The sequence below is a fragment of the Mytilus californianus genome, unplaced genomic scaffold (assembly GCF_021869535.1).
Source record: "Mytilus californianus isolate M0D057914Y unplaced genomic scaffold, xbMytCali1.0.p SCAF_8, whole genome shotgun sequence".
Lineage (NCBI taxonomy): Eukaryota > Metazoa > Mollusca > Bivalvia > Mytilida > Mytilidae > Mytilus > Mytilus californianus.
In genome coordinates, this window is record NW_026262734.1 from 106,846,148 (window position 1) to 106,918,236 (window position 72,089).

General features: G+C 32.3%; 3 protein-coding genes and 1 long non-coding RNA gene across 6 annotated transcripts in view; 2 read left to right on the plus strand and 2 right to left on the minus strand.

Annotated features, from left to right (window-relative positions):
* Positions 1–15,309: 15,309 nt before the first annotated feature.
* On the minus strand, positions 15,310–25,695 carry LOC127711521 (uncharacterized). Its single transcript, XR_007986776.1, has 3 exons — positions 25,145–25,695; positions 18,031–18,159; positions 15,310–17,431 (listed from the first exon to the last, which is right to left on the minus strand). It is a non-coding gene; the product is annotated as an uncharacterized LOC127711521 (long non-coding RNA).
* On the plus strand, positions 24,014–25,145 carry LOC127711520 (uncharacterized). The gene is made up of 2 exons (XM_052217602.1): positions 24,014–24,097; positions 24,462–25,145. Exons 1-2 carry the CDS (start codon positions 24,083–24,085, stop codon positions 25,029–25,031), a joined length of 585 nt encoding a protein of 194 aa, XP_052073562.1. The 5' UTR covers positions 24,014–24,082; the 3' UTR covers positions 25,032–25,145.
* Positions 25,696–45,411: 19,716 nt separating the features above from the next.
* LOC127710738 (interleukin 17-like protein) lies at positions 45,412–61,451 on the minus strand. The gene is made up of 2 exons (XM_052216691.1): positions 61,364–61,451; positions 45,412–46,197 (listed from the first exon to the last, which is right to left on the minus strand). The coding sequence occupies exons 1-2, from the start codon at positions 61,364–61,366 to the stop codon at positions 45,631–45,633; spliced, it is 570 nt and encodes a 189-aa protein (XP_052072651.1). The 5' UTR covers positions 61,367–61,451; the 3' UTR covers positions 45,412–45,630.
* A 3,986-nt stretch (positions 61,452–65,437) lies between these two features.
* Positions 65,438–72,089, plus strand: part of LOC127710458 (uncharacterized) — a 14,054-nt gene continuing 7,402 nt past the window's right edge. The window contains exon 1 of one of the 3 annotated variants that reach the window (XM_052216314.1): positions 65,438–65,502. Coding sequence is in view for 1 of the 3 variants with exons in the window: in XM_052216313.1 (XP_052072273.1) it covers positions 70,766–70,815 (50 nt within the window). In the remaining 2 variants the exon portion in view is untranslated. Of the gene's footprint in view, positions 65,503–67,192; positions 68,889–70,702; positions 70,816–72,089 lie in introns of those variants that run through there. The other 2 variants (XM_052216315.1, XM_052216313.1) reach the window with 2 other exon arrangements.

A 72,089-nucleotide genomic window follows, 5' to 3' on the forward strand; every position in this document is an offset into this window, starting at 1 on the left:
TTGTATATATATACATATACAGCTAAAAAAACACGCAATTATGGCTAAACATAAAAGGAGAAGGAGGTTATATGTAAAATCTAATGAAACCAAACGATATAAAACAAAGGACCTGTCGGCTTAATTGTGTCTTTTCGTTATTTTTATGTGCATGTTTTTTATCGGGAATTCCTATGTATTACTTATTTAACTGATAAGATGAAACTTCTACTTGATTATCATAATTCAATATTGGTTAAGACAACCACCAGATATTACAAGAACTAATATCATTATTTAATTAAGATTTATACTTCTAATCCTATCAAACCAGACACCCGGTTGTATGAATATTTTTAATGATCGATTTATGTACGTTGCTCTCTATATAGTGCAAACCGAAATCACCAACATTACGTCAATACAAAACTATCTATACCCCATACCTTTAAAATAAGTAAAATATAACACATCTTGAGATCAAAATAATAAGTTAAGATCCATTATCATAGATTTTTTTTAAAAACAATTTAGTTTCATTTCCGTGATGAACTATAATGGCTGCATTGATGTTGCACTTATACCCTCTACCTTGTCCAAAATTTATTTTTGAGTTAATGTTTCAGATCTAGTTTTCATCCAAAACAACTCCCATTCAAAAACTGGGGCAATAAATACGGAAGTACTGTATTTCACTCTAGAAGGCCGTTAACTCATGATTAACTTTAAATGAAAAGGAAATTGTATACCAATTGAAAATATTTCAGTATCATTGAAGGAAAGCGTATCATTTAATTAAAGCGTGATATTTGAGATACCCAAAAAGTTTGCTCCATTGTGATGGTAAGTCTTTTGTTAAAGAGACACGTGTCGTTGATATTTACTGATATTCAAGGTATCTTTGATGACTGTGCATTCATAGTTAAATAAATGAGGGTTAAATAAGAGACATCATTAGTTAAACCGATTTTCAAACCTCGACCATCCATTTTTGATATGCAACATTTTTAATTTAAATTAAGGAGTCACATGAACTCCTATCGGAATAAGGATGAGTCTGTCGATAGGATATACATCTTCTGTTACGCATGTATTAAATGAATATATTCGTTTTGCGGGGGGGGAGGGGGGTTAAAAAAAAAACAGTTCAGACATTCACTTAGTCTATTATAACACAAATGCATCAATTTGGGATAGATTTTATACATAATTGCCTAGAGCTTTGCTGAGGACACAATATATCATTAATCTATTCATTGCACTTCAACATATACTGCTCTCTGAAAAACTCTCCATTTGTTATACAAAATTTTATAATAGATCATGTTTGTCAATTCTAGAAAAATTTAATAAGTCATATTATTTATTTGGTTTTAAAATGAAAAACATCTGAAAAATAAAATTCATTTCTTGGGGAAAAAGTAGCACATAATGTGAAAAATATGATTCCTATTTTAAACATATTGAAATGTTTATATTTTTTGAATTTTGACTTAATGAAAATTCATCTTTTGATGAGCAAACAGTGTGTTTATTTTGTGTTTGATCACATCATTTTCGATCGCAAATATATTTCGTAATTTAATGAAATGTATTTGTGTTTGTCAATGTAACACGCCAATCACAGATGAAGGCTGTATTTATTGTTTTTGTTGTTACTCCAAACTTTGATAATACAGGGCATAGTAACATATTTATTCCCACATTTATTCATCATTAGTTACATTTTATAATACATGTAATATAGATTTTCCCTAGTTAATTCCTTGTTTTAAAGGAAAAGGTCGTCAGATAAACTTATGTTACCATATGTATCGCTGTATTTACTAAGGTATGATATTTTCATAAGGTCGTAAGTCATCCCTTACTCAAATCGTGTTACCTTGATCTCTTATTAGCCATCCGCAATCTTCAAGATAATATACTCATAAGATAAAAGATCCTTTCCATTTACATGTTTTGTAAAAGTTTCGATCTTTTCACAGGTAAAAAGATCTGTTGTATATACATACAGTTTAATTACTTCATGAAATATAACAATTTCCTTATGTTTTTGTAAATCGGAAGTTTTCTTATTTCCGGAATCTTGCAAAAATATTTTGGCGCTTAAAACGACAGAAAAAAAACTTCCAAAACGCATCCTTGCAACTTGTTTGAATATGTTTTGAGACCTTTACACAATATTAAGTGTACTTTGTTAGATTCTTTTTTTCCATATTTTTTTCTTTCTGTCATCGGCTTTTGTGTTAAGCATCACCATACATACTGCCATTCTTTTGTTGAGAATTTAATTTAATTTTTTTCGTGTTTCTGTTTGCAACATGTGTCATATGATATTGTTGCTGGTTGACTATCAGTCTCCGAGTATATCATCAGTTCAGTAGTCAGTACTTCGGGTAACTGACATGATTTGTAACAAACCTTTCCTAAATTGTCCGTTTATCAATTGAGTTTGATGGCTTTGATCTAGAACAACTGAAAACACAAACTGTTTTAATACTGCAATTATGAAATATATGACGGCTACAGCCGAATATGAGGAAGCTAAATCACATGTTAGGAAATAACAAAAACAGAATGTTAGGAGCTATATGACTAAGAGGAACCTTAAAAGTCAACTTTGCCTGTTGGCGTTGGAACCGTAGTTTCTTAATAATTTCTTAATTCATCAAAGGTGATTTTTATTAAATTGTGCTTTAAATCCTATCAGTACCGAAGGAGTGTGGAACCACGAGAATTCCGTTTGGTATTCCGACTGTAAAATAAAGATATTAACACTTTCAAATTTACTTCTTTGATGTGTATAACATAACTGTCCCCTGATGCTTCACTTATGAATCATTCAAGGTATCTATTCCGTATAAATAAGGAATATGATGCTAATCAATGGTTTTATTAAACAAAGTTTAAAGTATACTGTAAAAGTAAAAAAACAACTATAAATAGGTTAAAAACTTTATTTTATGTATGTCCGTAAGTTAAAAATTAATAATAAGTAATTGAAAATTTTCCCAAATTAGTTATTTTAATCAAAATTATATTCAATATTTAAATTAGAGAGCATTTTTTTTTTGTAGAATTATTATGTTAATTCCGTCCTTAAGTGATTGAAAATAAACAAATAAGAATTAACGAAAGAGTTCAGTAATTTTCTGTTTAATGAAATAAATATTTCCAATTAACTGTTTTGTACAGATTTGTTCCTTTTCCATTTCTTCCGCTTTAATTGGATATTGAAGTGTATGTTATAAATCGTAATATTTGTTAAAAGGTTTATTTATATATGTATGCAAGAAAAAACTAGGTACACATGTTAGATAGAACTATTATAGTAAAGATAGGACCTCATTACCATTTAACGACAATATTAAAGAAACATTTGCCTTCTTTATTGAATGTATTTTGTTTAAATGAGTGTGACTGAAACTATTGGGTAGATGTTGATTAAATTTGTCTCTTCTCTATTTTTCCCTATTTTGATTAGGCGAATCGGTGAAAGTGAATGGATAGAGCGTTTAATACACAAAAAAGGGGCTTGATTTCATTATTGAAAAAACAACATTTCTACAAGTGAGTGTTATCGTTTTGTAGTCGGTATAAGTAATTTGTCAATAAGATGGAAGACTGACTGTTTGTCCCCATTTTAATAATCTGCCCTGTTGTAAATTTCAGCAGTTGATAAATATCCGTATCAATTGATTGTTACCTTTTAAAGACACCAATCTCCATTCTATAGTCAGTAACCAAAGGGTCGATCTAGCTATTGTCAAATGAATAAACATACTTGAACGGATAATCTCACCTGTATCCATTCTAACGATCATTTTTTTTTTTACCATTCCCGTTTGGTACTAGTTACCAATCATACAAAATGATGATGATTTGATATTTTCGACTATCGATTGTGAGTCTACAATATTATTAGAGAACCATCTATTAACAGGGAATGTACCATAGTAGTTTATGACATTCCAATAAAATTCACAGTTTATAATTATTAAATGTCTTTTTTACAAAATGGGTTAAGTTCCCTGTCGCATTAGTGATATTATAAGGGTTTGACAGTTGTTCTTTCGCCCTTGTTAGTGCTTCTCAAAATGCGATTGCATAATTCTGTTCAATCATAGGGTAATTGACTAATATTATGGATTTTTCTAAAGAACATTTTTGTGAAATATTAAAAAAAACACTCTAACATTAAACAGTTTACAGGATTTACAGCTGAATAGCATGTTTGTTGATAAAGGTTAAATTGATGTATATTATTCAAATAAAGTGTGTAACCTGAAACTCATTGCTACGTCAGAGGTTTTAAACAGGGAATCTTAAGGACGAACAGATTTCAAAATACAGAGACGCTATAAAAATAGAAATTTCCATGTTTAGCTGTACGTGTCGTCATTTCAGCTAATTTACTGTATTATGCTTCATCATTTTATTGCTTTATTTAAGTTTATTATTAATTATTCACTAGCGCGAATACACTGTATACTTAGGATTATTTGTTACCTCCACGATTTCCATGTCTTAAGATATATTGAAAGTTTAAAAATCATTTCATTAACTTTTATTTGTAATCCATTTATAGGTAACGTATACTTTTAAACACATAATATATGTTCACCCGGAAATGAACAATGCATTCATGGTGATATGATGAAGCGGATATTTGAAACGACTCTTTTTCAAGGGGTTGAATTCAGTCAAATTCAGACGTTTAAGTTTTACGATGTTTAAATCAATTTAATAATAATAGGTATAATAATACATTATTTGTGTCTAACATTTAATTGTAAGAAGTGATTATAAGAACTAGATAATATGCTAATATAATTTGTGTGCAAACAACATATGTTTAAAATTAACTTTCCTCACATACCCTCGTGACCAAGTCATCATAATGATAAATAAACCTTACATAAAGGTTTGATGCCAATCTTAGTCCTGAACTCGCGTTTTGTGGGATTGAATTCAGTAAACATGCCACTACACTTTGGGATTGGGAAACAAAATACAAATTTATTTTGCAAGTATTAACACCACAAAAGAAATGTAAATAGGCTGATGTGCTTATTGCCATACTTAGCTCAATCCAACTTTGATCACATAACAGGAAAAAGCGTACCATGTTCAATGGATCCGACAAATATTTCAGATTTAAAACTTCTCGATATGGTAGAATAGCATTTAGTAGTTTATAACACTGGATTTACTATAGAAAATACGCAGAAGATACCAAGAAGTCGATATAAACTGACAATGCCCTGGCATAAAAAAGAAAGACAAACAAGTCCACAAAACCCTCGATGAAAACTAAAAATTGAGCAACCATAATCTATGGAAACATTAGTCAAATTATCAAATATAATTGTTTTGAATTTGCAAGTCAGTTGTGATTTATGTGTACACAGTTTTAGCTGTTATCTGTGTCGGTTGCTCTTAAAGTGTTGTCAATAAAACGGAATAATAAACAGCTGATATACAAGCGGGAGGTTTAGATTGCAATAAAATCAGGTTTAAACCATCATTTTCTTCCAAAATGCTTGTACCAAGTCGTTTTATATCGTAGTTTTATTCTATTCTATAGATGAGCGTTTGATTTAGTCAGGTTTTCTGGATTTCCCCTTTTTAAATTTATCTTGAAGTTCTGTTTGTGTGTTTGTACTTTCTTTCGTACAATAATTTAAGTAGCATTAATTACAAAGTCCTTAGAAAAAGGTGACCACAAAAGCTGTTCTTATATGACCCTTAAGGGTTTAATGTTAATAAACGCGTAATATTTTATACCTTTTCAAACTTTTGCTGACGAGCATACCTGACGTAGGTTTTCTAGTAACACGTCTTATGCGAATTGAAATAATATTTATTTAAAATGGTGTTACTTCCGTACTTTGTAAGTTAAAATAGACAATAAAATACTATTCTTATACAGCTGACAGCTGGACAGGCATAATTTATAAACTTCCCTTGTGTAATTACCATACTGAAACTTGATTTTATCATTTAGATATTTGTAAAGAGTCTGATACAATCAATTGTGTTTCTACATCCTATTATTATGTTAAAATTACTCGGATTCAAACTTGACATGATGTCAATAATGCGTTTTGTTCTCTACATTCTATGTTCATGAAATAATGAAATTGATATACAACAAACGCGAACCTGCATCAGACACTTTCGATTGCTAATAGATTTCGTCATTAAATGAAATGTGTTTTTGTTTGTACATGTAACACTCATATTGCAGATGATGGTTGCATTTTTTTCTGTAACTTAAAACTTTGATTATATAGTGTGGGGTAAGAGTTATTTTGTTCCGTATTGGAAGCCTAACTGTGACTTCGAGATTAAGAACAGCAATAAAAACGTTGTTTCTTTGCTTTTTGTGTGTCTGTTTTTTTTGTTTTTTTTTTTTTTTTGCTGTGCATGTACTGATTGTGTCATGGATGGATACCCCATATCCTTTGTTTTTCTAGCATAGTGACATATTACCACGTCCCCAATTTATTCATCATTTTTTTACAATATATGTAATATAGATTTTCCTATGATTAAACCTTGCTTTTAATTACAATGTCATCAGATAGACTAATGTTATCATATGTACCGCTGTATTGTCAAAGGTATTACACTTTCAAAAAGTCGTCAATCATCCCCAACATAAATCGTGTTACCTTGAACTCTTATTTGGCCTTCCGCATTCCTTTAATTTCTTTAACTGATAATGCTCTTAAGATTAAATATCCGTTCCATTCAAAGGATTTGTAAATATTTCGATCATTTCACAGATAAGAAAATTTTGTTCAAATTCTACATAAAAGATAGCCATAATAACATTACGGTACTAATTTAACTGGAACAGATGCACATTTCGACAAATAATATCTCTTCAGTAATGTTCGATGCCGAAATATTTGAAAATTTAAAAGTCAATCAAAAATTGAAGCGCTGATAAAATTAAAATGACAAAAAGTATAGCAAAAGACGGGCATGGAATTAAAGCTTTGACGATATAAAAATTTCATTATATTTTTTTTTTTTAAGTATTCCAATTCCCGAAATATTTCAAATTTGTATGATTTGTGCAGATTTGTTCCTTTTTTTTTTGTCACTTTATCGGATTGAAGTGTATGTCATAAAACTTAATATTTGTTAAAAGGTTTATTTTTGTAGGCGAGAATAAACTAGGTAAACATATTAAATAAAATTATAGTAAATATAATACCTCATTATCATTTAATGACAATATTTAGAACATCGTATGCCTTCTTTATTGAATGTAATAAGTGTGAGTTACCAAAGCGATTTTATAGATATTGACAATGTCTTTCTCAATATCAAATTAGTATCCTCTCTTGGTTTTATTTCCTTTAATTAAAAGAATCGAAAAAAAAAATGAATGGATAGAGCGTATACTATACAATAAAGTGGATTGATTTCATTATTGAAAAAAAAACCAACAATTCTGCTAATGAGTGCCATCGCTCATGTAATCAATACAAGTAATGTGTCAGTATTAATAAGGTTGATTTTTGATTTTTGGTTTTTTAACGCCACTTTTAAGCACCGCTTTTGGGCTATATCGTGGCGGCCAGTTTTTATTGGTGAAGGAAGCCGGAGTGCCCGGAGAAAACCACCGACCTTCGATAGGAAAACTGACAATCCTAGTCAATTAAGATTGGAGTCGAGTGCACCCGCACGAGCGGGGTTTGAACTCACAACCTCAGTGTTGACTGGCTAGTGATTACAGTAGTAACTACTTAGACCACTCGGCCACCGAGGCCCCAGTATTAATAAGGGCTGCCTGTTTGTATTCATTGTAATAATGTACACTGTAGTCAATTGTAGTCAATAAGAGCAGCCGATACATACCCGTATCAATTGTAGTCAATAAGAGCAGCCGATACATACCCGTATCAATTGTAGTCAATAAGAGCAGCCGATACATACCCGTATCAATTGTAGTCAATAAGAGCAGCCGATACATACCCGTATTAATTGATAGTTTTAATGACATAATTCTTCATTATGTAGTCAGTAACCAAGGGGTCGATGCAGCTATTGTCAAATAAATAAACATATTCGAAGGAATCATCTCACCTCTGTCAATTCTAAAAATCAAAGTTCAACCGATAGTACTATTATTCTGTCCCAGCCGGTTTATTCCCGCAAATGGTAGATAACATGGATCAAGGAGAATATTTCTTTTCAGCATAGGGCGAAAATTATGATTTTTATCTGAAGAAAATACATAAAATATTTAAATAACACACTAACATAAAACAAATAACAGGATTTCAATCTTGATAGAATGTTAGTTGATAAAGGTAAAATTGGTGTATATTATCATTATAAAGGGTGTAACCTTAAAGTTACTGCTACGTCAGAGGTTTTAAACAGGGAATCTTAAAGACGATACCGGACAGATATCAAACACGGAGATGCCAAAAAACTAAAGTTTCCACGTTTAGCTGTACGTGTCATCATTTCAGCTACTTTGCTGTAATATGCTTTATCATTTTATTGCTTAGATTTAGTTTATGAATAAGTGTTATTCACTAGCACGTATATACTGTATACTTATTATAATTATTTGTTACTTCCTCAATGTCTTTAGCTATATTCATTTGATATTCAAATTTAACAATTTATTATATAATTTATTATAATTATATCCATTCACTCGGAAAATGAACAATGCATTCATGCTGATATGATTATGCACATTGTGAAACTGATAGTTAAGATGACTGTTTTCCAAGATTAAATCAATCAAATTCAGTCATTCAAGTTTTACGATGACCTCCATATAATAATGGTTATTATAATGCATTATTTGTGTCACTCTATTGTTAAATTGTACGAAGTGATTATAAGAACAAGATTATATGCTGATATAATTTCATTACTTACCCTCGTGAATAAGTCATCATAACAAGGAATAAACTTTACATAAAAATTTGATCCCAATCTTAGTCATGAATTAATGTCTTGCGGAACTGGCTATAGTCAGATTTCCACTACAAATTAGGTTTGAGGAAACCAACTCCAAAACAATTTTGAAAGAATTACCACCCAACAGAAATGCAGCAAGGCCGATCTCTTCATTGCCGTACTTAGCTAAATTCAACGTCAATCACAATACAGGTAAAAGCGTTTTTTAATGGACACAACAGCTATTTATGAATTAAAATTTATCAATATGATTAATACCGAATAATGACGTTAAGGAGGTTATAACACTGGACTTACTATAAGAAATAGGCGGAAGATACCAAGAAGACATTCTAAACTCGCACATCGAGATAAAGTGACAACGCCATGGCAAAAAAAACCGAAGGACAACGAATAGAAAAACAATTCCACAAAACACTCGAAGAAAACTTACGACTGAGCAACAATTATCAAATCTTTAAAGCAAAATTAGTCCAATTTTACAATTTGAATAATGCTTATACCGAAGCATTGCCTACCTAGCGAAAAATATTTTAACAAAAATACCGAACTCCAAGGAAAATTCAAAACGTGACATGAAACCTGGCAAAATCAATCGTTAGACTATCAACCAACGGAACGAATGCAAAACAACTGTCATATTATTGAATTGGTACAGGCATTTTCCGAAGACAATGGTTAGTTAAACCTAGTTTTATAGCAGGCGTGATCTGCTAGTTTCAAATAGAAAAATGAAAATTGAAATAAAGGACCGGGATTATATTCCTTTATACACATCCTTACTAAATTTTGTACAGCAATGTAATATTTCATCAATATATGTCAATCTGAGAGGAGTGGCGCTTAAAAGGTACAGTGATTAACGGACAGACAGACAGACATGATGCTTCCAAAATACCCCAAATTTATTTTGTTTGTGAATATAATAGAAATTGCATTTGTTTTTCATTTTTCTGTTCATATTCCTTTTAAAATGAGTCACGTACAGATTGGAAAATTATTAATTCCTTAACTGCCTAAACTGTTATACATCATAAACTAAATTATTATAACTAGTATCTTTATGACAACTCTTTTGATAAGTGTAGTATGAGTTTAAAGTGGATGTCATCAAAAATACTTGATTATAATCGGTCAGTTATCCTGTTGAAATATCGTTTAATGATGTACAGAACAAGGATTTATTGTATTAAGAATGTCTCATTAGTCAACTTAGGTGTGGTAAATGTGTCTTTTGTGTATACATGAACGATATTTTTTGTATGTATACACAACTCTGTAGACAAATATGTGACACTTTAATTAAATAATATTGTTTTAACAATATGAATGAATTGTATCATAACAAATCATTTTCCCTCAACCAAATAAAAAGCAATATTAGTTTACCTTTGCTCAAAGTCATCAATCCATTTTGATAAGTTCCTGTGAGTTTTTAAAGAAAACAAAACGTGCTTTAAGCATATGTTTCTGTTAAACGAACAATTGTCAAATCTGACATGTCTGAAGACAATATGTGTGATAAATACTAAAACAAATCACTGTTTAAATCACTGATCTAAAAACAGTAAAGGGATTAATATGACATTTCGTTTGCTATATTTTTAATAATATTTATATTTAATATTTTGGGTTATAGATTTAAATTGCTTCATGTACATTTATATTAATGTTAACTTGTAAAATACCGATTTCATTAGTAAAATCTTAATTCTAGGTACAACTCGACTTTTTTGTATTAGCATAGCACGGGGTTTTTTCAATACAATGTTACAATAATCAGATTTTAAAAAGAACAAATCGAACAGAATGAAAAATTTCATCTCGAAAAAGAAAGTTTGAATTTAAAAAAAAAGAGATAACTTAGCTTCCATTTTGTCGGTATCGGTATTGAACTATCACTCCCTGATGGTACAAAACGCCCGTTAGCCGGTGTTTTGGTATTTGCCCTATTGGAATGATATATTTTCCCTTTCAATGGCTAAAAAATAGAGAAATTCTGGATAAGAGAATTAGGTACTGCAATACCATACGGTTGCAATAATAACATCAAAAATGTAGAAAATATGTTAAGTCTAGCCTGCAGTTATCTATATGTAATGAGTTTATTCATCCTAGCTTAAGACTCAAGCGTAGTCATTGTCAAAAACCTAACCACTGTCCAAATGTGAAAAATTCTCCCAAATCTAGATCACTCACTGGGAGCTTTGGTAACATGCATTCACATCTCCATCATCCGTGCTTGAAAAGATTAAAATCTTGATCTGATTCCCAAGGAGCACAATCCTCCGTGGGAATCGTACCTAGATTTTACTTACCCACCGTTTTTATTTTTAGTGTAATTGCTCCTCGGGATTCGTATCCCTCCGCGCATTTCGGGTCGGAATACCCGGCATGACCTTCAATTTTGATACCTTTCACACCTCCCATACCACATGAAAAAAGAAATAATCTACAAGAATTTCCTCCATACAAAGGGAAACATACGCTACAAAGTTATTGTTTTTAGATACACTTCGGCATATTTTATTGAAAATGAAACCGAGGATAAAACATACTACACCAAAGAATAAGTGATCAGTATGCTAGAGATATCTCATTGACAACATATTTGTTGAATTTGGAGGTAGTCTAGCTTTTGGTATTTTCATATGAGTCGTAGTTCCTTGAAAAAGTTGTAAGAAATAAGATTAAAAAAGCTAGATCATTTAATTTCACACACATATATATATTGGTCAATTAACAATCCAAACTTTTCTAAACGGGTCCCATTAATTTATCCTCCTGAACTTAAGTTTAACGAAATCAAAAACACAGATTCCTCCGCCTCATTTTTCGACATATACCTCGAGATTGTCTTCAGTGGTAGAATCTATGACAAACGAGACGATTTCTATTTTCAAGTTATAAATTTTCATCACCTTAGCAGCAATATTCCAACTTCAATCGCGTATATGGAGTATATGCGATATTCAAGATCTTACAGGTGCTACTCAGATTTCGTACAACGTCTTCGATGTCTGAGCATGAAACCACATGGTGAGTTCCGGATAGATTTTGTGACACCGATACAAAATTTGAACCTGAAAGAGACATGCCTTACGGTTACAGAAGCAAATTTTGTCAAAGTTTGCCCGAAGAAAAATGATAATCAAAACGAAATACAATAGGATCTTTCCCTTTCAGAAAAGGAAAGATCTTAATTATTGAAAGTCATATAATATGTTTTATAATAAAATTACAGGCATGTCTTCTTGGGGAGAAATTGCATTATTTTAAGCATGAATATTTATGCAACGAAAGGTCTGCAGATAAAAATAGACACAAAAATACTATATAAATTAACATGCGTTTGGCTGCTGGACAGATATGAAATATATGTATATAAACTTCCTCTGAGTAATTACCATACTGAAACTTGATTTTATCATTTTAAGATGTCAAGAGTCTGATACATTCAATTGTGTTTCTAAATATTATTATTATGTGGAAAACAACAGAGTGAAAATTTCTCGAATTTGACCTTGACTTGATGTAAAGTATACCTTTGTTCTCTACATTCTATGTTCATGAAATAATGAAATTGTTCTACAACTAACGTGAACCTACATCAGGCAAAGTTGATCTTTGCAATAGTTCGCTGTCACATTTTAGCTCTTTTGAATTTTATGCTTTCAAAGGGTTTTTTGTTAGACTTTCAAATTGTTGAAAGTTATTCCAGGACAAAACACGTGTTGCACGCATGAATATCATATAATTTGGTTTTCAATCAACAGAGTTTGAATATTAAAATCTCTTTAATCGAATGGATGCATTAGAAATTATATTGATTCTAAATAAATATGTTTTGCTAAATGAGATATATTCTTAATGAATTACAAAAGAAGATATCTATTAGATTATGAAAGCTATATTTATAGACATGATGTACAAAATAGAGGGGGAAATTACCAGGGGACAATTAAAAGAGGGACATTCATACTCATATATCGAAAATAAAATGACAATGACATGACTAAAAAAGAAAAAGATGAACAGACAAAAAATAGTACACAAACACAAAATAGAAAAACTAAAGACTAAGCAACACGAAGCCCTCCAAAAACTGGGGTGATCCCAGGTGCTTCGGGGTGGGGGGTAAAAATGATATCTTTTCATCTTTTCCATAAAGGCAGACAATAATACCATTGCCAAAAAGACAAACGACGTAAAGACAAAGGTTATTTTCGACGAACAAAGTCATTAAAACTCACTGTATTCACATTAATCAAGAACACAAATCTTTGTTTTAATATCATTTTTTGTCAATTGATAGTAAATCTTTAACTTAATAAAAGAGATTTCAATGGTAACCACTCTTGCCTTCGTAATACATTGTAACCTCACGTGCCTCTCTTATATACTATTATCTTAAGTACAATCGACCACGAACGTCTGGGAAGTCAAATATATATATATAAACATTTTAAAACCTTGCAAGAGAATATAACCAATTTCTAATGTCAAGAAATGGTAAAATATCATCAGATGTTTTACGTGACAAAATATACACATGCACTCATAGATAACAAATGGAGAAAAACTGCAAAAGAGAGGCGAAAGATACCAAAGGGACATTCAAACTCATTAGTCGAAGATAAACTTACAACACCATGGCTAAGGAAGAAAGAGACCAACAGTACACAAAACAAAATATAGAAAACAAAAGACTGAGCAACACGAACCCGCCAAAATCTGGGGTGATCTCAGGTGCTCCGGGAGGGTAAGCAGTTCCTGCTCCACATGTGGCACCCATCGTGTTGCTCATGTTAGTACAAACCCATGATAAGTCTAATCCGGTAGGTCACATTCGGGGAAAAGGGGACTGGATTGTAGCTACGACAATTGGAACATATCCGTTGGCATCTGTGAGACGAATATTCTATTGCAAAATGGGTATATTAGCTGTGTATCTTCAAATTAGGAAGAGTCTTAGAAAAACTGTAGTGCTGTGCTATCGCTGGTTGACTAATTTTGCGAAATATTTTATTATTTGTCGGTGATTTGTTTGTGTATGTCTTTGACCTTTGTTTATAGCATACCTTATATAGTACACGGATACACAATTGTAAGAAAGTTATTAAAACGCTATGATACCATTGCTTGTGTATTTGATAATAATCCTTTGTTTGTCCAGTAACTATCCGGATTACAAAAATGTTATAGTATTACGTTATGTAAACAATAACAAAAGAATAAAACCACAGTACTTTTCAGTGCATTTGCATTGATATAAAATGACGAAATACCAATATTTATATTTTCTATAACGTAGTTTTAGTGTTTAATGTTATTGGTATACATGTACAAGCTATTTTGTTAAAATGAAAGATTTATAGCAGTGACTGATATGTTTTTCTGATTTTCAAAACAACACTACTTTTTGCTCACAAAATTTTATTCTGTGTAGTGTTTTGTGAACTTTTTTGTTTTGTCGTCGTCTTTCGTTTATTGTTATAGTGTTGTCAGTTTGCCTTTGACCTACAAAATGTAAAGCAGAAACCTATCAATAAAGTTAAGACTTGTAAAGTTAAATAAATAAATATTTTACTGGTCAGTTTCTGCATTATTTTGGTTATATCGGTTAAAAACTTTCTAACTTTTGTCTGATAATCCTTTTTCACCAAAACTCCAAAGCAATTACTAAATTCATATGAAATCGTTTTTAACATTTGTTTTATTCTTGGCAGTCAGCAAATGTGAATCTAAGTATTTTAATTTGTGAATCATTCTGTTCTTGTTTTTTAACGAAATTATGTTTTACGTCTATACACCCTTCAACGGAACATGAATACCATGTTTTTGTTTTCCACTGAAATTACAATTTACCTGAAATTATGAAAACTTAAACAAACGAATTGGGTGACCTTTTAATCATATGCATTTCAAATATAAAAATTGAAAGCAACATTAGTTAGCATAGTATATAAATCTCGATAAGTCAATATGAATACTTTATATGGGTTTGTACTTACATGAGCAACACGACGGCTGCCAAGTGTGGAGCAGGATCTGCGTACCATTCCAGAGCACGTAGGTGTTTGGTGGGTTTTGTGTTGGTCAGTCTTTAGTATGATCTTTTTTCGATTTCGCCATGGTTTTGTCAGTTTGTTATGACTTTAGGCTGATTATCATTTTGATATCTTTCGCCTCTCTTTTAAATTCAGAAATATTTGCGTGCATTTATCATTGCTATTGTAAAACAACAGACAAACATACGTAATTAATCATTGCGATTTCAGGAAATGCTGCATACAAATAATGTTGTTAATATCTTATATGCCATTTTGTATGATTTCGAACATATCCAGTCGTAACTGTGGTTATCCCAGATGCTTGTTAAAACCCAACAACAAATTGGCAGTATTTGGCCACAGCCTTTAATATTATTTAAATTTATACATATTGTATGTAAGTAATCTTAATATAAATGTATGTATGTGCCGCAGATCGCTGGCAATTTAACTGTCACTTGTATATCTGAAAATATGAGGTTACCGGCATATCGCTGATTATGGCAACCGTACTATCAAATATATATATATATAAATGACTACCACAGATTGTGGTAACTGAATATAAGATTCGAAAAATTTGGATCACCGTGGGAACACAGTTGAGGGATCAAAACCCTGACATTGTTCATCTGTAGTGAATGATACTATTTATAAAACGAAATGTTTTTTTGATGCAGCGAATTATGCAATCCGAGTACAATTGTAAGTCATTCTTTGACGACAATTCTTTTAACATCAAGCGGAATTCTTCATCTGTCCATTTCGCAAAATACACGTAGGCTTCCAGAAATGTCAACTCATGCATCACCTGAAAAGATAACATAAACCAAAGCAGTTTCTAATTCTAAATATATTTACAAGAATTGCATGTTCAATATCAGCAACAAATATATTTACTGAAATTCTCAAGTGTTTCTTCTGAGAGATGTCTTTCTTTGTTTTAACTTCTCCAAGTATCTGTTTCTATTTCGATGTAAAACAGTGTCCACATTTGCAAACCAAACACAACAAAACGCTTAATTTTAAATGGCATGTGCACATACGGACATTCTGCACAATTAATCCCCGCATAAATCATTACAAAAATTGGCCCATCAAATCACACAAATCTGTGTCCACACTTGTTTATATTTACAAAATAATCAATTTACTGGGAGGAATGGCGGGTTTTTGGTTTTATATTGGAGTTCAATTGTCTCCTGCCTTCCTCCTTGGATCCAAATTGAAAAAGACTCGTTACGTCAAATTTAAAGGTTCAGTAACCACCAATGAGATTATGGTATAAATGTATACGTAAACTCACTAATAACCAAACAAAACATATAGGGTACAGCGCACCGTGATAACTGAATTTAAGTACAAATATAACATAGCAAACATTTCCGAATTTACACCTTAATGGGAAAAATAAGGAAATGGGGTATCCATCAATGACACAAAATCAGTATGTGCACCGAAAAAAAAAACACAAAAAAATAATGAAACAGGGCTTTTATTGCTTTATCTCAAAGTCACAGTGCCTCAGTCCTTCAACAAGGAGCAAACAAACTCTCACTTCACTGCAAGACGTCCCATAGCCCCGGTTTGAGCAAAGTTCTTTGCAAACTGATGATCAAACCACAACTGTGAATTGAAAAACAAAGCCATAGAGTATTGTCAATAAAAGAAATCTGGCAAAAAAATCAAACATGTAATATACACACATCAAAGTAAAACAAAACGATCAAATCGCAAGAACTCAGTTCGGAGGTTCAACAGAAATGGGTACACACCTATCTATTGTTGACGAATGTATTTTGACATATTGGTTTTTGAGAAGGTGAGGGTTTGTCTTTAGATAGCTATCTCACTGACAAATACCGCAAATCTACTTTTAATCAATTATTCTGATCATTGATTGTATTGTGTTGCTAGACGGTTGTCCATTGATAGACACTATTTACAGTTTTCAAAACCACTAAAGTATAATTATTAATGATAGTATTTGTTGGCCAAAATATATAATCTGAAGGTGAAAGCATTTTTTTTTTTTATCTATTATTGCTTTTTTTTAATACATGTAAGTGCTGTAACTTTTTAATTTGTCAAAGTAACACAAGTCCAAATAATAAATTTACACTTTATAAATGTTGTGCGTCCAATACGCTTTTCTAGATTTACAAAAGTGCCTTCATCTGGAAAGCTCAAACCCAAAGGTCTAAAAGTTAGATGTATTATTTGAATACTAGATGAGCTTTATGCACCATGTAGCTTAGACAATAGCCGAGTCTAAGGTCGACTTTACCTGAGGGTAACTTTATTTCTTTTTAATTTATGTTTTCAATTAATTAATGGCGAATAAAACTCATCTATACGTAAAGTATGTTATAACTCATGTAAGTACCGAATCACTGAAAACTGAGCTGATGATACCACATCTTTGTACATTTCATCACATCCTGAAATAAGGAACAAATGCGCAGGATTAGATAAGCTATGTTACATCTCCAGTTATACTCTGCAAATTGTGTTTTCTATCTTAAAAGTTGAACATGTTGTAATTTAAAACAGAAACAGAAATTATATTACAACATTAATAAAATGTAAAACATAAGTGTTTATTATATATATCTTTTTGAGGCATCTAGTTGTTGTTTCCTATATGAAAATATAAGCTACATCTCGTGGTATGCATCATACATTTTACATATCCAGAGTCTATTTGAGGGTTTTTTGTCGTCCTCTTATAGATTGATGTTTTACTTTTACACAATTGCCTTTTGTATTATCTGAATTTGTACTGTTTTAGATTTGTTTTTTCGGGTTTTTCTTTGTTTTTTTTTTTAATTTTGCGGATGATTAAGAATTTTTAAATTCTAAGTAATTTCCCAATTTTTTGGGCGATTATTTTTCTAATGCAAATAAGAAGGGATACCTGTTTTGTGTTATTGCTGATTTGACAAATGATTATTTTTAATTATGACAGGTTATTTCTTTAACAAACCGAAGATACTTCGTCCACTACTACGTATACTTGGTAATGATAACATTAACCTACCAAGTTAAATGCCCTAGACTCGAATCTGGACAATTGATGTCTCTTCAGTGATGCTCGAGGCCAACATATATCAAAACCCTAAACCTTATGCAATGCAAACACGGAAGAGCTGGTCAAACCAAAACGGACCTATACGGAAAATAAATAGAGATTTGTATGAGAAAGAAATATTTCTTGATTTTAAAGATTTTATAACACCAAGTTTCAATTAAACAATATCCGTATTTTCATGCCAGCACCGAAGTACTTGCTACAGGGTGGTGATACCCTTGTAAGGTTCGATTTCCTGAATCATGAGTATTGTATATTAATAAATAATACAAACACGTTCCCATGTCACTACGACAAAGCCTGCTAAATAAATAAAATATATTAAAATTTACTTTTTAAACATATGTATATATACCATGTGTATGATTCGGACCTTTTTAAAAATATGTATATATACCATGTGTCTGATTCGGATCTTTTTAAACATATGTATATATACCATGTGTCTGATTCGGACCTTTTAACGTCTACGTACTAGGTAAAGAAGAAGGAAAGCACACTGATACATAAAGTCAAATCTGTTGAAATTCATTTAAATTCAGATCCCCCGGAGTGTTTTACTCTTCATTCAAACGTTGTCATACATTGTAATCTTTTTATGTTCGACAGTTAAATTAAGGAGAACATGAAACCAATGATCCATCTACATCGATAATTTCTTTCAATGATTTAAAGGGAAATTAGTTGTACAGCCATTTGTTATTAATAATAATTACACTCAATAGGGAAGTACTTCACAATAACACTCCAGGAGGTCATTAAATGTAAGGAGCTTACAATTAATTATAAACAGTTTTGCATATTTACGCACAGAAATATGCGACCACTGTGTTATAAAATTTATGTGGTAGTGTAGTTCTTCTCTTCCCATTTGTCTTAATTACAAATGTACCCGGTCTGGGCAAAACCATATATTTAGGTAATACCATTATAGACAGATTATTGTTTATCTTAACTAATAAATTATTTGAGGATAAGCCTATCCTGATTAAAAGTTATTTCTCTTCATTTTAATTCGTTTCTATTTACTTATGCCTTAAGTTTGCTACACTATGATTTTTTGGTTTGATTTTTTTGTTTTGGTTTTTTTTTTTTTTTTTTTAGTTCATCGAACATTTGTTTAACAGGAATGTCTATCTTGTTTTTACAGTCCCTTCTTCTTGCTATTGCGCTTTCTGGCCTCAGTTTCTATTAAGTGCTTTACATTTTTTTCACAAATGGATGTCAGTACGTAAACAGGCAATCGTTTATCCGTCCGTTCTTGATGAAGATAGGCTATGTAGAAGTATAATGTATTCTAAGTGTAGCGTATTGAAATTCTTCACTATCATATTATTTATAACACTAATTTACGATACATTTTGTTTTTATTTTTTAAACTGAAGATTAAGCTATTTAAGATATTTAAAGCACTGCAATGATACATAAAATTAAAAAAAAAACACTAACGTATAAAGATTTGAATTAATATGAATTGCATATCATGTGATGTCAAGAGAAAAGAAAAAGGTATGATAAGACTTCTACCAAATATCATCCCTCAAATGTTTATAAAATATTAGTCTGACAAGTATCAGTATTCATAGTTTTGAATTTTGACTTACATATTGGTATTTAGGCTTCATAGTGTCATCACAGTGACCTCTCTGTACTGCATGTGCAAATTTCATCAAGACGTTCATTTAGCATTACAATAATTTTAAAGTATTGGATGATTTTTTTTTATTTTCTTAATTTTTGGAGCCAAATAATTGCTCTTAACAAATCATTTGTTATGAAGTGAGATTCGGTTTTATAAAGTTATATCTTGATAGTCTTAGATATATCAGTTAATCTATCTTTAAACTATTATATAATTTTTTAACCTTGACCTTTAATCTACATGAAAAGTATTTTAAAACACTGGTACGGGATAAACCGGAAATGTAAAATCAGATATGAAATATTTAGAGAAGTTTACAATGTAAATGAAAATAGTTCCTACTATACAAAATCAGATCAAAACATGAAGATCACTACTGTTTTCAAGTCTAATGAATTCAGCAAATTATAAAAAAAAGAAATGATTACCCTGTATTAACCTAAATTAATGGTATATTCAATTGGTCATATAGACTAAGTCTTTTGACCTTCAAAATATTTCTCATAAATTTAATTTTGTGTAAATTTTGAGTGCCCATTTGACAATTATCATCAAAATAGAAGAAAGCATGGCCAGATTGAAGACATTAAAAATGTATCTTATAACACGGAAATAAATAAATTGTTAAAGCATGTTTTATTTTAAATTTTTAACAGCAATGCATTCCAAAAGGGGTTTATAACGACTCCCCTTCCTTGAACACATTTTGTGTATTTTTAAATGACGAAATTTAATTTCACTGTCGAATACAAGATTTTTTCAGTGAAAATTTACATTCAAATGACGGAAGAGGAACAAATAAAACATGTTGAACATAACCTTCTATTATTATGCAAGAAAACGAACTTACACATCTATTCTATGAAGTGTGTAATACGTTTATTTTCATCATGCATAAAATGTGTTACATCTATTAATTTCATGAGGAATTAGTATCAAAATTTTGTGGTAATAATTATCACTTCCATAACAAAAATGAAAAAGCTAACAATGGGTTGAACTCAAAATATAAATGTATTCAAACTAATTTACAAAATTAAGCAGAATTCGTATTATATCAACGAAAATTATAAAATATGAATTAGAGGCAACTGTAGTTTACCGATGTTCACATCTCACAAATCCCTTCAGAAAAAAACAAATCAAAGCAAACAACAAAAACTGAGGGAATTGCATTAATAAATCTACGTCATTTGATCGCTGAATATATGTTTCATTGGCAGCAACACCCTATGGCGCCGTCTTCTTATTTCTATATAAGAAAAAATATCAATAAGAATCATGCTACTTTAGACGCAACACTTTTGAATATGCCAGGCTTACAAAATAAAAAGCGTCACTGATCAGTCTTTGTAGACGAGACGCGTATCTGGCGTACAAAATTATAACTCTTAAAATTGAGAATGGAAATGGGAAATGTGTCAAAGAGACAACAACCCGACAAAAGAGCAGAAAACAGCCGAAGGCCGCCAATGGGTCTCCAACACAGCGAGAAAATCCCGCACCTGGAGGCGGGTTTCAGCTGGCCCCTACACAAAAATGTGTACTAGTTCAATGAAAATGGACGTCACACTAAACTCCGATACACAAGACTAGCAAAGGCCAGAGGCTCCTGACTTGGGACAGGCGCAAAAATGCGGCAGGGTTGAACATGTTTTGTGAGATCTCAACCATCCCCTATACCTCAAGCCAATGTAGAATAAACAAACACACAGCAATACGCACAGTAAAACTCAGTTTAAAAGAAGTCCGGTGTCAGAATATGTAACAAAAGAAACTAAGCAAAATGACAATGATATATAAATTAACACATGACTACTAGTAGTTAATGACATGCCAGCTCCAAACCTCAATTAAACTTATTGAAAGATTATGTCTTCATCATATGAAAATCAAGCACGATCCCTCCAGTTAGGGATTTAGTACCATACCATCATAAAATTTATGAGAAGAGCATAACCCGTATCATGCCAACAACTGGTAGAATAAATGTGTTAATTTTCGATGCAAAGACCCTATGAGTGAATCAATATTAATACCAAGATAACTTGTATCTTCGATGAGTTGATTTTTTTTTTTTTTTTTTTTTTTTTTTACATAAATTGCATGCTTCCGAAGCGTTTTTCTCCATTTGCCCCCATCAGCGTTGCTTGAAGCCAAATATTTAAAAGACAAGGATGTATAAAAAACGAAACTGCTGAATATCTTCATGACCAAAAAAGGACCTAAATCATAGCCAAATCAATCTTAGGTCAACTTTGCTTGACGGAATTGAAACCATGGCTTTTAATACTTTATAAATTTATAAACGGAGAGTCAATTTATTCAATTAATTCTTCAATTTTTGGAAAATTATTTTGAAAGAAGGAATTTATCTCCCTCATTTCTGATTCCTTTCCCTGCTTTGTCCTTTTTGGTTTATAAGCTCTTCATTTCTTAAAAGTTTTATATTTTCAAATATTTTGGCCTGAGCATCAATGAAGAGACATTTATTATCGAGATGTTCATCTGGTGCATCAAAGTTGGTACCGTTAATGTTATTAAGAAAGGTTTGTTATATAATAGTGGTAATATCAATTAAGAATAGGGAACATTTTTTAATCCTTCTTATGCATTTTATGCTTCATCTTCAAATTCACTCTGTGATTATCCAGTAAAAATACTCAATCATGATTATCAGATGTACTTCACACTTGCTTAAGATATTTTATCTATCATTGTTTTAATATCGATTACACAAGAAGCAATATATTGTTTTAGACAGATATAGACTGTTATGATATGTTTCAAGAAAATAAATATTTGCAAGGATCAACCAAAACATACTTTTTAAGTTCATTTGTATGTTTTGGAGTTTAGTGTGACGTTCATTTTCACTAAACTGGTACACATTTTGTTTAGGGGCCAGCTGAAGCCCGCCTCCGGGTGCGGGATTTTCTCGCTGTGTTGAAGACCTATTGGCGGCCTTCGGTTGTTTTCTGCCCATTGGTCGGGTTGTTGCCTCTTTGACACATTTCCTATTTCCATTCTCAATTTTATTTGCAAGCCGATCCATATCTCTGTCTTTTTACCAAGTTTAAAACGTTGTTTACAAAATTTAAGAATTTAAGTCGATAGTACACAATAAAGAAGGACGCAATACGAGATGAAAAGGTAATACATTGAGATAATGAATTCAAGTGGGTAGGATAAAATCGGAATCATAGTGAAACAGATATGCTTCAATAGTCACTTAATAGCTAAATCAACATTTACTTGATTTAAACTTATTATCGTAAAATATTGTTTCGGCAGTTTTCTATATGTACATATCGAATTGTTTCGGCAACGTTCATGTAGTCTGGAATTCTCATTTGTATATAAACCTTTTGTTTCTATATTTCACCAATGTGTTTATTTACTAATAAAACTTTGCTGCTGTGATGCAGCCAAGGGTGCTGAAAGTGGAGTTTAACACCACCAAACAAACAATCAAATCTTTACAATAGGCACATCACAAGGGATATTTCAATGCATACAACATGCCTTCTACAAAACTTTATGTATGTATTTATATATTACACTTGCATACACTGGATTGTACAAAAAGTTTCAAAAGATGCCGGAAAGTCTTTTAAAGTTGACACGAAAAATATCTGTTATCCTTTTTGATTCCACATTCTTTCAACTAAGATACATAATTATAAAACAAATATACCTTTTTTAATCATATATTAATGATAATAACAGAATTATTAAAAATCTGCTAATTGGTTACAGATTCTATAACTATAACAATTTCTTTTAAAATCTTCTAATTTTTGAAGGTCTGTTTTAAAACTTGTTAGAATGTTAGAATGCATCAATTTGGACAAAAAGAAAACTTTATCGTTGTATAAAGTATCCCTGAATATTGTCCAATAGTAACACATTCTATTTGTTTATGTTGATAAAAGATACCTTTTCTATCTAATATTCCTGATAACATACATCACAGGTAAATAAAATTTAAACCACAAAATCAATACAAATGTGTGAATTGACTGTGGAATAACAATTTCAATTGACTAAACGATAAAACTGCTGAGAGGAAATCACCTAATTTTAAAGACCTTCTAATAATAGATAAGGAAATGATAACAGAGGACTTCCGCGTGATTTCTTATGGTATTATTGTACAATACAAAATCAAATTTCCCACAGAGGCTAGTCACCTGCTATACGCGACTACTTTTCAGTGGTTAATTTAAAATTTAAAAATAGATACATCCTTTTTCAAAATATATATATATTTCTTGTCTTAGGATGTCTAGAACATAACAGTAGAAGTAAGACAAGAACACAAGAAGCCTAAATAAGTTCACCAGAAAAAAATACAAGATGAATTTTATCAATGTAAGCAACAATACTTAATTGTATGAAATGCAACATCTAGTTTTGCTAAGGTTATTCAAGATATAATTATCTTTATAACGAAGTTTTCCTCTTTTTCAAATTTTATTGAGTAGCAATATAGCACTATATATCAACATAATTATGTGAAGTAATAGTTAAAACTGCAAAAATAAATAAACGTTAACATTAATACTGAATTTCAATATTAGCTCTGTCTTTATAGCCCTACTTTATAAAAAAAAAGATATTTTACGTTATAACCAAATTAAAATATTTAACCAAACGTTTGAAAAAAGGTCTACAAATTAACAGTTCATACATTTCATTGTCGTGAATTTTAAACATTTTTTTCATTTATTTCCAGATCCTAAAAGTTGTTGTACTATACATTTCATTCTGTATCACATATGTCAAAAGTGCCCCAACATGCATAGATCCAACAGACTTGAAGACCAAATTTGATAGTTTAAATGGAGGTGTAGATTATAGGACATTGTTTTTCACGGAAGGTTGGAAACAAGACTCACTGGAAAAAGATTTCGGTCTACTGGTATATCTTGGAGTCGATAAAGCTCAAAGCAGCTGTCCTTCGACATTTTTAAAAGGATCCAATCTTCCATTAATGGTACGTACATCATGTCCATGGTATTTAGAGAAAACGCAGTACAGCGCTGAAACATATCCACATGAACTATATAGAGCTACTACGAAATGTACTAAGTGTATAGATGCTTCTGGAGATCAAAAATGTTCACCAATTCAACAGAAAATCCAGATATTAAAAAGAGCAGGTTGTGAAAATGGATTTTACAAATATGAAGTAACAGATACCTATATTCCAGTAGCTTACGTATGTGAACAACCAAGAGAAGTCGTAAATGATGTACAAATAACCACTGCCCGACCTCCAGCTAATGGACCAGAGGAAATGTAAGGTCCATGATATCCAACACATCCTTTCCAGAGTTATTGGGAAAATATTGTAATGTCCTACGGACATATATGAAATGGTTGTATATTTATGATATTAAATTGAAAAATACTCACATCAACGGTAAGATGAGTGCAATATCCGTCCGCAATCAAACAGTCTCATACTGAAGCTAGTCACTGCCTTTGCGTGTTTAAAAGTATATATGCGATAATATGTTATTTATTTCCGTGAACATAATGATAGTGTTTTAAGAAATGCCGTTTTATATTATGTATGAGTGGATGTAATGCGTGTATTTTTATTATTTTTATGTTGTAACACAATTTGATTATGTATTTAAGTTGGTACTAAGGGGTTTTATATATTTTATTTTTTTAAACGATTCTACAAATGTATTAGATATAAATTGTTTAACATTCGTGTCAATGGTTAATGAAATATACATGTTTACTGTTTGAATTGTCAACGAAACAGGGTGATATTTTTGTATTGAATATTAAGTATTTAAAATGTGAATGTAATGTAAAGAATATTATAAATTTGCTCAAACTCTCAAATAGTATATTTTTATACAATTTACAATGTATTGTTATTTTTGATGCTTTGCTACAATTTTGTTTACTGTTGTATTTGTTTGGGTTTACTTTTCTTTAATAAAATTAATTAAAATAATAATTCTGCTTTATATACTTGTGCAAAAGCGCTATTACAAGTGCATACATATAGCCTGATAAAAAAAGAATTACATATTATACATACGTGGTATTCCCTCATTTCGAAAGCATCAGTTGTAGGAGAGAACCTATAGTGTACAGACATACTTGAAACATTTGGCATGATATTTAGAAGTATACGAAAATTTTACTTACAATTTATAATGTATACATAATATACATTGTAAGTAACTTTTTTTATTTTTAAATGAGAGTAGTATATTACAGGGAATTTCAAATATTTTTGAAACCAGAACCAATTGTACCAGTCGACACCTACAAGATCAATTTTGCAGAGTTAAGCAAACTAACAAACACAGTTACACTGTAAAGAAAACTTTCTTGTTACATAAATTTACTTGGTAAAGTTACACAATTTCAACAAGTTTTGCATACCCGTCCGAAGTATGGCATATTCTTAAAGTAAAACGATTAAGAAAAATGTGTGTGCAGATGAACAATGAGGAAGGAATACAATGTATAACGATACAAATACCTAAAAGATATCTTGAAGGTAACATACAGTCTTCAACATCAGACAGGATCGTGCCGAGAATATAAAAGCTGTGAATTCTCCAAATTGCAAAGTATTAATATGACGAACAATAAATACTGAAGAGGTTTCTAACTTTTGATGAAAATATCTCTTTTTTTTATTTTAGATCAAAAGCTTAACACAGCGTACTTTAAAGAAAATATTAGAAAAGTAGAACAAGAAAATCACTTACCTTTAAAATAACGCTTAAATCAACAACCAAACAAAAAGGTTATACCGTATTAATGAATGCTCGAAGTTGCTGAAAGCAAGCTCAATTACCATCCTCGTCCTTGCGAGATAGTTGTCTCACCGGCAATCATTTCACATCTCCTTATTTGTATTTCAAGGTAATAAAGCTGCTGATACGAACTCGTGTCATCCCACACTAAATATAGGTTGTTGTACTTCATTGCAGAAAGAATAACTTCATTTATTAAACAGTGCAGGAAGACATGATATTGTGCAATGCCCAAAACAGACTTCACAGAACATATGAAACATTTTATTATCACTTTAAACTATAAATTAGAGAATTTCTATTTATGACAGAGAGAATGAGAGGCAACAACAACGGTATAAGTATAACCTTTATCAATAAGTCTATTCAGACCATTATACAGATTTGAAAGATAAGTCCTTAACTTGTTAGCTTTATATGCAATTATACCGCATTACGCTTACATTGTATAAGTGTCATAAGTAATTCCAATTTAGTAGAATTTCATAAATATGACAATAATAGATTCACCTTGGTATAGACACTTGGTATCATATGTAATACCTGCTCTCCGTCATGAATAGCTCTTATTTCGTCGGCAGTGTCACATAGATGGGCAAAAATTTCTATATGATGGTCTGTGCCTACCTACGGAAGGGTTATGCAATTACTTTTCTTTCAATTGCAGACCGCATAACAAACAATTGAAAATGACTTAAGCAAAATGAAAGTTATAAATTTGATTGAGCAGGGGTGCCAATGATTGGCAAGTAGAAATGATAACATCCTACTGACATGTATAGTATTCACATAGCAGTAAATTAAAGAAATTGATGACTCTTACAGCTTTAAATATTCTGCAAAATCGGAGACGATACCAAGGGGGCAATTGAAAAATATAAGTGATAGAAAAAATCTAGATAACACTGTGAAAAAAACACCTGACAAACAAAATGCCTGAAATCAATTAACAGAAAATAAAGATTGGACGACACCAAAACAAGCTAAATTAACAATGATGAACTCTAGTGCTTCGTAATGGTCAGCAATTTCTGCTCAACTTGTGATATCCCATTAAACCAGTTTAAACATTCCCTTGGATAAGCCTTCACATTAAACAAATAGATAAATGTCTTCTGAGGCTTGGGTTCCGACACAACTTAATTGATGTCAAGCATTAGTTATGATAAAGTATTTGAATCAAATACAGTGCATTAACATCGTGCAATACAAAAAATATCGCATACAAGTGTTATATCAATTTCAGTGCGCTTAATTGATGCTTTTGGAATTTGCCTCTAACAAGATGCGCTTACAACACAACGTTTGGGTAACAAATAATAAGAAATGAATATTGTAAGACGATTTTCAGTGTACATCTTTTTTAACAGCAAAAATCTTCAGTTCCACGAGTTAGATTTTTAAAATCGCATTGAATAGCTGCGTTTTTGTTTTGAAACAATCCACCGTTTTGTAATTTAAAGGACCTTCATTGTATGAGTCTAAAATATAACATCTGTACATTTGTTGAATGTCTAATGTTTAAGCCCTTTCTATCAAATCACTACGTTTTTGGTGTACGCTGTTGTAAAAACATTATCAAGAATGCATTAGATTCTGAAACTGCGAATTTCAATAACAATAGTAATATTATGCAATCTTATATGATTTTTAACGAAGGAAAGCCTATTTTTAATTTTTTATTTCAAAATCGGAATAGCGTAGCATGTAGGCAGAAATGAGTTGGATTTGATTAGTAAGAAAGTATAAATATACAGAGACGTGTAAATGTGTCAAAATGTGCAAGTCATGTAATATGTTCATATTTACAAATATACATGACGCAAATGCTACCTTTACAAAGAAAATAGAAGCCCCAAAATAAGGGTTTAACCTTAATGATTCACAAGTACTCTTAGTGACATATTACTATCCACAACAATGACAGGGGATGGTAAATAATCCCTATCTATCTTAAAACATAATTGTTGGTGTTTACACCACTGTACAAAGGGAAGTAATGGATATAAGTAAAAGGGATATACGTTAATGAGATAACAAACAGCTACATCTACAAATTCTCATATGCTCGTGCTTTGTAGAAGCAGTAGGATGTGTCCTTGTGTTTGCTGTTTATGCCCTTATATTTTACAGTTATGATTTGTTTGGGTGCGAGGGGCAGTACTAACATTGAATTTATCTTCCATAGTTACTAGTAGTTATGAAGTTAAACATGCACATATAATGCTGTCCTGTTATTATCACTCATGGTTCTTGATATTACTGCAAACCAACAAGTTGTAAATTACTTCGTGAAACAGCAAGCATATAAAAATGATTACTTATTTTTATTTTTTTATTTTTTATTTTTTAAACTCGTCTTTTAATATTTATTTTTTTTATTTATTTTTTTTTTTTTTTTTTTTGTGGTTGCGTGTTCTAAAACTTTGACATTGCAAAAATGTCATGCTTTTCTCGTAATGCTTATGACGTTTTTTTTATATTTCGTTGGAGGTGAACTGGTTTGAGTTTTAGTCTTAGAAAACTTAGTTTATATATTGGCTGACTATGGCTTTGAACTAGCTTTTAGTTACTCCAAATACACGACAGTTGCCACATATGGAGCAGGATTTGCTTTCCCTTCCGGAGCACCTGAGATCACCCCCAGTTTTTGGTGGGGTTCTTGTTGCTCAGTCTTTAGTTTTCTATGTTGTGTGTTGTGTACTGTTGTTTATCTGTTTGTCCTTTTCTTTTTTAGCCATGGTGTTGTCAGTTTATTTTCTACTTGTGAGTTTGAAAGTACCTTTGGTATCCTCCGCCTCTCTTTTAGTAACTCCGAGTACTCTAACATCGCTATTTACTGCATTCTGTCTTTTGATTAGTTTAATGAGTCAGTTTTTTTTAAATTATATTTCTGATTTTGTTTCTTATGGTTTATGGTATGCTTTTACAACAATGCCCCATGTTTAGGCAGAGGTGAGCGCTTACAAATATGTTAAATCCTATCACATTCTTAATATCAGGTGCCTGTAATCTATTGGTTGTCGCTTACTCTATCCGTGTTATACCAATGGTATAAGGTTGTTTGAGGATTATTCTGAACTGTTTAACATACGTTGTTTGATTTATCTTTTATAATATCGATTTTAAGAGAGAAAAATGTAAGAACAATACGAAAAATGGGTACTTAAAACACGTATTGCATTGCTGTCTTAATGTCGTATGCCAAATAGTTACTTTAGCAGTATACGTAAAGATTGATGCATATATTACAGTACATTTGTATAATTAGGGATGACAGGTGGTGTGTTTAAGGTTTGCGCTGCGTCGGATAGAAATCGACCTTATGCAAGTGCACGTAAACATGTACATGTACATGTATAAGACTTTGATTGGTGTTGAAATATTCAATTACGAAATAAAATATAAATTTTGGTCTGTTTTGTAGGGTTCTTATAACAACTCAATTTTCAAATAGTTACAGACTTTCAGTACAGATGTTTTCAACCCAAAATAGGTAAACAGATGTATTGATATTCATTTGCATAAGGTCGATTTCTATCCGACGCATCTCAATTATAATGACTAAAGTTTTCAGAAATCATGAATAATCACTAGAAAAAGCAGTCAGGTATTATACATATTAACTGGAGAGAAGATATTTTTTAATAAAGAAAATGAATGCGAGTTAAACACATTATTGTATAAAAACTTATAATAAAACACCATATTCTATTTTTAATAAATCTAAATTGAATTTTTTGTTCACGCATCGTTGTAAATATAACGGAATTTGATAAGACTGTCGTACAAGTGAGAGGTTGAGCGCTATAAAACCAGGTTCAATCCACCATTTTCTACATTTGAAAATGCCTGTACCAAGTCAGGAATATGACAGTTGTTGTCCATTCGTTTGATGTGTTTTGTCATTTGATTTTGCCATGTGATTAGGGACTTTCCGATTGAATTTTCCTCGGAGTTCAGTATTTTTTGTGATTTTACTTTTTTTTTTTAATGATATCTAGTATTGAATGATATCTAGTATTGAATGATATCTAGTATTGAATGATATCTAGTATTGAATGATATCTAGTATTGAATGATATCTAGTATTGAATGATATTTAGTATTGAATGATATCTAGTATTGAATGATATCTAGTATTGAATGATATCTAGTATTGCACATTTGTCCTGGTTTTCGACATGCACATCACTTCGATTCATATTATAGTTTTAGCCACAAAATTAAACATCTACATAAAAAAATACGTTTTTTTCACATACTGATTTTTTGAAACATCTACTATGTCAAGGTGCCAAAAAAGTGATATACTACCACAAATTTATTTCTTGTGTGTGATCAGCAAAAACATAACATGTTACGTAAACAAACGATAATCCTTTTTCAATCTTTTCATGGATGATATCATATTTTTGGGGTCACCTTTTCCCCAACCAACTTGTTGAATCGGCATCAACATATCACAGCCAATGTCGGCCTCGTCCACGATTTTGTTCGAAATGTCAATCATGCTTCACGTCTCTGTTTCTATTCATTGAGTTACGTTAGCCCTTCCTGCAGATTAGAATGTTTTTTTGTTGGAACACAGAAAACATAAAACAGATGTTCCATAACCTTCATTTGTTTTACTGCAATACACTATGAATTTATGAATGTGCATTTGACGCTGATTCTTAGCAAACGATACATTCAGTGGTTGTCGTTTGTTGCTGTACATCATATTTGTTTTTCTTTCATTATTTTGTACATAAATCAGGCCGTTAGTTTTGTCGTTTGAATTGTTTTACATTTGTCATTTCGGGGCCCTTTATAGCTGACTATGCGGTATGGGCTTTGGTGAAGGCCGTACGGTGACCTATAGTTGTCAATTTTTGTGTCATTTGGTCTCTGGTGAAGAGTTGTCTCTTTGGCAATCATACCGCATCTTCTTATTTTTATATGTACAGATATCACTATCAATATCAATTTAATATTTGTTTATGAGTTAATGTGATTCAATATAATTCTAAAACATATCACTGAAAAACATTGTTGATATAAAAATTTGACAATTGGATAGGGAATATCAACGGTTCACTACAAATTTCAAAGGATAAGAAATATAGATGATTTATTTGTCTATACTTTATTTACTTTCATTTAACCTACGATCTTCGTATTATTGATAATCCTGAATTCATATCAGGGAATCTGTAGAATTGTGATTAGAATTGTCAGAGATTATGTAAAATCACTGGTCATTTTCAAGGATTATATATATCATAACTAATAGTTTTAGTGATTATGCATAATCCCTGATGTTTACATAATCCCTAATTATACAAATTCAATGTAACACATTTACATCATTTTATTATTCAATAATGATAAAACAGGAAATAAACGCTTTATTGAGTTTGATAACAGTGTCGCTAGTTTGTAAAAACCTAGGTAAAGGTAAACGGAAATTTATCTAAAACCAGAATATCGTGTTTCATTTAAATTATGTATACTTTATATATATATACACATACATATCTATTTGCTTACTTCCGCATTGCAGAAAAATCTACCATACACCTGCTTCTGGCAAATTGGTTCGTGGGTCTATGGTCTAGTTAAAATATTTGTATTTATCTCTTATTTAAGAAAGAAGTCGGCAATTTTGTATCCAATTGCATAATAATCCCTTAAGGGTTTGAAAATGTTTCAAAATACATTTTGAAGTATGACGTCGGCTACTTAAACCAGTTATTATTATGACAATAGTCTGACATCGGCTACTTAAACCAGTTATTATTATGACAATAGTCTGACACCGGCTACTTAAACCAGTTATTATTATGACAATAGTCTGACACCGGCTACTTAAACCAGTTATTATTATGACAATAGTCTGACGTCGGCTACTCAAACCAGTTATTATTATGACAAGTTTGACACCGGCTACTTAAACCAGTTATTATTATGACAATAGTCTGACACCGGCTACTTAAACCAGTTATTATTATGACAATAGTCTGACGTCGGCTACTCAAACCAGTTATTATTATGACAAGTTTGACACCGGCTACTTAAACCACTTATTATTATGACAATAGTCTGACGTCGGCTTCTTAAACCAGTTATTATTATGACAATAGTCTTACACCGGCTACTTTTACCAATCTCGATCTAAATAGTGATCTAAGCCTTTTTATGTAAATAACATTAACGGTACCAATTGAATAGCACCAGATGCGCATTCAGGCAATTAATGTCTTTTAAGTGATGCTCGAGACTAATATATTTGAAAGTCCAAAACCTTATACAACTGATCAAGAGCTGATAAAACCAAAATGGAACAAAAGTAAATCCAAACCCGGACATAGAATCAGAGCTATGCATGAGTTAAAGTCATTCCTTCATTAAAATGATTTCGAAATTTTACAACAAATGCAAAACAAGGGAAATTACCAAGGAATATTCAAACTCATGGGTCAAAAACAACCTGACAATAAAATGACAATAAACGAAAAACGACTAAAAAACAAACAACAGTACACAAAACCCTAATAGAAAACTAAATTCTGAGCAACACGAACTCTACCAAAAATCGGGAGTAATATTAGGTGTCTCAAAGCCTGAATCTCTAAGTAGTTTGTATAATATTTTCTGTTAATTAATTGGAAAAATTAACGTGTATGGTAGTTATACGATAGTCTCTATCTATCTCAATTCAAATTGTCTAAATTTGGGTCAATTAAATCATGTAAAAGAGAAGAATATGTAATTATCAATGATTTTGTTTCACTTGATTGTGTCGAATGCTTATTATCCCTTTAAGGTCAACTTCCACTTTTGTTTTCATCTGCAGCACTCGTTTAAATTGAACAGACAAGTTTGTTTCCATAATAATATTCTTCTGTCAATTTAAACGAAAGATAGGTCAACTTATGAAGATTATGTCTGAGTTTATATTAAATATTTAAATATAAATATACGGTCACAGGTGAATGGTGACTTCCGGGTTTATTAGGTATATGGACACGCGTTTTGTCATAAAAACTAAGATAAGATAAGATGTCTAATAATTTCACCATTTAATTTAAGGGTAGAAATGGGATAAAAGATTCAGTGTTCGGGAATCAATAATAAGTCAAAGCATCAACTTTGTTACATACCTTATGCTTGATTTCTAAATGGGTACACAAGTGTTACATTGTTATTTGTAGCAAGTACGTGTATGCATGTTTTTATTGTTGTGTTATCTTTTGCTGACTTTGAAGTAAAATTTTACATTTTTTCAATCACACCCTCAAATTAAAATAGCCTCACACTGGTGTCTGCTTAGTAATAATGGTCGCAACGAATATTGAAATAACCAATGATAAAGTCAACACTTTTTAGTGGTTATATGTAGTTTATTTAGTAAGAAAAATTTCGTTTGGATGTTCGAGATATTACAAAGCCATATCTAGTCTGAATGGGAATGTGTCATACTATGTCCAAACATGCAAACAATGCTTTGGGTTTTTTTTTACAAAAAGACTATTACCCAGCTTAACTCTACTTTCGATAGCTTCATACCTTTTACAAATCAAGATGTTAGGACATGATCGATTTTATTTTATAAATTCGAGAAACTGTTGGTCTATATGTAAAGATATCAATCACGCCAATTCTAAAAGAAGTTTTGAAATTGTTTTAAAGGGATTTCAAAGGCCTGGCTTTAATATAAAACTATTTATATAACTAAAAACAGTTACTATGAGAACAGGAAACAAAAGCTACATGAGAGTTTACAATAAACATCACTGCTGCATACCAAAGTAACTCTCTAAAACTGGAATTACAGAATATCAACACCGCAGCCAAAACTGTCTTTATTTGTTTGTTGTTTCTTTTCTATTTTTGGAAAAGAGGGGGGGGGGGATTTTATGAAACAAACATGTGTTATCTACCAGTTCTGTGATAGTGAATAGGAAATGAAGGTTTCAAAAATATTGAAAGACATTTACCCTGACATCATAAGCCAACGTCAAAGGTCGTGTATAAGATACATATCACACATCGTCTCGGGGTACCGCCTTGGTGTTTTCTTGCTCACCTTGAGTGTGGTAGGCAAAGTTTCGTGTCCTTGCCAAGTCAAAATAAGTGAATTTTAATAGTAACTGCTGCTTATCTAATAAGAACACGGCAGTAAGAGTAGGAGCAGAGACATGTCGGTCGAAGTCGAAATAATATGTCCGGGAAGGGTGAAATGTCTTCCTGTGGACTGTTACCTTGTGAACTAGAACTCAGCGTGTCGGTCTAGTATAACGTATGGTTCCTATTCATATCACATTAACGTGTTTTCGTCCTGAATATGCCTGAGTACGAAAAGAAAGTGTTTAAAGTTTAATGACAATGCCTTGTTTAAGGAAATTGATTTAACATTTAATTTTGAAAATTTGAAAAACTATTAATTTGGGCCTATAATCGTTTCTTTTTTTACACTCAATTACTTTGCACTGAATAAAATTTTAATTTTCTTGTCCTACAGTGCAACCTGTTGAATTCTTTGACTTCCAAGCTTTAAAGTGTTCATATGGTTTTACACTAGTCATATCTGGGGCCCTTTATAGCTTGGTGTTTGGTGTGAGCCAAGGCTCCGTGTTGAAGGTCGTACTTTGACCTATAATGGTTTACTTTTACAAATTGTGACTTGGATGGAGAGTTGTCTCATTGGCACTCATACCACAACTTCTTATATCTATATAGCTATGCAATCACTAATCAAAAACCAATGATTCCTAAAAAAGACAAATCGCAACGCCTGTTTTACAAATATTTGTCCAGAAACATACGAAAAACGGTTGTTTATCACTACAAATGGAAAATGTAAGAATAAAGACGTTCGTTTTGCATTAAAAAAAAAGTTTCAAGCGGACTCTATATGATTGTCAAACATATGTTAAATGAACGTTTAAACAGACGTTAACATAAAAATAAGAAGATGTGGTATGATTGTCAACGAGACAACTTTCCACCAGAGACCAAATGACATAGACATATGCATTTACAAAGACATGCATATATATGATACTGGAACCATGATATTCCTTATATACATGTGTACGCATGCGTGAAACATTCGGATTATAATGATAAGAAACACTTAAAACAGGCATTGCAGTATATATGTAATGACGATTATAAGTTACATAGCACATGTGAATGAAAGGCGATGTGGGATTAACGTCAAAGAGACAACTACTAAAAAAAACCTAAATCTCCGACCCCCTCCCCTCCAAAAAAAAAGACACCACGTGTATCTCAGCAAGTGTAAAACCATACAATCGTTAAATAAAGTTACAGTGTATCTTTATTTAAAGTCGGATTTTTTTTATATATATACAATTTAACATAGAACATGAGGTCTTTAGAGCTCTTTAACCGACTGATAACCATGATAAAAACTCCCGAGACACAAACGTTTTTTTTTTTAGTTTTTTTTATTTGACACCCCTAAACTTGAAGATCTTGTTTCACTGCTATATCTAAAAGTACAAGTTTCAGTGCTAGTACATTGATATCACTTGAACGCAAGAGGAAATGTGCAATAAAGTATGTTCTACAAAACAAACCAAACAGGGAAGTTCCGTGTAAGAAATTAAGATTTGAAATAAAATTTAATTTGATTAAATGCAGTTCTTTATGAAATACATTGCTATATTTGAAAATACGCAATATTGGTTCTATATTTGGTTCAAGTCGGTTGCCTAATGTACTATATAGATTTGTGACTCACAACACTCCGCTGCACTTTTATTTGAACCATTTGTGTCATAATGGTACAATGTACTTTTAGAAAATCTTTAATAGAAAAGTAGAGCGATTAAAAATTTTGTGTACAATGTTTGTCAAACATTAGTATAATTATGTTAACAAACACCGATAAACTACATGCATATTAACAAAACATTTTTTGTGCTGACACATCGATATTCGACAGCTGCAAATTTTAGCTATTGATAATTTTGCAATGTTTGTAGAAAGTATTTAAAATCTACAAAATCAACAAAACACGTTACAATGGGATCATAAGATTCCATAGCATACTGAAAGATACATGTTTGAGTATAGCCAATATGAAATTGTTACTCAAAAGTGACCAACTCTATATAGAATATAGCTACAGTTAACATCCGTATTACAAGCCTTGGTACAAACGTGTAATAACAAAAATACCCAACTCCAAGGTTAATTAAAAATGAGGAATTCCATAAAAATTTACTAAACCTAAAGCTCGACTGTATCAACCAAAGGAACGAATTTTAGTTGTATTACTTAATCTTTATCTTATTCTCTTTTGATAAAATTAGAAATTATCAGCATACAACTTTAGATGAAGCATCCAGAAAAAAAGCTTCAAAATGCACAAAAATGCGTGTGGTGTTAATTTCATTTTTTATCTCATTTGATAAATAACTACAGTACGAGTCAATCTGAAGTGTACTAGTATTGCCTGGTATAATAATTGAAACCTTCTTTTACCTTTTGGCAGTAAAACGGGATTATTTTATTTCGTCCTAAATATAATAGAAAAATCAAAAACAAACAAAAAGAGATTTATTTCCGAACAAATTGCATATAAATGTATATTTGTATAAAAGTATTAAAAATAATGAAAATATTAAAAATATAAAACAATGTAAAATCTCATTGTATATATATATATAACACGTACAAATAAATTAGAATTATAACAGTTTAACAAATAAATAAAGATGTAAAAGTATTAAAGACATAAATATTTAACGAACGGGTACCGGGACGTCAATATTACTAGCTATCGTCACTAATTGGCCAGTTTGCTCACCTTCTCTGGCCTGAGCACAAACATATGCTATTTTTAATACTTGGGTCTTTTCCTTGTAAACGTATAATCCATCACTGTTGCACTGCGTTGTGCGTTCCAAAATTTTAATTCTGTAATTTAATGGTTCACAACTTTTATGTGAACCGATGCAACTTTGGCAGCTTGATTTGGCGTAATACAAACTTTTTGGAAATATACCTTCACGCTGATTGCTTTCTACAATCTTCCATGGACATAGGCTTCTGAACATCAATGGATCGTTACCTTTTCCTGTAACATTACATAAACTTGGACTGGAACCACGCGAATTACTCATACTGACTAATGCTTTAAACCTGACATCAATATCATTTTCTGTCCAATCAGAATCTAGAAATAATTTTCGCATATCAAGTCCGTTATTGAGCTCATTGAAGCGTGACTGGAGGATAGTGTCGTTGGGGTCGCTGCAAGATGAGTTTTTGAATACAGGAGCAGCCTCTAATAATTGTATGAACAATGAGAACAATACACTGTTTATGACCTGAAAGTTAAATATATGTCACTCATTAGAACGAATTCTTATATAATAATCCAAACAGAAAAGCTATGGTCAATATCACACGAAGGTGAGATTCTCCATATAAAGCTTATTTTATGTAAATTGGTCCATTGCACAATGACATGAATGAGTTATATACATGTATAAATGCTGAATGTCGTATGCAGAGCTTAAATATTTATGCAAGTATCTGTTTAAGTATTAGTAAGATTAAAAAATATACGTTTTCAACAATTTTATGCACGAACTTACTATAATGAATTTATCACCCTGACATGCATGTCATCAATCATTTTAAATTTTCTAATTAATTTGGTGACATTGCTTGGTCTTTGGTTTTGATTATTTTTAATCTTGCAGCAAGGACGTCAGTTTTGTGTATCAATAATTCTCTTGTAACCAATTATGCAGTTACTATATCTGTTTTCAGAAATTCACTTATTAATAAAATCTACGAACAATAAACGAAAGTGCCTTACTTGATTTTTCATTATAGATGATTTGTTTCTTACTTGAATCTTTGACCATAAATATATTTCATTCATAATAAAACTATTTCGAAATTTTAAATATTTATAAAGAAAAAAGCGGATTTCCTTAAACAAAATAAATTAGTCGCGTTAATAATGATCAATGAATGAAAACCTTTCCTCTCTGATAACAATTTTAATCATTAAATTATAGGGGTGGCAACAAGACAAGCTTTTGCTATTTCGTCATAAGATGATAATAGCTTATCAACTTATATACGAAGGGGGTTTATTTGCAACATCAGAATATGCAAAGGATATCTATAGTATACTCATAAACAATTGGAACACATCAACTTTCCAATAACTTTATGTTTACTTCTTTAAAGTTTTTTTGATTGCAACGTCCTTTGTGTGAAAGCATCTACCTCACGAATTAACTTCTCAGTATTACCCTCCCACAAAAAAAAAAACCATGGCCCCATGGTTTGACTTTGATATATAAATATGGTTATCCCTTAATTTCTCCCGTCCAACAGTTAAAATCATGCGTAAGAATGGCGTCCTTTTAGTGAACGGGATTTTTTATTTTCAAAGCCACGTCCGGTGTAGAAATAGAGACGTTGATACCGCTGCCTCGTATAAAGGGAGAGTTTTTTGTTGCACCTTTAAGAAGGGCCATTGGTGATCTGTTGCCATGCAGACATTCTGCCCTATCCCACATACCCTCATACTTTTGTTAGTTGTGTATTGGAAACAATACATTTGAAGCCAAATATGCATTCTGACACGCTTGTGGTTTTTTAACATCTGACTGCTGTTATTTGGTAGGGATGTCATACTTTTTATTTTCGAATTCAAGAGGTCAAAATAGTTACCTTATCTTAACTTGTTATTTCTTGCCAATGGACGTTGAGCAAACAACAATCAATAAATATAACGACAAATAAAACTAATCTATCATCAAATTATACAATTATGCTAAAAGGAAATCGATATTATATGTCAGTAGGGCAATTACTTTAGAAAATACCAATCTTAAATAGAATGCACACAAACATGCCGGTATGTAAACAAACAAATATGTAAGTAGAAAAACGTTATTAACGATCGATTCAGAGTTGAATATTATTGACTTAAAGATATAAAAGACACTTTTTTGTAGGTTCTGTCGTTCCTCCGCTAACCATGTGCTACTGAGAAGTAGGAGAAAATACTTGTCGCTTATGGAGACGCTTACCCTCTCGAGGCAATCGGTCTTGCTCCTTTACTATGTCCTTTGAATTTACGTTTCAAGCTGAAAACGTTTAATATTCGGATCACTTCATGTGTGTTCAATAAATGTTGTGAATTATCCAGTTCTTATGCAATATGCCGTCACTTCTTTATTGAAAAAGTTTATTGGTAACGATGTTACGATATTTACATACAGTATCGGAATCAAATTAAGCAGTTACTCTGCTACGGTCGTGTATTTTACATCGGGTTTTCACTTAGAGATGTTTATCTTTTTAATTCAGTTCTTTTGATACACTTCAGGCTTATCTTAAAATCATTTATGTACAAAACATCAGAATATTTTATAATCGATTCAGTGTTCAGTGTATCAGACATTACAGTTTGATCAGTGTATCAGACATTACAGATTGATCAGTGTATCAGACATTACAGTTTGATCAGTGTATCAGACATTACAGTGTGATCAGTGTATCAGACATTACAGTTCGATCAGTGTATAACCATTACAGTTTGATCAGTGTATCAGACATTATAGTTTGATCAGTGTATCAGACATTACAGTTTGATCAGTGTATCAGACATTACAGTTTGATCAGTGTATCAGACATTACAGTTTGATCAGTGTAACAGACATTACAGTTTGATCAGTGTATCAGACATTACAGTTTGATCAGTGTAACAGACCTTACAGTTTGATCAGTGTTACAGACATTACAGTTTGATCAGTGTATCAGACATTACAGTTTGATCAGTGTATCAGACATTACAGTTTGATCAGTGTAACAGACATTACAGTTTGATCAGTGTAACAGACATTACAGTTTGATCAGTGTAACAGACATTACAGTTTGATCAGTATCATATATTGAAAACCAAACAATAAATAAAAACATATTGTAGCCGTCAGCGTTGCAATCTTGTTCGACTCAAATCTTAAGGATGTTCACTCCTCTTGTTTTTTAATTTTTGCCAGATATTCGGAATCTTCTTGTTTTAACCATGTAGTGCCATTAAAAATTTTGCCCACTTACCCCTACTTTTTGATTACAATGTACATATAGTTTAAAATGTCATCTTTGATAATCTTATAAAATCATTGTTATTTTTTCATCTTTTTTGAAAGAAAAAAGGTGACAATGTTAAATGTTTGAAAAATCTAGAGAGTATTTCCCGCCAAATTTCAATGGCATATATCTCGAAAACAAGCACACGGACCCTTCATTTTTTATCTGCTTTTTTAGTTTCTTTATTTATAAACTATCAATGTATAACAGTCTTTTAAAAGCTTGTTATTTTGAAACAGAGTAGCGAACATCCTTAATTGACTACGACTGTCAGTGGATCTTTCCGTGCACTCCGGCTTCCTCTGTTCAATACAAACTGGCCGCCACAATGTAGCCAACAGTGCTGATAGTGGCGTTTAACACCACACGTCAATCAATCAATGTTGTAACCGTTACTATTAGGCAAATTCCAAAGAAAGAAAAAACGCATTCATTATTCATTGGTTTTGTTTTTAGGTTTTGCAAATGTATGTTAGACAACGAAAAATAGAAAAAAATATTTTTTTTAGTATTTTAAGCAGTTACAAGAAAAATGTGCGTTTCTTGTGTTGTTGAGTATTTAACCGACTAAAAGGAAATATACGTTAATTGTAATCCGTCACTTTTCCCCCTTGATTTCCCATTGTTTATCCAAGGCGACGCATGTGATGTCAAACATGTACCCTGTTATTGGACAACATGAACCGAGCCCATATATATGAAAATACACGTGTGGTAAACTTTTGATTGGAATGTGGATTTGTTTGTCAGTGGAAAATATTAAAATAAAACATTATGTAATCTGATGTTTTGTTTTGAAACACCAGTAAATGCGCATTTAATATTTGCTATCTATATTAAAGATATATCTTCGCATATTTGTAAAAAGAGAAAACAAGGATTGTTATTTATACAGTTTGAATGAATTATGGCGACAAACAGTTGGCATGAAAGATAATATTTTATTGAATCTATCTTATACGTTCCGTTTGTCAATTTGCAAGAGTCTTCTTCTGGTCTGAATTTTTGAGAGTCTCTCAAATTGCACATATCCAAAACAGTGTGAACCCCCCCCCCCCCAAAAAAAAAACCCAAAAGCATAAAAGGTCTATGTAATGCAATTATATAGTTGCAATGAACCCTAGACTGTATTAAAACTCCTAAACTTAAAAGTGTTCTTTAAAAATACCAATTAGAAAGTTTTTGTTTCTAATGTCATATATCCGTAACGTACAATTCGCCCGGTAGCGTCTTTTTTCGAATGATATATATCCCAACGAAGTTACCCATTGGTATGATTTTAATGATAAATTTTGTCTTTGAATATAGTTCATAAAACGATGTTATTGCTGTAAAACTATAAGGCAGCCACTCCGTAGGAAAACAAAGTTGACGTATTTCAGCTGTTATGTTTAGGCCCATTAAGTCATTCGACCCATTTTGTCTTAGGTCTACCGTCGGTCTTGGCCCTATATCATGTTTCTGGCTATCCTATATTTTGTGGTTTGTAGCTTGGTCAATAAACACGTACTTCCTAACAGATACATCTCATCAATGTAAAAGAAATGCGCGGTATGTTCAAATAACTGTTGAAACTTCTATACACTCATGTATGAGGGAAATGGTGGGGGGGGGAGTTGTTCTTTAATTCTATAATCTTTTTTTTAATGCCATTTTTTCTATTCTTTATACTTTTTGCCCATAATTCTCTATTTTTTATATTTAAGCACCTCATTATTCTCTATTCTGTATTTTTTGGGGCCATTTTTCTCTATTCTTTATATTTTTTGCCCATTACTCTCTATTCTGTAAACCCCACATCCACACCCTCATGTATAAATTGTAACCGGCTGAATTGATGAGCATTTTGTCGTGCTTTATAGCGTTTCAGTGTCATTCTTTCTTAAGCTTCTTAGATGATTCACAAGATATTGTTTATATAATATTAAAAGGAGACGTCCAAGAGACAGCTACAAAACAACACACACATTAGACGTGTTCAGGTCAACACACGATCTTAAATGATACACTGGTATATACATGTAATGCCCCCGTCACACCAAACTCTTTCTCACCACGTTCTGGAAAATGTATTCAAACGGCCTTACACTGTGTGCAAATGTAGTGGACGTAGAAGCAACTTTTAACGGTCTGTTTACGAACTTAATTCATGGGTGGGTTTGATCGGAAATGGTGCTCCAGAACTTTGAGTCTGCTCAAAATGTCCGTTCGACCATCCTGTCCTGCAGTTAGACGTAGTGGCAGTTTACTTTAAACGAAGTGGACGTGCTACGAACGGAATTGCCTTACTTGGAACGTACTAGGGACTTACTTTGACGTGGTGTGGTCGGGCGTGAATTGAATATACGCGTGCATTCAGATCGAATCCTTTTGTAGCACATTCATCCCGTTCACACACGGAACCAACTCGACCTCATTACGTCTTAAGGGCGTCTTTATTCCGTCTATATACGATAAATACAAAATAACAAATTCTGAACAAGTCAGCAACACGTTTTTTCCCAGTTCTAAAAGTTTGCAGTAGGTTCTCACTACGCTCTACTCGTTTTAACTTTTGTGTACGTTTATTGCGTTCTTATGCAATTGTCAAAACGTTCACTCTCTGCAGTACAATCAGACAAGTATAGTTGTTAATTTCTGTGTCTCTTGTGGAGAGTTGTCTCATAAGCAGTCATTCCACATCTTCTTATTTTTATAAGGTAAGGTACAAAAAGAGGCCGTTTTTTCACTGATTCATCATTTGTTTATTCATATGCCCAGAAACGTGGATTACTGTGTAGCTCTGGGTGGACTAAGACTATCTTCATTGAACGCGATCACAGTTCTAGTTTGTATAGAGAGGGAATGATATTATCATATTTATTTCCATGCTGTATTTTAGCTTATAACACTGAAGAAGAATATCACCATAGCATTATGGATATCTACCGGAATATCATAAAGCACGGCAGTATGCAGTATCATCATTTAAAAAAAAAACACAAACTATAAGACAACCAGGGTGTTGTAAAATTTCTTCTTTCTTTCTTTTTGTCTATTGTGGGGAACTGGCATTAACACAAGTCAAATATAGGGAAGTTGACTGACGTTTGGAATGTTGGAAAATTGAAACGCAGTAAATATGTTATAACAGAATTCAAAGACAAATGTTTATGAAGAAAATGGTGGCTCAAAACATGAATTGTTTCATACTTTTTATGTCGGGGCCTTTTATAGCTGTCTATACAGTGTATGGGTTTTTCTCATTTTTGAAGGCCGTCCGGTTGCCTATAATTGCTTACATCCACTTCATTCGAACTTTGGTGGATAGTTGTCTCATTGGCAATCATACATCATCTCCTTATTTTTATATGGTTTATTGGCTGACAACACCTCCCAATGAGACTTTCAAAACTCATTGGAAAGAAGTGAATTTCTACCAGCCGAGTAAATTTGAATTCTTTACACTTAAAAAAAAAGATTGCTACAACGTTTTTAGTTACATTCACTAAATGTTTACAACAATATCATTCGTTCGTCATTTCTACACTCTATACTGCTATTGCTCAATTTTAATTTGAAAACTTCTTCATTTTCTCACCAAAAAGTTTTCCCTTCTATCAAAGTGGTAAACGAAAATATTAACGCGTGATTCTAGGTCGAGACTTCTTTATTGAGATCCACACTGATTCCAATACACCTTATCGCTATTTGTCCGCCATTACTGGACATCGCAAAGGTTCCCGTAAAATTTTTGTTAGAAAATATCTGAAGCCACAATGGAAAAGTGATTGTTGTATGACGTCAATAGTTCAAGCGGCGCAGATTCTCGGGTCAACGGGCTCAGATTTCCAAATAGCGATAAGGTGTATATCATAAACACCAGAGTATAAACCACCAAAATGCTGACCTTGTCACGTGATCGACATCATTTCAGTTCGGTGGACTGGTAATTTTAACAGAAAATCGGTATATCTGATAAGGTTAAATTAGCGCCTCTCTAGCTGACTTACACAATTAAAGTAAGGACAGTAAGAGGTCTTATGAACACCATTACTGGACACAAACGAGACTACATGTGTGCAGAAGCCCAGAAATAAAAAAAACCAAAACCAAAACGAATAACTATAAAGAGTTGTATATAACAGCATATAAATGAAAAAAAATAAAAAGGTTAAAGTAAAACCACCAAATTATGTTTAGACAATGTGGGTTAATCTGGTGGCCTCCGTTTTTTTTTTTTTTAATTTTTTTGGTTTTTCTTATTTGTACGAGGAAGAAATGAATAAGTGAGTACGGTATTGTTTAATTGCGGTTTTGTTATTCATTATACGGGTACTTTTGGTTAATCAAGCGTACAAAAATAAACGTGTTAGGGTTGAGATCATGGGGTTGGGATCTCCTTAAACTATTCTAAAGCAGATTGATTCCACGGCACTCCATGTTCATGTCAATCTTATGTACAATAAAAGAGACAAATTCCAAATATATTGGACCGTCCTTTAGAACAACAGACCAAAATTACCTACAACAATTGACCACTTCAAAGAACGACAGACCAATATGACCACCAACGATTGACCCGCTTATAGAACAAAAGACAAAAAAAACCACCAGCAATCTACTCCTCTGAGGAAATATATGTATAAACAAAGTCAATCAACAAAAAGTAAGACATGGTTCAGTTAGCCGGACCTTTCATATACTGATTCAATAATTTGTTTAAATATATAAGATAATGATTATTCTTAAACAGATATTTTATTACCAGTTTACTCTTTACCTTACCATTACATAAATTAAAGCACATTTAACATAGATGGTTATAAATAGGACTGTAACTTGCTTACGCTTTTGTCTTTTTGGATTATATGTTCAGCACTTTGAACTAACCATGTTAGTCTATTAATGACAACGTTAACAGCAAAACTGTATTGACTAAAAAACATTCTTTGACATTATCCATAGTTCGCTGAAATTTGAGACAATAAATCATAATGCAATTGGAATGTCGGTTCCATACGACTTAATTTCTATACTTTGAGTTGTTTCTTTTAACTGAGTACATGTATAAGCGACAGGAAGAAGTATTTCCACTTCCTCATATTGGAATTTGTGATGTTTGCAACAAGTTTGCTCTAACACTTTAATTGGAACTTGTATTTTCTCACAGACTTGACCTTTCTTGCCACCTATACATCCTTTATTACATCTTGTATTTGCAAATATAATATCTTTCGGGTATCTGTGTTTATTACTATCAGTATCGAGGAACCATGGACATGTTGATCGGAACATGACTGGGTAATCTCCCTTTAATGTCGTTGTTGGACACTTTCGACTTATTTCATGTGCCTTGCTGAGAAATTGTAATTGATAAATGTCCTGGGTATTATTATATTGATGATCTGCCATTAGAATGTTTTTAATGTCCAGTCCTTTGTTTATCCTGAGGAATCGTTCATGGAGATTGTCTGGTTGTGAACAGAGGTGTTTCCTGCACGTAGAGCCAGGGTACACAAGGTATAAAATAATCAGTTGAAGAAAGAATGCGGCTGTCTGAAAACACACAAAAACATTATCAAAATTGTAATTTGTACATGAAACAGTTTGAACTCATTTCTGACGTTTAAGAATTATACAGTTTAATTAAAAAAAATGATTAGTCTTTTATAGATATGATTTAAATGAGATGTTCGGTAATCACATTAACAAAGCACTAATACTATATATTTCATATTCAAATTCGAATCAGTCCAGACAAGAAGAGAATGTTCAGAGAACATGAATGTTATTAAAAGTACACAATAGACATCGATCATCATTTCCCAGTGGCTGTTACATACATGTACAAAATGGTTGTCTCAAATCAATGAACGGTATCCGTTTTCTTATGATGATGTTAACGGTATATGTTTTCGTCACCCTCCCAATTATCCTCCTTCTTTTCAAAGCTATTTCGTCCGCTAAAGTAGTTTATAACGTAGGTACTTAATATATGTATATTCAAGTGTAGAATAACTATGTTATATCTTGTTCTAAATTCATATTAAAATAATTTAGAGCTATATATATGACAACGAGTCCATCGTCGTAAAACTAGATAGGGGAAGCAACTCGTGAAAAGTATAGATGGTAAATTTATACTATTTATTCCCGAAAATACCACAGCAATGATTAAACATAACAAGCTAACTTAATCGTATTTTAGTTTATCTGTAAAACTAATAAGAAATTAATAGAAGAACAAAAGATATGGGGTATCCATCCATGACTCAAAATCAGTACATGCACCGCATAAAACACACAAAAAGCAAAGGAACAGCGCTGATATTGCTGTTTTTCACCTCATAGTCACAGTGAGGCATTTAACACGGAGCAAAAAAAAACCTCTCAGCTCACTGCAAGTTAAGGACGGTCCCTAGCACCGGTTTGAACGGAATTCTTTGCAAAATGATTTGGATAGACTTTTTAAGATGTAACGACGCCAATTCGGCCTGATCAAAAAAAGAACATACTGGAAAGTAGTGCATATTTAAAAGAAAATAGTTCCTACGCAAAGGTGTAAGTATCAAACTTAGTATATGATAATTACTTATGTTGCGTATCTATATATATATTACTACAAAAAAAATTGTGTGAAATAAGATCCGTTAAACATATTAATATGCGTCGTTTCCACGGGGATAAACTATTGTAAAAAGAACTTGTTTAAGAATTGAAAGCTCCTTTAGCAGTTTAATGACAGTGAAAAAGCGTTGACCGAAGCACATTTTATATGAAGAGGCGGAAGTGCTTGATACTAAAAATGTGCGCACGATCAACACTTGTACAACCCTATTAAAACAACAAAAAGAAGCATTCAATTCTTATAATTACATCATAGTTTTTATGCTACAACCATGAAATTGTGACTTGTATCAAATTTTAGTATAAGAATAAGAAGATGAGGTATGATTGACAATGAGACAACTATCCATCAAAGTTCAAATGAAGTGGATGTAAGCAGTTATAGGTAACCGTATGGCCTTCAACAATGAGAAAACCCGTATCGTATGGTCGCCTATAAAAGGCCACGAACAAATATGAATCAATTCAATTGAGAAAAGTAACGGCTTAGTTTGTTTTCCTATGCGTTGTAGTAACTTTGTCACGGGAAACACGTGCTGTCATGAATGTTGCGTTTTATTGGGAAATGAAATAGAATTTTGGAATTTCCCGCGATTGCTCTCTGCCAATCAAAGATACGGATTCTTGAGAGACTTACATGTAATGTAATTCTTTGATACTGCGTAAATCGTTAACTAGTTAACTGCTGAAGAAAAGTGCCATTCCATCGGACTAAAGATTTCTTTATTTTCATATTTAAAGGCTTAATTAAGATTCCGTTACGTTTGGACTCTACGAGATTAATAACAAAATATATTGTTAAATGAAAATTTGGAAGATGTAAAAGGTTACAGACTGCGTGTAATATTACAATAACCAATGATAACCTTGTTCAAATATTTTTTTTTTTTTTAAATGTGGACCCTTTTACTAGCTTGTAATGGATATTTTTTCTTCGATATCTTATGACACTGAAAGTAAGACATGCATATGAAATTCTATTTCATAAAATTTTACTACTGAGACAATTAAATGACACTAAACCCCTTAAAATCCTGTCCAATTATGCTTTTCTACAAAAAAAATGCTGTTTTATGACAAACACCGCGATTGGGACATAAACATGAACTACAAGGTAATAGTATAGTACATTTAAACAGAAAAGAAGAAGCGAAGTTCCACCTACATGTCACCGGAAATCATGAAAATCGAATAGATTTTGGTATGCATTTTGAAATGTATCATTGCAGGATTGAATTGAATATTAAGCATGAGCAACTGAATAAGAAGTAACAATTTTCTTTTGCTAGGTATGGGAATAACTAGATAGGTTGGATAACGTGTATGTGAATTAGACAGCTATCCAACAACACAAAAGGAAATCTGGAGGACAACGTCGATCTTAAACAAATGGTTACAATATATGTCAAGCTCTTAATTGTGCCTAGAATATTTATTTGTTGTTTGAGTGATCTTTGATAACTTACTTTTGTTGCCATCGGTAAGTTGTTGCACAGAAGATGAGATTGGTCTTGTACGAAGATGTCACATTGATACGAAACGACAATTCTGTCTTATATATAAGACGAAAACATAAAAAATAGAATTTCCATAGGATGTAGATAAAACGGACCATGTTTTTTTCTTCTTTTTTTTTTTTTTTTTGGAAAAAAAATGTATTTCCTATGATGGCTGAAAATAGGTCAACCGCCATATCATTTAACCATCACCTATAATGTTTACATCTGAAAGGAAGGACACACGTACCCTAGTAACATGATATGTATAAAAGTAATCTTTATTGTCCTAAACATGACAACCCAAAATTGATGAAATTCTTGGGTGGAGTCAATAAATGGGACTTTCAAAACAGGATATTTTCTAGTATAGTAGAAAAAATATAAAAAGAATTGCTTGAAGATAATGTATAATGACAATACAATACTATGGAATACAACATGTGTTTATCCAAATTAAGTTCCCCAAGGTAGGGGGCAATGACTAGGATACACTCATAATTCAATTTCATTAACATATACAACCGATTTACTACTATAATACCGGTGGATAGTTGTCTCATTGGCAATCATACCACATCTCCTTATTTTATACCAATGGGTCAACTGTCTACAAGAGAACAAATGATGTAGAAGTCAGTAACTATAGGTCACCTTACGGCCTTCAACAATGAGCAAATCCTATACCGACATGACAAAATGAAGAGCATATAAAACTAGAAAACCAACAGCCTGATTCATATATGGGCTAGGATGAAATTTGAAAAAAAAAGGCAGGACAGGAGTTTTGAGTAAAAAAAAGGCAGGATGAGCAACTTGGCAAAAAAAAGGCAGGATGACAATTTATGTAAAAAAAAGTCAGGATAAACTAATAAAAAAAAGGCAGGACCGAATAGAGTGAAAAATAAAAAGGCAGGACAGAGATAACAACTAAAAAAAATGCAGAACAAAATTTTTCATCCTAGCCCCCCCCCCCCCCCCCCCCCCCCCCCCATAAAAATCAAATGGTAGCTCCCTTATTAGATCCCTTTTGACTGTGCTGAAAGGGGGTAACAATTTTTATTCAAGTTCGATTCTATATTTTATAAATTGAAAACAGTAACAAAACTTTTAATTCTTGAACAGATTGTACCTTTTGTTAACTGACTGGTAAAAAAATATCGTCTGCCACCAGCGGAACCGATCACGTGATAGTATTTACAAATGTATGATACCAAATAGACACAACAGCCAAAAAATCCAAGTCTAATCTTTATTTGAGTGATTAAAACATTTATTCAGAGGAAAATGACATTCAAAATGTTTGATTTAATTTCAGTACCAAATAAACATTTACTGGTTAGAATAAAATTGAGAATGGAAATGGGGAATGTGTCAAAGAGACAACAACCCGACCAAAGAGACAACAACCCGACCAAAGAGCAGACAACAGTCGAAGGCCACCAATGGGTCTTCAATGCAGCGAAAAAATCCCGCACTCGGAGGTGGTCCTCAGCTGGCCCCTAAATAAAATTGTGTACAAGTTCAATGAAAATGGACGTCACACTAAACTCCAAAACATATAAATGAACTAAAATTAAAAAACATACAAGACTAACAAAGGCCAGAGGCTCCTGACTTGGGACAGGCGCAAAAATGTTTTTACCCTTAAACTTATGGTTGTTTTTGAAGAAATTTTATCTATTACCCTTAAAGATATGGTTGTTTAAAAGAAATTGTCGGAATGGAAATTCATCAACAGATTTCAACAAAACAACCAGATTTACACGGACTTTATGTTTTCAAGCTGATGAATCCCCTGAATCCAACAAAATAAAAACGATACCTAGGGCCTGATACAATTATAAGTCGAGATAGGAATGACAATCCCGTGACAAAAAGATAAGCACTGATAGGTCACAAAACATTATGAAAAAAAGTAATTAAAGATTTTACACGAACCATACGAAAACCGAGTGCTGTACTAAGAAGCTGAGAAATAAACAGTGCCTGCTCTAATAGGGGCAACTGTCGTGTTTGCTTTTGACAAGTTGGAAAACACCAATGAGGAGGCGCTTTCGGTCATAATGCATAAATAGTCATCGAGTGTGTCGGGCTTATACTTGCAATTACTTGTGCAAACGTGCATTTTGTCTGCAGAAGACTCATTAGTGACGCTCGAATCAAAACAGCTAACAACAATACAATTACTGAGTTGAAGAGTATTAAATCAAAATGTATAAATCTGGCGACTAAGGCAAGCACTAGATTCGAGCCAGTAGTTTTAAATAGTCATCAAAGATTCATGGTTTATAATTCATCATAGTACGCCATCTCTCGCTTTCCGCCTACATGCATGTAACACGCTCAAATCGACAAGGAAAGAGGAACAAAAGACAACACTGTGCCTACGACTTATGGAACGTATCCATAGTTCATGTTTTTAAAATTGAAAGTTTTGCTGGAGGTCTTTTTAAATATCGGGAGTCGCTTCCTTACTATTTACTGCACGTCATGTACTGAAAAGTTTTAACCTTGTGACAAACATTATATAGACATGAAATAGTACTCCACTCCTAAATGTTTTTAGTTGAAACTCTACCCGTTAATATCAAAGAATTTGTATCTTTTACTTCCTGTGTAAAAGTTTTACTTTCTTTTATTTTAATATCTCCTGGGTTTTTTATATTGATGAAACAATCTCCTGTATTTCTAATGAAAAAAACGTTGCAAAAGTAAAACATGTAATTTAATCAAATAAGCCAAAAACAAATTTTTGTAGCACGACAAATCAAGAAAAGAGTCTACTACCTCAATTCACCAACAAACCTTAATATGTTCTAATCAACCTCATCACTACAAAAAAAAAGGGAGAGAAAGAAAGAAATTATGAAATTATGTTTATCTAACGATTATTCGAAAACTGTAACAATGTTGTATTAGTATGAAACATGCAAACGAGTTTGTAAATTTTAATTGTCTATAATACCATTTCATTTGTCATATGGCTTTATACCATTTTAAGAACTACCTTTTGTACATAAAATACAAACTAGTTACTTAAAGTTATATTGCTCCTTGGTTGTACATCGTACATCACTGAAAGACACAGTAGTGTTAAACAGGACAATTACATGACTATGCCATTCTTATACCACTTTACAAGTAGCATTGCACTGAAAATACAACATTTGATTAAAAGTCCCGAAATTAAAAAATCTGTATTTGATTGACAGCTGTTCTTTCGAGAAAATTATTGTTTTACAGTTGTGTAGTTGGAAAGTTGGCGCCGTCAATTGACGATTTGACGGTCGCAAGTAATTTTACTTAGTGGTCGTCGCCAATAAAACTGCGGTTGCGACCGTCAAATTCTTAATTGAAGAGTACGGCGGCACATTTCACAAAATGTATTGTTATTCCTAAATTTTACAGTTAAGTATTTATAACTTCTGTTAATGAATTAACGATGATAGCAACTCGAGTGCTCTGTCTGTTGGACCATAAATTCTGAGTTTGTCAGATTATGAACTTTCATTACCGGTACTTTCATGTATACTCAAACTGTTTGTACAATTGAAAACGGTGGATATGACATTGGCTTATAGTATCAGAAGGTTTATCAATCATAACCGTAGTCGGGAGGGTTTTAGGGGTCCTTTAAAATCGAATATTACATTGAAGACTATTGAGGTCGATATTCAGATTGAAGTTTGACTAATAAATTCACAGAGTCATTTTGATTTCTGAAATACCATTCCCCTTTCAGAGACATCCTGGAAACGGTTTTATCAATAGCACTAAAGTGATGTTTAATCCCCATAATAAAGTTTAAATTAACCATCTGTGCAACATCTCTTAAATTCAACAATACATGTGCTATCACATTTCAACTGAAATTACAAATTCAAATGATCAGACAAGAGTCATATTTCGCAGGTATTAATAATAATTTTACAGTAAAACGATACTTTGTCTCAAAATGACCAATATATTTTATCCCTTTGTACATCCTTGTGCTGTCTAACAGAAACGGAAGATCCCATAGGAGCTAATTTCATCGTTTGCAATGAAGTACTCTTGACCGGAGCTTCCTCATTATAACTTTTACTCTGTCATCGTAAACTGTCTCTCGTGTAGTATATTCTGTAGTTCAATCACGAGTTTATGGCAGTAACTTGAAGATTTATGGTCTGTCAGTGGGAAAAGACAAAATAATTTGAAATAGAACAAGGATGCACATCCGATAAATCTGATAGTATAAATAACACAGATCGAACATATGAATTCATTATAAGTTTTCAACAGTACTGATAACAACTTTGCACCATTTTAAACTAGCAGTACTCAACATTAAGATATAAAATGGAAATTCATACAGTAAGTGTAATTCTCATATCATTCAGATGACAATTTTATAATCTGATAAAACAGTCATTACGGTATATATAGGTTTATGGCTAGTAATAATAGCCCTCATATTTAGTGTAAGTATTATACATTGACCCTTTAAAGATATTCATAAAAGTTCACTGTTACAATACACTACGGCCTGTCTCACTCTCAAAGCGTTTCATTTTTTTTTTTTTGGTGTTGGAAAATATTATGTTATTTTGAAAAAAAAAAGTTGATTACGTGTGATTTCTATAGGTTACAAGAGAGCAATTATTCGTAAGGCATTTTCCATAGGGTATTTTAACGTTATAATCGTTTAAGTTTGAAAATATTCATAAAAGTTCACTGTTACAATACACAAAGGCCTGTCTCACTCTCAAAGTGTTTTAGTTTATTTTGTATGGGAAAATGTTATGTTATTTTGTAAAAACAAAATGTTGATCACGTGTGGTTTAAGTAAGTACAAACTAAGCGAAGACATTTTTTCCCATTTTTTAAACGTTTACAAGTGCCTTTATCAAAGAGTTATTAATCAGAAGTAAACAAAAAATGGCATGTAAGGAACCTAAATGTAAGAGGAAATTATATGTTTGTTTGGTTTTTGATTCCATAAAATACTTTGTAGTAAAGTAGTCTACGAGTATAAAATCAAATTTACATTATTTCATAATATGAGTATATGGAAAAAGTATATACAATCAAATATTTGTGGAAATGATCATTTTCGCATTAGAAGACACATGTAAATTAATAAAACAAATACTAGTATTAAAATGAATCTATAACTATATCTTAGCAAAGAAGAACACGGCTTATGATCAAGGCAACATTAAACAGCTGGTTCTTACTGAACATATGATATCAATGCCTAAAAGTAGATGTATTTTACATATACAAAATGTACATATAAATGGAACTCCCGCCAAACAAAAAAGTAAACCTAAGAACACTTCGTAATGTAACTCCCTCATACATTCCTGGTCGGGGGTTGGCTTGACGTGTTTTTTTTTTGAAGGGTTTGTTTAGCTCTTCAATGTTTGAATTAGGTTTAAGATCTGTCCAAATATTTTGCCTGACTGAAGAGACATTGTTCAAATTTAAAATTAAAGTTGGTACCGTAAATGTAATTCGTATATATCAACAATTAAGTTGCCATTGATTCAGTATTGCCATGATATGTATATAATGCATTATGTTTGTTAATTTTTCAATTACACATGTTATAAATAGACCAAAATGTATTTCAACTAATGTTGCAACTCATTTATTCAAAGTTGACCATAGAGGATTTTTAGTCTTCTGTTTAATCAGTTTTGTGTTTATTTTCTTTGTATGCTTTATATTCTGATTTTTCAAATAATCATGTTTATCATACTTAATGAAGTTTTTGCCAGAAACAAAAAATCACAAAAAAAAAAAGACAATGAAAAAATCATAATTTAAAGACTTCACCGTGGTGAATGTAAATTATTGTACGGATCTTTCATGTATTTGTAAATTTTGACCAGAACGTGACATTTGATATTTTTCAGATATTATCTTTGGGGATGCTAATATGTACCTTCTGGTCTATTGGCGATTGTGCAGCAATACGGGATCAAAAGTGCCTTGATCCAAAAGATCTACAAAAACGTTTGGACAAGGTTAACAGTGGTCTAGATTTCAAACGACTACTTATACCAAACGAGTATACAGATCTGGACGCTGAATTTAACTTTCTGTACACTTTTACAAATACACATGCAATAAAGCAGAAATGTCCTTCCACTTTTGTGAAGGGCAACTATCCCGTGATGTTGAGAAGTTCCTGTCCATGGTTTATCGATGTTGATTGGAGCAATGAGAGGTATCCCAATCAAATTGAATTTGCCAATACAAGATGCCGAACATGCATTGGATCAGACGGACAACAGGGTTGTGAGAGGATCCATCATCAGGTAAAGATACTCAAGAGAACCGGATGTGTAGATAATGTCTATCAATATGAAGAACAAAATTTTCTGTTACCCATCGGATATACTTGCGCCCAAGCAAAGGAAATAGAGAACAGTGCACCAGCAGACCCTCCTTCGGATGATGTTCCTGTACCGGTTTAGAGATAATTTAGCATGTTCCACAGTATGTGGACGTTTCTGTATGGTCCTGTGGACTGATTATTGATTTATATACAAACATGAAATATGTTCATTTTCAAAATATTTGATATTATTACTTATTTATTTTGACATTTTTTTCTAAATACAATTTTTACATTTATGAAGTTTAGCTTTATCTAGAATATAAACAATCAGCTAAAAAGTAAAAAACGTATACACGTTGACCAGCTGATATAACAGAAAAAGACAAAAGGTATAGCCAAATCAAGAGGAAGAATCAGAGTTATGCATCAGAGACATCATTTCTTAATTTCAAATCATTTTCTAAGTTTTAAAACGGCAAATGTCAATCAATAATTTCCGTATTTAAATGTCAGTACTGGAAGTTAAGGGGTTTCAAATAAAGTTTTAAGCTAGATAAAAGATCTGAACAGAACCCAAATAGACCTCTAGTTCACACATACACAGAACATAATGAATATATAGAACATATTTGAATAACAGTCAGGTCACTCAGGTCATCAGAATTGTTTTTGATGTAGAAACTCCTTTGTGGTTTTGCTCTGAAATTTTTTTCTCGAAAAATGGCTACGTTTAAGGACAGTTTACTCTTATTCAGAATCTGACGTTTTCCTTGGAACTGTCTTTCATTTCGTTTTCCTTTCTTTTATTAAAATATGACCAAACGCAAAATACTTACTGTTCCTATCCTGGCATAGAAATGTTAACCTTCCAAATTCTTTGGTAAATTAGGCGTTTTCTGTACCAGTATAGACACAAGGTTATATAAGCATAAAAAAATCATCGACCGCAAAAACCTTCGATTGTTAAGGGAGATGAATTATAAGTTTTCATGTATATACTTTTGTTTAAAAAATCTACATAGACTGTTATTTGTCTTTTTGGTCATTAGTCGGTTTTTGCCATGGCGTTATCGGTTTGTCTTTTGGTCATTAGTCGGTTTTTGCCATGGCGTTATCAGTTTGTCTTTTGTTCATAAGTCGGTTTTTGCCTTGTCATTAGTCGGTTTTTGCCATGGCGTTATCAGTTTGTCTTTTGGTCATTAGTCGGTTTTTGCCATGGCGTTATCAGTTTGTCTTTTGGTCATAAACGGTTTTTGCCATGGCGTTATCAGTTTGTCTTCTGTTCATAAGTCGGTTTTTGCCATGGCGTTATCAGTTTGTCTTTTGGTCATTAGTTGGTCTTTGCCATGGCGTTATCAGTTTGTCTTTTGTTCATTAGTCGGTTTTTGCCATGGCGTTATCAGTTTGTCTTTTGGTCATTAGTCGGTTTTTGCCATGGCGTTATCAGTTTGTCTTTTGGTCATTAGTCGGTTTTTGTCATGGCGTTATCAGTTTGTCTTTTGGTCATTAGTTGGTTTTTGCCATGGCGTTATCAGTTTGTCTTTTGTTCATTAGTCGGTTTTTGCCATGGCGTTATCAGTTTGTCTTTTGGTCATTAGTCGGTTTTTGCCATGGCGTTATCAGTTTGTCCTTACTTATAAATTTGAATATCCCTTTGGTATCTTTTGTGTCTCTTGTAAAGAGACTTAGCGTACCTGCCTGATTATATAATGTATTACATGACGCTTTATACATTACATGAGAGGTGTTGCTAGTGAAGCAGAAGCTGCTTACCCTTTCGTAGCACTCGAGGTGACCCTCGGTTTTAGTTGGATTTCGTGTTGATCAGTCGTGAGTTTTGTATTCGTATTGTTTATGTGAACTGTTATTCGTCTTTTTCTTTTTTTTTTTCTTTTTTTTTGGTTCATAAGTTATTCAAACAGTGTTAAGTGTTATATTCATATTTCTAAAATATATTAGGTACAATCAAAAGTCTAATGTATTGTTGACTTATTCGCTGTTTACGGTTTTTTTCATGACGTTGTCAGTTTCTCTTGAGTTGTGCGTTTTAAATCTCCTGGGTATCATCCGCCTCTTTTTGATTTCTATTGTTAAACGGGAATTAGCTGTCGAATTCGTGTTCACCGATTTGACTCAAATTCTCATATTTGATTCATAACATACTAAATCTTACATCGACATTATAAAAAGTCTGAAAGAAAAAAAACAATTTACGATGCATGTACTCGATAATATGTACCAGCATTTCGTGTGTATTTTAGTCTAGACGCCATCTATTTAAATGAATACGGGTTAAATAAGGTCGGATTATTCACTTCCAAGTGAATTATTCATCATCGATGTTTTTTAGCTTATAGTGACAAAATTGGACCAAACTGGCTACTAAAAGCGAATTATTATTTCACTTTCATTTATGATTGAAGCAAACAAAAAACTATATTTTTCTTTACATATCTCGTAGCTAATTCCCTTTTGAAGGTCACATTAATTCCTAAAAGTCAAATAATAAAAAAAACAAATCCGTGAAAAAGATCCTATCGTCTGTTTCTATCTAATTTGCATTAATATGAAACAGGAATTTCATGGGATTTTTTCATTATTTCAATCACAATGGAATGTTACTTTAGAAAGGCGTTACCAATAATTTCAGAGAAATAAATAAAACTGTAGAAAAAAATGGTCGAAAGTACGGATGGGTATTTTTCAGTCCATGTTGAAAACTCCAAATATTGACAAAATACTTCCAGTTTAAATCAGTGTAAATAATGATATGGTCGTAAAAAATTCATAGGCAATAATATACAATAATGCGTTGATAAGTGAACCAGAACCAATGTTTGTAACAAAAGACAGCATGTATTATCTATGATGAAAGGAAATTATATACCGAGTATTTTTTTCCGGATCTATTGATGGTATAATTGTGTGAAATATTTGGAAGAAGTAATATAGTTGATACCAGCTGTGTCCTTGATCATGATTTGCAAATTTGTCATGTAGCACATTGTGTCAGTTACTATAATACAACTTATATATTTTGTTTTAATTTGTCATTACAGCATACTCTATAAAAAATAATAAAAAAAAGAATGGGGTAAAAGATCTTTTGATTTAAAACCACTGAAAATTTTTCAATCGAATAAAAAGTTGAATGAAGTTTACTTAAAAACACCACACGTTTGCAGACATAGAATTGTTTACTTTTTTACACAGAAGATGTGGTATGAGTGCCAATGAAACAACTCTCCATCCAAGTCACAATTTGTAAAAGTAAACCATTATAGGTCAAAGCCTTGGCTCACACCGAACATCAAGCTATAAAGGGCCCGAAAAGGACAAGTGTAAAACCATTCAAACAGGAAAACTAACGGTCTAATCTATATAAAAAAAAACGAGAAACAAGAAACACTTATGAACCACATCAACAAACGACAACCACTGTACAACAGGTTCCTGACTCAGGACAGGTGCAAATAAATGCAGCGGGTTTAAACGTTTTAACAGGTGCCAACAGTCACCCTACCTGAAACTATAGTGTAACATTACAACATAGAAAGACACACTATAAAATATCAATTGAAATGGCTTAACTCAATCAAAAGACATATAAACTAAAACAAGTGAACATACACTGAACGAATAAATTTGATCTATGACACCATGTAAATACAAAATTGATAAAACAAGGGGGTTCGATGTTAAACAACACAAAAAAGACAACCATAACCTTGGACAAAATGCCGCCAAATAAAATAACGTACACAGGCAAATAAAAATAATTTTGCTGAAAGGTATACAAGGAGTACGGAAATAATTTTTACAAAATAAATAATTTAGTTGTTCCTTAGTACGAGAACAAAAGTGAAAATTTTATCGTCATACTAAACACTTGCATCAACAGGTCAAATTAACATGCACGAAAGTAAGATTTTAGAGTACTCGCAGTTACTGAAAGCTATTTCAAAGCTAAAAACAATCAATAATAAAAGAATCATGCATCAGAGACTAAAATCAACTAAAACACATCCCAGGGATTTAGTGTTTTAACGTCATGGACAGTCAAAGAAGACATGACTTGTGCAATGCCAAAATAAAAGTATCGACAGGCAGTAGGATAGTTAGGAGTTAACCTGTTAATAAATATGTACAATGTTATATATAGAGAGAGTAATCTCTATATAGAAAATGAACGTGGATGTGTATTTATACATCCCAAAAAATCGTTTGAAAAGAAAACAAATTTAGTTATGTTTTAATTTGCTGATGACAAAATGACATGTTTTAATACACATACGAACTGTTATGTACGGAAATATTTTATTTTGTTTAATTGCTATAATAATCAATGTAATCAATATGTATGTAATCACTTGTATGAAATTTAACTTAATTGTTCTGCTCAATATTGGGCGTCATAATTGACAATAAAAGACTGTTCGTTTTTATGTTGATACGACTTTACAGTTCTTGAGACGATTGACTTTTCAGTTACAGGAGACTAATGATATATTTTGATGCTTTGAGCAAAACAAACCAAAAACGTTAACAATTTCCGATAACAAGAACAAAAAAAAAATAACAAACAAACAAGATTATTTCAATATATTTAACACACAAGCACAAAATTTCAGATACTCTATAATGATTTGTACAGAGATAAAAGCTGTGAACAAACACTTTATCAAATAAAGTAAATAGTAAAAAATAAAAAATAAAAGGCTACATGCGAATAATGTCTGTCGACAAAGACCTCACTATCACCTTCTATAGTCATAAGATGAAACAGTGAACCAGTCGATACGTCATCGCTAGATATTATTCATGAGCAAGGGTACAATGTCAAAGCTTTTAAAAATGATAATGATTCAGTGTGTGGGGCAGGGATTAGGAATGGGAGGGTCGTAGGGGGCTTACGCTCCACCCCTTTGATTGAAAAGATATATCATTTTTAGCATAAAATCGTCCACAAAAATGTTCGCCTTGCTACGCTCGGTGGTATAAATATTTCATTTTATTGAATTACACTCAATAGAACATCATGAGAGTAGTGGCCAATGACCTACTTTTTACACCGTGCACCATACTGGTGTTTATTTCAGTATTCCGATAGTTACTTCAGCAACGTATTGTAGTTGTTTTCCGGAGATGGGCTTCTTTTTGATTGGACTCTATTTTCCTCCCACATGTGTCACATCCAGATGCATATAGTATCCGTTACAAGTTATAGCTTTTCTAAAAAGCTTGCTGATTAATAGCTTATTATGTGGAAAATTGTTATTTTTTTCTCTATAGTCTCATCCATTCAGAATATTGCTCTGCATATGAATTGTTATGGGGAAAAAGTGAACAAGAGGAAAAGTCAATATAATATTGTAAGGGTATAGCTTTACTTAGGTAAATCACCACGTATGCACTTTATAAACTTTAAAGGGGCATTAGCTACGATATCGGGTTAAATGACCGTCGGCAGTTTTCGGAGGTTATCTCGATGGTTTATTAAACGGCGTCTAGACTAAAACACACACGAAATATTGATAGATATTATTAACTCCATGCATTATTAACTGTTTATTTTAGACTTATTGTAATTTGGATATACATTTCAGTATGTTATAAATCAGATATGATAATTTGAGTCAAATCGATGAACATTAATTTGACAGCTAATGCCCCTTTTACAAAATCACTGATTTCGGCTACTTATAGATACTAAGTGTGAACTATTATTATTCTGTATAACGATACGCATGAGTGATAACTGTAACTTAATTGATGCTTTGTAACTCAGGAAGTTATAATTATAGACCTAAAACACACTATATACTTAAATTATTTTCTTATCAGATGCAAACACAATTGAATAATTAAGACAAAACAAAAATTTATTATATTTAATTACTTTCGTGTTTGACCTTGCGTCATTAAAATATCGATTCAAAACTTTACTTTCAACTTGAATGAACACTTCACTGTCATTTTCATGACCTACTGTCATGATTTTTTTCGGCCTCAATTACGGACACGCACACATATAATAGATGCACCACAATATTATCCAATCAGACGTTGAGAAAACCATAACTTCATCTAATATTAACCAATGAGATTCACCCCATTGTGATTTGAAGTGAATGAATATTTAGACCGGGTGTCATGTGACCCGGTAATGATAAATACAATAGAAAAACTTCTGTCAGAGTCAACCAATAATCTCAGCTTATCATTCAAGGTGACATACCAAACAATCTATTAAAATTACTTTACTTACCATGTGGTATATACTTTTAATGACCTTCCTTGTATAAAGGAAAGTATTAAACAACTCATTCAGTTTCTTCCATTCAATATAACTAACCTTGATAATGTGTAATATAGTATCGTGAGAACGTGTTATATGTATTAATGACATGTAATAAGGAAAAGCTTTATATAGAATAAAAACTATTACCTTTTCGTCTGTAAGTTTAAAAGGCTTCCTTAAATAACGCGATCTTCGATCTTTTAAGTCGGTACGATTGTAAATATATGTACGATAAAAAGCGAAAAAAATGAATATGGTGTATTAATTCATGACATAAAATCTTACACTCAGTTGGCAAGACAAAAATCGAAGAAAGGGCGTTTTTATTACTTGTCCCATTTTAACAGAATCTGATAAAACTATTTAAAAACTTAATAATGAAATAATATTTTAATATGTTTATGTAATGTGTAAACCCAATACACCATTACCATACCTAGGCTACCAATAAATTCTTGCAACCAATCAAGATCAAGCACAATATGAAATGAACAACCTGACAAACAATCAAGAGGTTTGTTTTAAATAAAATTTAAACGCTCTATAATTTGAAAGTTCTGGAGACCAATACGAAACATACACTCGATTTAATGTGTTATTGAAAAACTGCATGATATCCTGCATTTCATGGAAAAATAAGGAAAAGTACAATAATATATGCGAAGTATGTAGCTCAGTGAATAGATTTTCTTTATACTGGAATATACATTGTGTGTAAACCTAAAATAGAATTTAAAGAAAAAAGTAAATTTGAAGACTTTGTGTTTTAGATTATTTTTTTACCGTTGTCCTATCAAGTGGGTAACATTAATTTGTTATCGTTCTTCCATACAAACAGTGTGGGTATTCAGTCTATTTCTTACGTCTCTTGAGGAATGCGGCTACACGTGCGATAACAAATTTTCAATGCATTTTCAGATTTTTTTTATAAAATTTCAACGTTGATATGCACTCTCGAAATATGCAAAGAAAAGGATACATTCGGGACTTACTTTTCGAAATACTTAAGTTTTATTTTTTCTTGTTTGAGGTAAAATACGATTTTATTACTTTTCTTAGAAATCAAATACTGCAACTTCAAACAGATCTTTTCCTTCGTTTATGGATTTGCAAAGTATTCCTTAGCCTCGGTTAATAGGCCTTAAAGATATTTACCAAACGCTAGATTTTCTGGACTATATACTTAAAATAGAATTCAGAGGAACAAGTAAATTTGAAGACTTTATGTTTTAGATTACATTTTTACCGTTGTCCTATCAAGTGGGTAACATTAAGATATTTACCAATCTGTAGTTTGAATGTGAAAGCATATATACAATTAGTTTTAACAGAAAGCGGTAGACAATTGTCTCCCCAATACAAATGCATACAGAAATAAACTCCCTTGATTTTGTTATGCAATTTTGATATAACATTCTTGAAGCTGTGTATCTTAATTACAACAGAAATAAATTGGGGAATATGTGCTTATTTTTTTTAAGCTAAAACAGAAAACGGAGTTATAATTATAAATGCTGGAGATCTCATTTTTCTTTTTGACACTAAATTGCTTCGCATTGATTTCTTTATGCAACACCGTCACGAAGTTATTTCAACAATTCATTAATTATACGTTATGCGAATCTATTATTTGGCCTTTTTAACTTTTTTTTTATTCGAGCGTCACTGATGAGTCTTTTGTGGACGAAACGCGCATCTGGCGCAAATACAAAATTTCAATCCTGGTATCTATGATGGAACTTATTTAAGATAGAAAAGTCAACAATATTCATTTGCCTGGAATTGTATGCACACTGCAGTAAATTGTTATGCTTACATATACAGCATCTTCATGTTCCTTTCCGACTGTTTCCAAATTCACGTTATATAGTAAAGTTGTGAGTTACCAGCTTCGTAAGATGAAAGACTTATTTAACAAATGTTGATTTAAGATTTTGTAGTTTGGATTGTTCATAAATCTTGTATGAGGTTAGGAATGCCCTTTACCGTCAGGCGACAAACGGTCATTTTCGGCTACCGCTTTAACGTCAAATTGGTTAAAATTTTCACGTGACTCGTCAAAATATCCTTATCGTGATTCGTCAGAGGTCTCAAATAATAATCCGTTACCGTTAATTTTGGAAAGAATTCACAAAATCAGTCGATTTTTTAACGTCATGCACCAAAAATTACCGTTAACGTCATTGGCAAGTTTTTTTTCTGTTATTCGTCATAACGGTACTCCCATTACGACCCTCGTGTATTGTTGATAAACTTGAGGTTCAAAATATGTGTTCAATCAGTGAAACAAGAACGACAACTCAATTGTTCAAAGATAAAAAAAAATCGTCAAGCAGGTGCTAAATATCTTTTCTCCTCACTGTCTCGTCGACGTTTTACGCCAGATCTTTTATTTCCGTACATGAAGGAGAAGCCATTTGTTTCTTTGCTTCCTTGTTTATAAACACACCATACGATGAAACATTGACGTCCTCAGGTTATGTCTGTTGATCTACAAATAATCCTTGTAAGCCATTACAAAATAAACAGGAGTTCAATGACATACTTGAATTCCTACACTCAAAGAGACCCCGTAAAGTTATAAAAGAGAGGCAGAAGATAACAAAGGGATATTTAAACTCATAATTCGGTGGTGTCACATTCCAAGAAAAGATTCCACAGTTTAAACATATTTGTTGTTGTCTGTAAAACAGATAGTCCATAACGGTACACCAACTCGAGATGGCGTAAACAAAATTTCGAAGGGATGAATTCAACTTTACCACTTGAAACCATTGGTCAAATAGCTTCCTTTGTAAGCAGTAACCCTCTATCGAGAAAATCATGATAGCAGACGCAAGGTCTGTACCATTGTATCAACTGACAGATTTATACTCCATATGCAGGCTCTACTAGAATGTTGCTACCTAGAAATGGAAAGTTTAGGAAAGCTTAAATCATCTCTTTTAATTTGTCGTAAAGTTTCGTTTTCAATCGACCCTCATTGTTATTTTCCGGAGTACCTTAGATTACCCCCGGGTTTTTTTGGCAGGGTTTGTGTTATTCAGTCTTTAGTTTTCTATGTTGAGTTTTTATACTCTTATTTGTCTTTTGGTCTTTTTATTTTTTTGCCATGTCGTTGTCAGTTTATTTTTTACCTTTGATGAGGTTGGGTGTTCCTCATGACTTAACTGTATTTATGATACTCTTTTTTTCTAGTTCGATGGGATAGCTATAGATGCGTTCAACATAAGCATCAAAATTTGAATTATTTAGTGAGAGGCCATCATCTATATAACGGAACAACTTCAGTACACCAGCAAACATATACGTCATTTGGTCTCGTTTGGATAGTTGTCTCATTGGCAATCATACCACTAGCTTCCCATATTTTATGTGAATGCATTATAAAGTTTAATGCATATAATTATCAATAGAACTCTATCTCTGACGATATTGTTGTATGCTATAAAAATTTCTTAATTTAGGTGAAAACGGTCTCGTTTAGAATTTCTTTTGACGTGATAGCAAAAGTATTCCCTTTTTTGAAAAAGACAAGAAACAAGTACCTAAAATAACAACAGTTCATTTAGATAAAAGCATGTGTGAATTTTTTTAACCTCTCAGTGCCCCCTATTTTGTATTTACTAAAATTTGGGACTTATGAAGTCGTAAGTCCAATACAGAAATGTACACATTTGTAAAAGTAGTATGCCTTTCATTATCCATTGACATTTATTTTATTTTCTACTTTTTATAGGGGTCAGGACGATTTTTTTGTGGACTGACTATTCATTTTCATCTGTTCCGACGCAGGTTTAATTTTTCCATATGCAGGATATTCATTTTCATAATTCTCCTGTCCCCTTCCCATGGAAATCAAATGGTTGTCCTCTTATGATTTTCTTTTCCAAAAAGTAGTTGAACGTTTTTTTGCATAAATGATTAAATGGTTGGCTACCCTTTCTATTGATTAGTTGGAACATATTTTATATCAGATGTTACTTCGATTTCTGATGAACATTAATGTAAACTGATCAATATTGTTACACATACATGTATGGTATACAAGTTTAATCATATAGTATACATATCTGCAGTCAAACAGGAATACAACAGTTTATTATGTAGGTAAAGTTTAATTCATTTGGAAGAATCGGCTTAATTTGAGTTACACTGTAATGTAAAAATCTGTTTAGCGGTCACGCGTAGTAAATAGTATTAGTATTCATTGTTATATATAATATTTGATGTTGTTTTCACTGTTCAAGCTACATGTGAAACATTGTGGTCAGATTGTTTTTTAAAAAGTATATGGAAACGTATGTTAATAAACCAATCATAATCATGTGCCGTATACCGAACACCTGAAGCTTTAACAGACGCACGCATGGATGAACGGACTGACAAGTCGATTACTATAAGTCTTTCGACGATAAATAGGCGGGGTCTATGTTGAGGATAAATAGATTTCATAGTACCACGGGATATATACATGTACTTGTACGCGTTGGCGCTGTCTGTTTTAGTACGAGATTGGTATCGAGACCAGAATTAAAGATTGATTCGATGAGGATCAAATGTCGAGCTGGAAATAGAGGCGCCATCACAAAATTCTTCAAGAAACTTGATGAGTTGAACACCGACTCCAAGATGGACATTGATACTTCAGGTCCAATTACTGGAGCAATAGTAAAAAATAAAGTGTAATTCTCAAACTGGAAGAACATATCTTGGAAAATACATTAGAAGAAGATATTGGAGTTGAAATCACAGATGCAGATGAGTATATTATCACTGAACTAGTATATATATTTGTTTAGGGGCCAGCTGAAGGACGCCTCCGGGTGCGGGAATTTCTCGCTGCATTGAAGACCTGTTGTTGACCTTCTGCTGTTGTCTGTTCTATGGTCGGGTTGTTGTCTCTTTGACACATTCCCCATTTCCATTCTCAATTTTATAACATAGAATTTGAAACCAATTTACGCCGCTATAAGAAATAAACACACAAAAAAGTACATATACATGTACAGAATTATCTCATGAAAGCATACCCAGCACTCGCCCTTTCATAACCATTCATGAAGTCAATCCGGAAACACGTCCTGTTATGAACACAAAATTCATTCTAAGACTTTCATCACGAATCGGTTCACTGTCAAGTCGACATCACCGCTTGCCGAGGCTAACAGTACCTTCGTTTTCTAGGGACATACTTTAGTAGCAATACTTTTTGGAATTGTTTTAAACCACCATTTACAACAATAACACTCTAACTGATGTACAGAAATTTACTTACCTACAGTGACTTCTTGATGCAGATGTTATGAATTCTATAAATGGTTTGAACTTATCAAGCGCAAATTACCACAAAGCCCCGAAAAAAAGATAAATCGCTTGGGAAAAACAAACAAAAGTGTGGATGCACCCTCATATACATTAGATAGTCTTCGTAATTTTTCTGTTAAGTCACAGGTCTACACCCGTGGATTGGAATCTTTAGGACAATATCAAGACACGTATAATGGTTCCTTGTTGATCCCAGTTATGTTTGGGAAGCTTCATTAGGTAGCAATAAACAGTTAGGAAAAAATATTAAAATTTTCCCTCATAAATTTTACCATCCCCTTTTCATTGCCTTCTTGCAATATAAAGCTTACTGTTTGTGTCATATATGTGCATATGTATGTAATCAGAATCTTCCATAGATTTCATATCCAGTATATAAAATGGTAAAATATAATTTCTTTTTGGTGTATCCATAGCAACAATCTGCATTTTTTTGTTATAAAATATAGCAAAAAGGGGAGAAAAGATGTCACATATTTCCCCAAAATTTGACCAAAAGTAGAATTTCAATCACTTCAAGTAATACCTTTTCTGAAACTGTTAACATATTTCTTTCAATAAATCCAATGAAAATCATATGTCTTTCATCTCATTTTTTTGTAAAATTGCGTCAAAAACTTCGTGTAGAAAAAAAGTGTTTGTAAACATTACATTAATTTCTGGACCGATGACCGGTCTAGCTATGAAAATACGGAGAGTCAAACAGAAAATAGCCCATAAAACATGTAAAAAATAATCTTGATGTTCTTATAAACCACCTTTGAAGGCTAAACTAGTACTCAGCTGTCTAAAAATGAATTTTATTACACAATAACTTTCATATTTGAAAAATCCACCGGGGCCAAAATGCGAAACCAAACTCCTAACTGTGTATTGCTACCTTATACCATAGAAAGTAACATAACAATCGACAACGGAAACGATGGCTGGACACTTGGAAATGTTAGACAGGCCATACAACGAGCAATATCGATCCAAGAAGCCAGTACTAATGGGACTGAAGAAAGTATAATCCTTTTCATGTAGGACTAGGTAAGAGAAATAGTACAATGAATATCTCAAACAAACCAACAACTGCCAACTTTTCCCAAAGTAAAAGGTACATTTATTGCAATGATCAAAATTTCGCCGCGGAATGTAAAAAGTTCACGTATAGTAAATCAAGAATGAAAAGTGTAAAGAAGAGAAATCTGTGTTTCAATTATTTTGGTAACCATGATATATCAGAGTGTCGATCAAAAACACATACGATTAATGTAACCGTACGCACCACACAGTGTGTGTAATGAATCATCCAGTCAACAATCACATAGTCAACATATAAGTAATAGAGAAAATAGCAAACCGATCATGCATACCTCTGCTATTCAGCATAATTTGACCGTCTAATTGAAAACCGCAGTAGCTCCCATATGCTCACAGAATCGGTGCAATGACGCTAATGTAATTTTTGACGAAGGAGCGCAACGATCTTTTATGACACAGGAAATAGCCGACAAGTTGAACTTCAAGCCAGACGGAAAGGAAACCCTCAATATAGCCACCTTTGGAGATTCAGACAAGAATTTTCGCTAAATGAATAAGGCCATAGTATACTTAGACTTGGCAGAGAAAATACTTTACCGGTATTGATTGTACCTACCATTGCAGCGCCGATCCAGAATATTCACCGGTAGCTGGGAACAATTTCAAACGCATCTTGAATCAGTGGTAATTTTATCTGTGATTCATGGACTTTAAAGTTTCAGTAATGTTATTTCTTTTTCATTTCACAGACGATTTTCTTAATTTCGATACATTGACTTTGAAACTTTAATTGCATTAACTCGCGGCCCCGTGTATGTTGAGGATAAATAGATACTTGCATACATTGTAGTACCGCGGGATATATACATGTACTTATACACGTTGGCACAGTCTTTGTAACGTTATGGTATCTATGTGTAAACGTCATATTGTCATCCATCATAAAATTGTTTATTTGTACAGACGTCCTTTTCTACTTCGTATATATACACAACGCATTCTACCCTGTAGGAGCACGAGAGGGCTCTAATTAAAAGGCAAGAAATGCTGCTGCAAAATTAAAAGGCAAGGGCCACCTCAGAATAACCGATTCCGGCTTTCGACAAAACAAGAAATTTGGCGGGATTTATGAAAAATTGTAAGACTATTTTCACAAATGTGTTAGTACGTACGCATGTATGTAGTTATTGAAAACAATATTTTGATAAAGACAATCAAAGATAAGGATATTTGTCTTTCTCTGGTCATTTGCAGAAAATTGCAAGGACTATTCGTTTTCAAACGTCGCATTTAACTTTTAGTTTATATGATTGTACAGTATCAGTCTCCAGTAAAATAGAATACCATTTATCTAACAGAGAAAGTGACAATATATATGAGTAAAGGGATATGCTAGATATACTCGATTAGACAGCAATCCAATAACAAAAAAACATTTAAACAAACAAATATTTCATATGAGCATAAAATAAGACATAAACATTGATTTCAGCTATGAAAGCATAATATAATGGCGTTTAGCCAATGTTTTTTTTTCAACCAGCGCAATGGCTACCATATGTCCATCATATTTGATTTTTGTTTATTATGTTGGGTTTTGATTGGTTTTTATTTTTTTATTTCTCGGCAGGGGGGGGGGGGGGGGTGAATCTTTCACATTTTGTCATTTAGGGACCTTTATAACTTACTGTGCGATATGGGTTTTGCTCATTGTTGAAGGCCGTATGGTGGTTTCAGGTTTCTTCTATCTTCGACATTTGGTCTCTGGTGGATAATTGTCCCTTTGGTAATCATACCATATCTTCTTATTTTTATATGGTTCATTATAATTTCAATGTGCCTTAAGTTTACAGTAGATGGATTTGCCTAGGTCTTCACATGTTTCGCTTCTTATACATCCTTGGCTTTTAAATATTTGGTTTTAAGAATTCATGATGAAGGTTAATCCAGAAAAAATTTCAAGTGTTATTTCGAAAGCCATATTTATGAATTATCATTTATTAGAACACAATATCATTCCTTTGTAAACTTATGCACCAGCGAATGGGGTAGCCCAAGCCAAAACGCAGTCATGGATACCGTTGACGGTCAACGAATTCAAGTCATTATGGGATGACTATTTGATATTCTCAGGATGGGGAATTGGGGCAGAAGGATTTTGGAAATGAATGTTCTGGTCTTGTAAATAACTTTGCCAAAGAAGTGGTGAAAACAAATATTTTGTCCAACAAAATGCAGGACAATGCAGGAAATAAGTGTGAATGAAAATAAGTCGTACTTGCAAAAAATGAAAACGAATATTGAATCCGAAAAAAATCTCCTCCTACAGAAGATCAAATGGTCATACCCTAAGGACTTGAATTAGTTGACCGTCAACGGTATTCATAGTATACAACATGTGCTTGGTTAGGCACTCATCCATGACCAGTTAGGCGGAGCATCCAGTCTGGTTAAAAAAGGTCATACGTCATGAAATCGTTTCGATTTGTGTAAGGAACGGAACATTATGTAAAATATATTAAACGAAATAAACAACCTTCTAACAAAGTCGTAGATGCATCGATAAAAAAGTTGTGATATTCTATTAACTTTAAAAGTTGTCCACAGAGAGCAAGAGTACATGTATAGTAATATGGTGTTTTTTTTTATTTATTGTGGTGTTGGGGACGGGGATGGTAGGCGGTTTTTTTTAATTTATTGTGGTGTTGGGGGACGGGGATGGTAGGCGGTTTTTTCAATCATCTTAAACTTATTTTGAATAGGAAGGTAGTTTATATCTCATTAGTGATTATGTAACATTTTCGCTGACTAATATACACGATAAAGTGAAATAACCTTTTTATACTTCACCATAATTATGTACTTTAGAGACACTATCAATGCATCTCTGTAGCCGGCAAACTATATTTAATAGAAATAAAACCTGATCCTTGTTACCGACAATCATGTAGTTTAATAATTATAGCAATAATGTTCTACTGTTATTGTACACTCATCATTTTCTGTGGTTAGAACATGAACATTTTCATATACTTTTTGAGACTACCTATATCTACACTATACACGTGAGTTACTGAGATAATATACTTGGCCCCTTAAAACACATGTATACTATTATGATTCATTCCATTGATATATAGTAAATAATCGTTCAGATGCGGATTTATTATGTAAACTATTCGTTCCATTTCTTCCACTTAGCACAATTGTTCATCATAAATGTTTTGTATGTAAAGTGTTTACATTGCATCTAGATCCGAATCTAGCGGAAGTTGGTGTTTCAGTTTGTGTCATTGAAACTCTTTTTGAGAAAACCTTTCAATTTGCAGGTATATGCACTTCCTAAAATGTCGTGCAGTCAAAAACTGAAAAAAAAATCATAACCTATTGGGACAGCTATATACAACAGTGTTTGGTTATGTGCAAATATATACAATGTGAAAAGAAACCAAGGGACAGTCAAGAACAATAATTCAAAAAAGTAGAAGATACAATTACAAAACTCGAAGAAACAAACACTTTACAGAAAACTAAAGACCGAGGCTGAACTTTGGACTGGAAAGCAGGTTCTGTTCCATCAGTGGTTCAAGTCGTCTTCCTCATGAAAAATTATTAACCGGTGATGTTTCTCCGTCTCCGACTCTGTTTTTTTTTTTTTTTTTTTTTTTGTGTGTGTAATATATTGTGGACTGTTGTTTTTTTTTTCTTCGTTTTTCCTTTTGTTCATGACGTTGTCTGTTTTTCTTCGATGGTTTTTGATTGACTGTCCTTGGAATCTATTTTTCTTAGATCCATTTCATTGCTTAAAAGGTTATTGGTCCCTGAATTCACAAAAATGTCCCACCAACGTTGATGGAGCGGGCCGTTATATAATTTCTCGTTTGAGTTGTCTTATATTTGTCATGCCGAAGCCTTCAATTTATATAGTTTTGTAATTATTATTAAGATTCACTCATGGGGATCTTTGCATCGGAAATAAACACATTTATTTTAAAACCAGTTGTTGGCATGATACGGGTTATGTTATTCCCGTATATTTTATGATGGTATAATACTAAACCCCTAACGGGTGTGATTGTGCTTGATTTTCATATGATGAAGACATAATCTTTCAATCAGTTTAATTGAGGCCTTGAGCCTACATGTCAGTAACTGAGAGTAGTCCTTTATTTATTCGTGTTGATCATTGTCATTTTGCTAAGTTTCTTCTGTTACCTAATCTAACATCGGACTCGGACTTCTTTTAAACTGATTTTTATTATGCGTACCGCTGTGTGTTGGTTTATTCTACATTGGCTAGAGGTATAGGGGAGGGGTTGAGATCTCACAAAACATATTT